Consider the following 65,272-nt stretch of genomic DNA (forward strand, 5'->3'; position numbering starts at 1 on the left):
CTCAAAAATAAATAAACGTTAAAAAAATTAAAAAAAAAATTCTTTGATCTTATTATTTTTAAACTTTAATAATATTCCATCATATGATGTACCACAATTTGTTTATTCTTTCTCTGAGATATTAATTTGGAAGGCAAGTAACTAACTCATTCTGGTTACAGATATGGAAGATACAGAAAAATGAATATTTTAGTTAATATAGTTTTCAAACAGAAGTAATTGGACCTCTGCTTTTATTGACCCTTGATTACTGTTATCTTTTGAGAAGCATTATTAAAAATGCTTTTTTGAGTCATGTTAATATTTTTTATAGTAAAGAATACATCTGGAAGTAGGCTTTTTTATATGTTAGCTAATCCTTTAATGTTTGGAAAAAATTTTCTTAATATGTATGTACTTTACAGATATTTTGTCAATTCAAATTAAAAATTTATAAAATTAAGTTTTCCATTTGGCAGATGTGAATTTAGGAATTTAAAGATTATATATTTTACTTAAAAAATATGTGAGATAAATCATACTCAAAATTTAAATCTTTAGAAATTCTGTTTTTAGGGTGAGTAGCAGATTCAGGGGCAATAAACATGGCTTTTAAGGTTAGGAATTATAACTATATTTTTGGTTACTAAGAGCTGAAAATGATCTTTTTAAGTAAATTCTTGGAATTAGTGATTACCTTACATTAAAATGCCATTGTGTAGAATTGTTTAACTATTTGACTGGAAAACGCATTTGAATAGTTGAAAGTTTTCCCTTTTTTTGATTTGAGTATAGTTCTCCAGCTTATAAAGGATTCCTTCCTAACAAAGCAGGTGCTTTTAAATTTATGTATAAGTGATTGTATAAGTTATACCTTCTCTACTGCTATAAAGTCATCATGATCTAGGTATGTGGTGGTGTCTCAAACTTCAGAAATGAATACCTGAAGGGCTTATATATTGCATTCATCTGGAAGGAATCTATTGGTAGGCCCACTCAAAGGATTGTTAACATCTTTTATAATTTCATGTTTTGGCAGGTAAACCTAGCCTTTAAGCAACCTGGAAAGAGGCTAGAGCACCAAGGAATTAGAATTGAATTTGTAGGTCAAATTGGTGAGTTTTAAAATAGTATTACTTTTTTTTTTTTTTTTTTAATGATAACTGAGTTTGAAGAGGGTTGGATTTGGCACTTACATGCGTGAATTAGAGCTTAGCTTTGTGGAAGGAAGGAATTGATTTTGCATAATAAAAGAGGATTTATTTTGTAAACATTAAAACAGGTTTCTTTGTATTGTATTAAATGATACTTGACTCAACCTGCCTTTATTTGTTATTAAACTTAGTTACTAAAAATGAAAGGAGTTATGTGAGCTACCAGCCTTGAGAAATAATTCAAGTAAAATTAGTTGACTCACTGGAATTTCCATCTGCCTGCATCTTTCACCAGCTTTACAATTTCCAGTGTCACTTTCATCCTTCACTTTCTAATTACCCATGCCATTTGTCTTCCTAACCTAATGTGTGCCTGTAGCCAGACTCACCTGTCAGAAGATTCCATGTGAAAAGGAGGGATGTAATTTCTTCTTGACTTAGATCAGCTTCCATAAATATTTCCATATATGTATTTCAGAGGCATTCTTGATTTAGTAGGAGTTAAACTCTATAAATCTTTTGCTACTACAGATTCAGAAAAGAGAAAAGAAAATGGGTCTTTCTAATACAGTATACATAGCTGGGTTTTAAATCTAGCTTTCTAAGTTTTACTATACATTTTTAAAGTGTCAAAATTGGAATGGGTAGATACTTGTTTCTGTATCTATTCCAGACGAGATTATATTTGAGGGGGCAAATTTTAGTAATTCACTGATAGTTGAAAAGTTTTTTGTATTTGTATATTATAGTTTTATCAGGTAATATATTTGCCTAACTAAAGCAAAACAATAAATGCTTTCTGCCTTGAGGGGAGGAGGTTCAAATAATTGCCGGAAATGTGTCTATTAAAACAGCTTCATATTGGGCAAACTCTAACTACATTAAAGGGATGAATACGTTATTAATAATAGAAATTTTCATTGTGCCGTGTTGCTTGAATTTTTTTATGCCTAGGTGGAGCATAATGAAGGGAATAATGGAATTTATATCATAGCTCTAGTGTATTAGAGACAAATCCAACTAATTATTTTGGTAAAAATGATTTGCTTTGGAGGTAGAAGTTTGAGTTTTAATGAAACATATTAAATGTAATTGGTCGTTTTTGCTTTTTCAAATTTCTTAGAACTTTTCAATGACAAGAGTAATACTCACGAATTTGTAAACCTAGTGAAAGAACTAGCCTTGCCTGGAGAATTGACTCAGAGCAGAAGTTATGATTTTGAATTTATGCAAGTTGAAAAGCCATATGAATCTTACATCGGTGCCAATGTCCGCTTGAGGTATGAATGCGTATTAGCAACGGTATAGATAGTGTCAAAAACAGAAAGTAATGGCTACTGTTGAATGACTCCTTAGAACTTCTAATTACAATTCTGGACTGAAAGGCTTTAGATTTTTAGGAATTCTGCCAAATATTTTGTTTTGTCTAGCTAATGCTCATCTGAGGTAACGATAGTCTTCTATCATAGATTTAGAGAACCCCGTCATGAGAAGTTTGGTTTAGTCATATACTTTTTTTGTACGAATCATCCCCTAGGTACTTTCTTTGTCTGGTAAACAGAATTACCTCAAAATCCATTAGTTTCCCAACAAATCCCATTTAGTATATGGTTAAGAAGTGCTGAAGAGAGATTTCCCCAAGTAGGTGTGACCATAGCACTTCAAATGCGTGTTAAAAAGTATGTACACTATTCTTAAAATTGTTGTTTGTATTTTTTTGATGGGGGCATTTAAAAATTTGAATTCGTAAATGAAGTTGATCCCAAAGGATCAGCAAGGAGGAAAGCTGAGTTGCAGTTAATGTTTGCTTATTGAAGACACTGAAATTTATGGTAGGAGATTTAACTTACCCTCTCCTTTAACTTCATAGGTATTTTCTTAAAGTGACAATAGTAAGAAGACTCACAGACTTGGTAAAAGAATATGATCTTATTGTTCACCAGCTTGCCACATATCCTGATGTTAACAACTCTATTAAGATGGAAGTGGGCATTGAAGATTGTCTACACATAGAATTTGAATATAATAAATCAAAGTAAGTACCTTTGACAACAGATAACTTAAATGTTCAGGGAAAATTAACAAGCCTTTCAGGTCTTTGTAAATTGGTCAGGGTAAGGATAGAATTGACATTAATCAGATGTTAACAGCCCAGTAGAATCTCTGAACAGAAAGAAACTTTTGGCGTCTTCTAACTCAGTGCAGGTGTCTTTTGTATTCTATTCCTAATAGGTCTCTGCTTGTTTTTTGTTTTTTGAGAGAGAGAGCGAGAGAGCACAAGTTGGGGAGGCGGGCAGAGGGAGAGAGAGAGAATCTCAAGCAGATCCCACACTCAGTGCGGAGCCTGATGCAGGGCTCAGTCCCATGACCCTGGGATCTTGATGTGAGCTGAAATCAACAGTCGGATCCTCAACTGACTGAGCCACCCAGGTGCCCCCGTCAATTTTTGTAGAGGATCTTACCATCTCAGAGGGCAACTAATACCTTATGTCTGTAAAAATTTACCTTACTGGGCTGATATAACTTTAGCCTAGTTATCTTTTTTTTTTTTTTTTTTTATTAAATGTTTTTATTTATTTTTGAGACACAGAGAGACAGAGCATGAATGGGGGAGGGGCAGAGAGAGAGGGAGACACAGAATCGGAAGCAGGCTCCAGGCTCTGAGCCGTCAGCCCAGAGCCTGACGCGGGGCTCGAACCCATGGACCGTGAGATCATGACCTGAGCCGAAGTTGGACGCTTAACCGACTGAGCCACACAGGCGCCCCCCTACTTATCTTTTTAAAACTAAACAAAAATGCTTTTTCTGTCCACCTAAGCAATACATTTTCATTACTGAAAATTTTGGCAATGTTAGAAAAGTAAAAAAACAATCATATTTTTCTCATTATTTTATTATTTAAAAATATTTTTTTAAGCTTATTTTTGAGAGAGAGAGAGAGAGAGAGAGAGAGAACACATGCGAGAGCGAGCACAAGTTGGGGAGGGGCAGAAGAGAAGGAGAGACAGAATCCCAAGCAAGCTCTGCACCATCAGCACAGAGCTTGATGTGGGGCTTGAACTCACGAACTGTGAGATCATGACCTGAGCTGACATCAAGAGTTGGACGCTTAATCGCTGTGCCACCCAGGAGCTCCTATTATTTTTCCCACTTAATCACATTTAATATTCTCTTGTGTACCTTTCCATGGGGGAGGGGAAGGTATATAGCACATTTATATAATGTTGCATTTTTACAGAAATGGGCTTCTGTTTTGTTTATTGTTTAATGCCTTTTTAAACTAATATGGAATAATTTAAGCATAGACCAGAGTATATGGACACTGTAGTGAATCCTCAGGTACCCATTGCCCAGCTCCAGTAGTTATGAACACATGGTCAGGTCTGTTTTATCTGTATCCAGCCCTCACACTCCTCATAGATTATATTAAAGCCAGTTCCAGACATGGAATTTCATCCATAAAAATTGTGTATCATTTTTAATAGAACGGTAATACTGTTATATCTAAAAATATTAATAGTTTCCTAATACCCATACCATATCCAGTCAGTGTTCACATTTCCCTGATTGTCTCATAAAATATCTTTTCCCCCCACATGGTTTGTTCAAATCAGTATCCACACAAGATTTGTTCAAATCCAGTGTATCCAAACACATTTCATTTGGTAGTTTGACTCTTAAATTTCTTTTGTTTTTTTTTCCACTAAAATTTATTTGTTGAAGAAATGGATGTATACTTTTATCCCCTTCCTGTGTACTCTTCTGTTAAATGACTTTTATTACTTGTCCCTCGCCAGCGTATATCACTAAAAATGTGATATAGACATGCCTTCAGCGTCTCAAATCATATTATTAATAAAATTATCAAATTGTTTAGGACCTAAAAGCTTGTCACTGGAAGCCTCCCTTCCTCCTGACATAATAACGTTGATCAATTCCTGGGAAATTATTTTGAGATCCAAACCTGGGAGAAGGTTAAAAAGCCCTCTGGGTATTGTAGTAATTTCTAGGTTTATTACCACATTATTTCAGAATACTTGGGAAAGGTCTTTGATGACTAGATATCACAGCAGCAGACTCAACCTGTGGAGTCTCTTTATGGCCAAGTGCTTTGTTAACTGTGCTATTCTAGCACTTAGAGTAAGGACACTAAACTCTTGTGCAGAGTTTTGATGTTCAGAAACATCATTATACACCAAATAAATATTGCAAGCATGAAAATTTTAATTTTTTGCGCTTAAGTTCTTTGGAAACTAAGCTCTAAGTAAAGGACCTGCAGTTAATCAGGCTAATTCTTCCTTTGAGGTATATTGATAGTCAAGTAAAAGCTTGATTCCTGTTCTTTTGTTTTGTTTTGTTTTTTGTTTTTTGTTTTTAACATTTATTTTTTGAGAGACAGAGCATCAGTCAGGGAAGGGCAGAGAGAGAAGGAATCACAGAATCTGAAGCAGGCTCCAGGCTCTGAGCTGTCAGCACAGAGCCTTAGGCGGGGCTTGAACTCATGAACTGTGAGATCGTGACCTGAGCCGAAATCAGACACTTAACCGACTGAGCCACCCAGGCACCCCGATTCCTAATTTTATAGTAAAATAATGAATACTTTTTTGTAAAAAAGGAACATTAAATAATATGAAGAGTCAAAATGGTATTCTTTTTTTTTTTTTTTTAAATTTTTTTTTTTTTTTTTTTTTTTTTTTTTTTTTTTTTTGCTTTTGAGAGAGAGACAGAGCATGAGCAGGGGAGGGGCAGAGAAAGGGGGAGACACAGAATCTGAAGCAGGCTCCAGGCTCTGAGATGTCAGCACAGAGCCCGATGCGGGGCTTGAACTCATGGAGCTGAAATCGGACACTCAACCGACTGAGCCCCCCAGGCGCCCCCAAAATGGTATTCTTAAATAGTTACTATCCTAAAGATGTCTGCTAAAGCCTTTCAGGACATATTTCATTCTTTTTGTTTGTTTTTTAAACTGATATTTAGTAAATGAGGTATATTCTTTCCCCAAAGGTATCATTTAAAGGATGTGATTGTTGGGAAAATTTACTTTTTATTAGTAAGAATAAAAATCCAACATATGGAGTTGCAACTGATCAAAAAAGAGATCACAGGAATTGGTAAGTCAAAAAAAATATTTGAATTAAAATTCCTGTTTTAGTTGAAATTTAAAAATCTTAAAATATTGTTTAAACACAGTAAATATACACATTGGATACAAATTTTGATACTTAGTATTGTTTAATAATCATGCCTTTTAGAAATTAATTTTTATAAATATTTTAAAAAGCATCAAAATTAGGTTATAAATTCACACATTTCAAAAATAAAGTGTAAAAAGTTTTACTATACAGTAAAAAGTGTCTGTGTACTTCAGCTCATAGGTCATATAAGTTTTAAAATGCTTCTAGATATTTATACATATACAATAAGTGCCTCTATATTATACCCTTCCCCTGCTTTTAGTTAAATGTTTATATACAATACATGCTTTGCTTTTTCGCCTAACAGTATATTTTAGAGATCTCTCCATATCACTGGATAGAATATTTCCTCATCTTTTTTATAGTATTCTTTCTATGGATATATAGAACTTAATTGGTCTGCTACAGGTTGTTTCCAGTCATTTCCTTCACTTAATAATGTCATTTTACATGTGTGCAAGTGTGTGTGCAAGATAAAAATCTTAAAAGTTGAATTGTTATTTCAGAGGGTGTATTCATTTGTGATTTTGATACATATTACCAGTTTGTCTTCTTTAGGGGTTCTACATTCCAGCAAGGAATGTAGAAAAGTGCCTCTTTCCTCCTGTTCTTACCAACACAACATTGTAAAATTTTTAGCTGATATAATGGGTAGGGGAAGAAGGTTCCCCATTGTAGTTTTAGTTTTGTCATTCTGAATGAAGGTGAGCATCTTTTCCTGTGTGTAAAAGCTATTTCTTTTCTATATACACTGCCTATCCATATCCTTTGCTCCATCTCTGTTATTATTAGTCTCTTACTGATTTGTAGAAACTCTGTATATATTAGGGAAATCAGCTTTTTTTTTTTTTCTGTATTAAAAGCAGCAAAACTTTTCCCAGTTTGTCTTGCTTATGATGGTTTTTGCCATGTAGAAATTTTTTGATGTTTGTGTAGTCAGATTTACCAGTTTTTCCTTTTATAGACTCTAGGTTTTATGCCACAGAAAGGCCTTTTTCACACTGAGGTTCTGAAAATAATTGTCTGTGTTTGATTCTCCTAAAATAATATAGTTTGGGCATTTTGTTTAAATTTTTAATTTCTTTGGAATTTGTCTTGATTAAGATATGAGGTATGGATCCAACTTTAGTTTTTTCCAGATGGCTGACCAGTTGCCCCAGAATTATTTATAACTGCTCTTTAATTTTAATTAGTGTATAGATTTGTCTCCTTTGTTGGATTTTTGCTGAAAATAATTTTAGGCAGCACTTTGTTTTGTGAGTTTATTTATTTATTTTGAGAGAGAGAGCATGTGGGAAGAGGAGGGGCAGAGAGAGGGAGAGAGAGAAAACCCCAAGCAGGCTCTGTGCTGTCAGCGCAGAGCCTGACATGTGGCTCGATTCCCAGAACTGTGAGATCATGACCTGAGCTGAAATCCAGAGTCGGATGCTTAATCACCTGAGCCACCCAGGTGCCCCTAGGCGACACTTTTTAAGAATTTATAATTGTAGTCATAATTAGAAACATCTGTGATATCTTAATCTCCATTTTCACCTACTAATAAAAGTTTAAGTGATTTAAAGATATTAAAATAAAGTGTTGGGTTCCTTTTTGTTTAAAAAGAAATTATTTAAATACCTTTTCTGGTTATAAAAATTGTCTGATTCTATAAAAGTTTAAATAAAAAATAATCTGTACTCATTATTCAGAAGATGTAGCCTGCATATTGTGGGTATTTTAGAACAATGGGATCATTAATATATGCTTTCGTATACTTTTTTCACTTACCGTATCGTTGACTTTTTAAAAATCTCTGGGATCAAATAATCTCTTAGAAGATAAATACCCAAATTTAAAAGAACTATGTCAATCAGGTACTCAGTTTGATGTTTTCTCTGTGTTATGAAAGAAAACAATTTGGATGTTGCAGAGAAAACTGCATGTCAGTGGTTATTTCTGATGTGCATTGTTAGTTTCTATTTTGGTAGATACTAGAAATGATTGAAGGAACTCTATGAAGAATATTCTTTCTGAACTATGTGTTTGGGAAGAAGGGAGTGAATCATTCAGTTGAGTGATAAGTAGATTAAATAAATGTACATGGAGAAATAGAAGAGAATGAATTACATTTTCACAAAATGGGAAGATAAATTAATACTCAATGTAGCTGGAAAATAAGAAGTTATAAGGCTGGAAATTATATTCTGGAAATAGTTAACGTAATGTCATTTACATTATTGTGCTAGGACCCAGTACCACCACAGAAACAGAAACAATTGCTAAATACGAAATAATGGATGGTGCACCAGTAAAAGGTAAGATAACATACTTTCCATGTACTACTTTTTGTGATAGGTAGTGCAGATAGTGTTCATGGAAGTTTAGTTTGAAAGTATTTAGTTTGAAAATTTTTAGTATAGAAGTATTTATGAATTTTTTTTTTTCAACGTTTTTTATTTATTTTTGGGACAGAGAGAGACAGAGCATGAACGGGGGAGGGGCAGAGAGAGAGGGAGACACAGAATCGGAAACAGGCTCCAGGCTCCGAGCCATCAGCCCAGAGCCTGACTCGGGGCTCGAACTCAACAGACCGCGAGATCGTGACCTGGCTGAAGTCGGACGGACGCTTAACCGACTGCGCCACCCAGGCACCCCAGTATTTATGAATTTTTAAAACGATTCTTAAAATACTGTTTTTAAGGTCATCTTTGTATAGATACTGAATGACTGTAATGATATTTCCTGGTCCGAAATAAGGTTTGATTTTTTTTACTAAGTTTAAATTTAGTATTTAGAAGAGACATTTATATATTCTCTAGTTCTGAATTTGTAATATTTTGATTGTCTTCTATTAGAGTAGTTTGTCTTTTTTACTCATTAAATACAAGTTACAGTATAGCTGAGCATTAATTTCTGTGGGGTTTTCTGTGGGATTTTGTAGTCCTTATAGTATCCAAGAAAACTAGCAGTTCCATTATTATCTTCAGTATCCAAGATAATGAAGCCAGTATTTATCATTTTATTTTTTTAAGATTTTTATTTTTTAAAGTAATCTCTACACCCAACATGGGGCTTGAACTTACTTACCAGCCCCAGGATCAAGAGTAGCATGCTCCACCAACCGAGCCAGCCAGGCGCCCTAGGATTTATCACTTTAAATTTATGTCTTTGTTTTTTTCTCACTCTGTTAGTAATTACTTAAAAAAAAGTAGCTTTCATTTACTGAGTGCCAACTGTAAATGAGGCATTATACTCTGAGGTGCTCTAATGTTTCCTTTAAGTTAGGTGATGGTATAATGTTTCCTTTAAGTTAGGTGATGGTATTCCTTATTCCACAGATGAAGCTGAGATGCAAAGAGCTTTAAAAAACTTGTTAAAGGTGATATAGTGTAGGGGAAGCAGAACTTTACCTCTACCCATCTTAGATTTTCAGCTGGGACCCTTTAGCAGAGAGACAGATAAATAACGGAAAAAAAAAAGTTTACTAATGGATGCAGTGGACATCATAAAGGAGAAACCTCAACACAAATAGCTCAAAACAGTGGCAGGGCGCCTGGGTGGCTCAGTTGGTTAAGCGTCCAACTTTGGCTCAGGTCATGATCTCATGGTTTGTGAGTTCGTGATCCCTGCATGGGGCTCTGTGCTGACAGCTCAGAGCCTGGAGCCTGCTTCGGATTCTGTGTGTGTCTCTCTCTCTGCCCCTCCCCTGCTTGCATTCTTTCTCTCTCTCTTTCAAAAATAAAATAAACACTAAAAAAAAATTAAAAAAAAAAAAACAGTGGCTTAAAATTTCAGCTTATATAACATCTTCAAAAGAACAATAAATTTGGAGAGATGACCAGACAAAGGAAAGCAGAGCAATTTTAGGCTTCCAAAGGTAGGGCAGACTGTGGGAAGGTAAATATATGGGAGGAAACTAATGGAGTAAGGTTTGTTTGTGGATTCTTTATCAGCCATCCCTGGGCTGGTAAGACTCTGTCTTCATTAAAAGGAGAATTTATATCCTGCCTTTAGGCAGAAAATGGGGAGCCTTTTCTGCTTTTTGCTGCTTCCTAATTGCCTGCAGTTCAAAATAATTTTATGTCCAAGAGGTAGATTTTGTGGTGCAATAATTTGGTTTCCTTCAATAGCTAATTATTGCAGAGTTGGAGTTAGAGCCCAGGCCTTTCTAGCTTCAAGACCTGTGTGTGTGCACTTCTGTGATGCAACATTATTTTGTAAAATTTCAGCAGCCACAAATTTTTATGTAAAGTAATAGGTCATATATCTTCCAGGAAATAGATGTGCACAAGAAAAGTATTACATAAAAAGGACTTAACAGAATATGCAAATAGTTACCCTTAGGAAAGGAGAAACTTTGAGAATCCGAATAGTAGTCTTTTTGGTAATGAATGACCAATCCTCATTCTGAACGCATTTGTTGTTTTGGATGAATTAGTTAATACGTATTAAAGAAATTATACACGTGGTTAGAAATTATGGTAAACTTCATGAAAGAATAACAAAACTACTAAAATAGGACATATCTGTTGGTACCATTCTAAGCTTTTTACATATATTAACTCATATGGTCCTTACAAAGTCTCTACAAGATGGGTATTACTGGTATTCTACATTTCACAGATGAGGAACTTGAAACAGAATGGTTAAGTGACTTGGCCAACGTCCCACAGCCAGTAGGTTGTAGAACTGGGATCTGAATCCAGTATTCCAACTGCAGAGCAGTGGTTCTCATCTTGCATAGTTTTGCTTCCCCCCCCCCCCCCCCCCCCCCCCGGACATTTGCTGTTGTCCGGAGTTATTTTTGGTTGCCACACTTGGGGAGTGCTGCTGACATCTAGTGAGTGGAGGCCAGGGATGATGCTTAAACTCCTATGGTGCACAGGACCTCACCCACAACAGGGAATAATTGGGCCCAAAATGTCAGTAGTGCTAAGTCTGAGAAACCCTGGTTTAAAGTTTTCTGTTATGCTGCCGTCTCATGAAGAGCTAAAGTGTTAGTGTCTTCTTTATAATGCTTCTTTAGAATTAAATGGAAATTGCTTTTCTTTCAGGTGAATCAATTCCAATAAGATTATTTTTAGCGGGATATGACCCAACTCCAACAATGAGAGATGTGAACAAAAAATTTTCAGTAAGGTACTTCTTGAATCTAGTCCTTGTTGATGAGGAAGACAGAAGGTATTTCAAGCAGCAGGTATGGCACAACCCAGGCTGATGTTTTGTTCTATGGCAGTTCTAGAAACACCTGGAAAGTACTCACTTTTCTACGCTTTATAGTACTGAGCAAGTGGGGGTTTCTATGAATATGCTAGGAAAGCAAGTGTGAGTGGAATAGTGTTGGGATAGATTTGTTCCCTGTCATTCTGCAGAACACCAGAATGGGCTATCATTTGGCAGCATTTTTATTTTTCTCTTGGAAGTTTTGTATTTTTTTTGTTTTAACTTGTTTTATTTTTTATTTTTTTAAACTTATATCCAAATTAGTTAGCATATAGTGCAACACTGATTTCAGGAGTAGATTCCTTAGTGCCTCTTGCCCATTTAGCCCTTCCCCCCTCCCACAATCCCTCCTGTAACCCTCAGTTTGTTCGAGTCTCTTCTGTTTTGTCCCCCTCCCTGTTTTTATATTTTTGTTTCCCTTCCCTTATGTTCATCTGTTTTGTCTCTTAAAGTCCTCATATGAGTGAAGTCATAGGATTTTTGTCTTTCTCTGACTAATTTCACTTAGCATAATACCCTCCAGTTCCATCCATATAGTTGCAAATGGCAAGATTTCATTCTTTTTGATTGCCGAGTACTACTCCATTGTATATATATATATATATACCACATCTTCTTTATCCATTCATCCATCGATGGACATTTGGGCTCTTTCCATACTTTGGCTATTGTTGATAGCGCGTCTATAAACATGAGAGTGCATGTGTCCCTTCGAAACAGCACACCTGTGTTCCATGGATAAATGCCTAGTAGTGCAATTGCTGGGTCGTAGGGTAGTTCTATTTTTAGTTTTTTGAGGAACCTCCATACTGTTTTCCAGAGTGGCTACACAAGCTCGCATTCCCAAGGTTTTGTATTTTTTTATAAAAATAATACCTATTGTTTGTTAAACAAAAAAAGTCAGGCAGTAAAGAACAGAATGAAGTAAAGGTCAACAAAGTTTTCCAGACAAATTTGTATATGTGTATTTAGACCATATTATGTGTGTTGTTCTTTAATTTGCTTTTTCACTGAATAGTGTCTTGAATATCTTTCCTTTATCAAAAAATGTAGATTTCCATTATCACTTTTTTTTTTTTTTTTTTTTTTTTTTTTTTTTAGAGTTCTTAAGTTTTATAGATGTTAAAAATGGGGATGGAAATGAAAGTGCTGACACAACTTTTACTCCAAAAGTGCTTCCCTAATAAAATTTACAAGGTTCAATAAAATTTCTATGATGTCTTAGCTCATGTCAATCTTCTCACGTAACTCTGAGGTTTTTTTTTTTTTTTTTTTTTTTTTTACTTTATTTATTTTTTTTATTTTTTTATTTATTTATTTTTTAATATATGAAATTTACTGTCAAATTGGTTTCCATACAACACCCAGTGCTCATCCCAAAAGGTGCCCTCCTCAATACCCATCACCCACCCTGCCCTCCCTCCCACCCCCCATCAACCCTCAGTTTGTTCTCAGTTTTTAACAGTCTCTTATGCTTTGGCTCTCTCCCACTCTAACCTCTTTTTTTTTTTTTTTTTTTCCATTATCACTTTGAATGATTGCATTAACTTGATGGATTCTGGATTTCCATTTTGTTGTAAATGTACTTGAGATGACCCAAATCTAATAATTTTTTTTATATATAATGTTTACCATAAAACTTGTTCTCATTTGAAGATCAATTGCAAGCCTTTGGTGAATTTTCAGTGAAGATTGTGATTGGAATGGTCTTTTGTATTCTGAATGAGATTAATAAATACTTGAGTGTCAGTTGAGCATTCAAAACTAAATTAGAAATTATTCTGTGCTGGGGCGCCTGGGTGGCTCAGTCGGTTAAGCCTCTGACTCTTGATTTCAGCTGAGGTCGTAGTTTCACAGTTTTTGGGATCAAGCTCTGAGTTGGGCTCTGCACTGACAGCATGGAGCCTGCTTGGGATTCTGTCTCCCTCTCTCTCTGCCCTTCCCTACCTTGAACATGTGTGTGCATGCACGTTCTCTCTCAAAATAAATGAAGTTAAAAAGGAAATCATTCTGGCTGAGTATGGTGAAGAATACAAAAACTACTTTTTATACTTTGTCTTCAAGGTCCTCACATTGCATATGTGCAGAAAAAGAAAAATTATATAATTAAAAAATTTTTTTACAGTTTATTTATTTATTTTGAGAGGCAGAGACAGCATGAGCAGGGGAGGGACAGAGAGAGAATCCCAAGCAGGCTCCACACTGTCAGTGCAGAGCCCGATGTGGGGCTTGAACTCAAGAAACTGTGAGATTATGACCTGAAACGAAACCAAGAGTCAGCTTTTAACCGACTGAGCCACCTAGATATAACCCTAAATTAACTAACAAAAAACTTAAATAATAGTTTGACAATAATTTAGAAGAGAGAAAACCTTTTGCATTGATACTGCCGTAATGCTGTATAATTAAACATAGGTAATTTGTAAGTCAAGATGGATTATATAAACTTTATAGTTTCCAAAATGTTGCATGTGTAGCCCTATGGAATAAGTACCTTGCTTCCCTTGGGCATTCACTTGGATGTTTGGTAACCAACATAAACAGCCTGTCATGACTTTATGAAGCAAATAATTATAGGATTTTTTTGAATTTTAGGAATTTAAAAGAGACTCAGGATGTATTGGTTAGGGTAAGATTAAATAGGCAGAGGAATGAGTATTTGAAAAACATATAGAAGTTGTAGGGCAGGTTTATTTGGAGTGCATTGGGAGCAGAGAGCTAACTCATTTTGGCTGGTGGGGGGAGTGATGTTGGCAAAGGTTGGATAAAGGTTAAGAAGGACCTTGAATGCTGGTTGGAGATTTATCCTAGAGGTGCTGAGAACTCCTGAAGTGCAATCCAAGCAGTGTTTTAGACGAATCTAGTCGTGATTGGAAGGATGGGCTAGAAAGGGGCCTCAGGCACTGGAGGCAGAGCCATCTACCCAGAAGCTCTTTTAAGTGTCTAAGGTTGAAGTGACAGGGTTTGAACTTGGATAAAGGCAAGTGATAGCAAACCAAAGGGTAGATTTTAGGAATTATTTAAAGCAGTAATAGCTAGAACTTTGTGCTGTGGTGCTCTGGATTGGGGGTGGTGGTGTGCATAGGTGCTGATGGTGGGGGCGGGGGGGGAGGATTGGCAGAAGGAGTGGTCCGAGATTAGAATTGGAAGAAAGTAGGTCACTCAGCAAAGAGAACAGCTTTTGTTGGGAGAAAAATTAATTTTGTTATAGTAAATATTGAAATGGCATTATTTCCATCGTGAAAACTTAAGGCATAATATGAGAATATTAATTTGTCGATGTCTTGCATTTGTTTTACTAGGAGATCATTTTATGGAGAAAAGCTCCTGAAAAATTGAGGAAACAGAGAACAAACTTTCACCAGCGATTTGAATCACCAGACTCCCAGGCATCTGCTGAACAGCCTGAAATGTGAACTGAATAGGAGAAAAAAAGAAAAACAAAAAACTCCTATATCCATTGAGGTTACGTTCAGCAGGTTAAAGATGGTTGCAGCTTGTAGGGGGGGAAAGGCCAAAACTCCATTTATAATAGTCTTCCTTTATCTTACAGTGCTGCATTTATTTTATGATACAACTAAATTTTCTTCATGTATATACATTAAAAAAAAGCGCTTTCTTTGAAACACTGGAACTTTCTTAAGCTGCCATTTTTTTTCTTTTTCTTTTTTTTTTACTGCACACTTTGATTTGATTATAAGCACTCAGATATGCATCAACATAAACATTAAAGATTTTCACGTGAGTAGGCTGGTATTTGTAATTTGCTTTCTTCGTAATGTTGATTATAAATACTTTCTCCTTTTTCATGCTAATAATTACCTCTTATTCTCTACATGCAAAAAATTAAATATTTTGTGTTCAAATAAAAGTAGAAAAATTGAGTGGACCTTACATCCTGCAAAGATTTAAAACATGGCGTCTCAGTATTTTTGAGAACTACATTTATGTTTCTACATGTGTGTTTGGGAAAGGCATATAGAGTGTTTCACCATAGGTGCTTCTTAGTCTACTATTCCATGGCTTCCTGAATTGTATCCTCTTTGAAGCCTTCTGTGGTGTGAATGTTAAACTTATTTCCCAAGAGATTATGTGGCATCTCCCCGAAGCCTGCTTGCCTGCTTCCTTCCTTCCTTCCCCCCCTTCCTTCCTTCCTTCCTTCCCCCCCTTCCTTCCTTCCTTCCCCCCCTTCCTTCCTTCCTTCCTTCCCTTCCTTCCTTCCTTCCTTCCTTCCTTCCTTCCTTCCTTCCTTCCTTCCTTCCTTCCTTCCCTTTCTTTACCGTCCGCCCTTCCTCCCTTTCTTCCTATTTCTCTCCCCACCTTATCCCCCTCCCCCGCCTTCCTCCCTTCCTTCTTCCTTTCGCTTTCTTTTTTTTCCTTTTTCTTTTCTTTTCTTTTCTTTTCTTTTCTTTTCTTTTCTTTTCTTTTCTTTTCTTTTCTTTTCTTTTCTTTTCTTTTCTTTTCTTTCTCTTTCTCTTTTTCTCTTTCCCTTTCTCATCCTCTTTCTCATCCTCTTTCTCTTTCTCTTTCACCATATTAAGTAACTATTTTTGCCTCTGCCATCCAGCAGCTACCACTGTATGTTTTCTGCAATGTTGAGTTGACTCTGTGTTGGCATTTTAAAGTTTGTTAGAACTATATAATTTTTCCGTAAATACTTTGAATTTTTTTTTAATTTAAGGCATCTTTTTACCACATATATACAAATAGAATATTCTTGCCTTCACAAATATTCTCTTCCCTTGCTAGGGGAAAATTTGAGGATAGGGAACTCAGGAGGACCTGTGAAGCATGTAGTTATCTAGATCTGGACAATTTCATATTCGGTAAACTGGGACTTTGGCTAGTTCAAGCTCAGATTTAAACTTCACCCACTCTGTTTAAATTTTGTTAACACTAAATTCAAGTCATTAGTTCGAAGTCTCCAAAAAGAAGGTTTCAGTCATCTGTTCATATGCATGGCGTCTGAGCTCAGATACACTAAATGTGGGGTGTAGGAACTAAAATGAAGCCTGCTGTGTGAAACTACTTTCACATAGGGTTCACTGGTTTTTGTACCAATATTTTTTTATACACTTCAGCGCAAGTCTTGTCAGTTAACCTTACCTTATGAGTAAGCTAAGTAACCTAAATTACATTTCTTTAAACCTGTTTACTACTGTGGCACTTTGTTGATAAAATGGTCAGTAACCAACTTCTTTACTGGCAAAAGGTTCCATGTACCATGTGCTGGAGCATCTATTTTAAATGTGGCTCTCTGTGAATGGTAATGTTTTCCTTCATGTAAGTGCCTGTTCAGAGTTTCAAAATTCAAAAATGCCAAATATTTTCATGGTCACTTGCATGTAGTAATTAGGGAATATTTGAAGAAATTTTGAAAACCAATTGTATTTAACCAGCCTCAAATTGTGCAACCATGATGTATAATAAAGAATTTGAAATGATACAGAACTTGCTAATTGAATCATTGAAAGAGTTCTATTCTCAAATCTCATTGTCAGGTTTATCGTTGAAGCCACAATTGCTCATGGTTTAGGAAGCTATAATTGTGATAAGTTTTTATAAATACTGTCGGTTTCAATTTCAAATAGTTATATAATACTTTTAATTAGGTGGCTGAAAACACTGTCATAAATAAGATGCTTATTCACTTTGCTTGAGACTTTGTTGCACAACCAATTTGGAGAATAAACATTTGAAATCAATATTTAGTGAACTGAGTAAAAACTTGGCCAATTAGAAATAAACTGAAAAGGAAATTTGTGTCTTTAGTAAAAAGTACAGGGGCACCTGGCAGGCTCAGTGAGTAGAGCATGTGCCTCTTATCAGAGCTGTGAGTTGGAGCGCTGTGTTGGGTGTAGAGATTACTTAAGTAATTTTTAAAAAGTACAGGGGTGACTGGGTGGCTCAGTCAGTTAAGTGACCGACTCCTGATTTCAGCTCCATGATCTCAGGGTGGTGAGATCGAGTCCTGTGTCAGGCTCCATGCTGAAAGTACAATATCTACTATAGTGGTTCTCGACCTTGGCTGCATGTTCAAATCACTTTATATTTTTAAAATAACCATGCCAGGTCCTACCCAAACTAATAAAATCAGAATTTCAGGGGCCAGGATATCAGCATTGAAAAACCTATCCAGTGTTGAGAACCACTGTCTAAACCATGTTAATAGTTGTTTCCATCACTAGTGAAGAATTTTTTTTGTAGTTTTGAACTTTTTTTTTTTCCAGCAGAACTAAAAAAAAAAAAAAAATACAAGAGGGTCAAAGCTTAATCATTTTGAATTTCTGATAGCAAGAACATCATGAATTAAAAGTCACATCAGTTTTTAGAAAAACTAGAATTTTGGGGTGCCTGGGTGGCTCAGTCAGTTGAGAGTCCAACTTCGGCTCAGGTCATGATCTCACGGTCTGTGAGTTCGAGCCCCGCGTCAGGCTCTGTGCTGACAGCTCAGATCCTGGAACCTGCTTCGGATTCTGTGTCTCCCTCTCTCTCTGACCCTCCCCCGTTCATGCTCTGTCTCTCTCTGTCTAAAAAATAAACATTAAAAAAAAATTTTTTTTAAAAGAAAAACTAGAATTTTAACAATTCTTAAACAGCCCTCTGATTAGGCAGTCATGTTCAGTTTACACACACTAACAAAGTTTTCTTTAAAGAATTATTGGTAAATTACTTCCCCTACTCACACATTTCCTATCTACCATGCAATTCTCAATTATAAAGATCGAAAAGCATTAATTTGTCACATTCACGGTTTTTCAGTTACACATAAACATGGATGTTAACATCTAAAAGATGTTAATTCTAAACAAAAAGCACCCAAACTAAGGTTTTCAGAATTTGTAAAACCAGCACCCTGGGCTTTTAAAGAGACCACAGTGAGAAATTCTGGAAATCAAGCATTACAGTTCCTTTTAAATGCAATCATTAGATTAAAAACTAGAACACTTGGGGTGCCTGGGTGGCCAGTCGGTTGGGTATCCGACTTTGGTTCAAGTCATGATCTGTGTGGTCCGAGGGTTTAAGCCCGTGTCGGGCTCTGTGCTGACAGCTTGGAGCCTGGAGCCTGCTTCGGATTCTGTCTCCCTCTCTCTCTCTCCTCCTCCCCCGCTCACACTGTCTCTCAAAAATAAGCATTAAAAAGAGTTATTTTTTTAATTAGAACACTTAACCAATTCTAACTTAGGCTCTATTGAATTTGAGAAGTAGCTCCCAAAGGAGTTTTACTATTATTTTGAAATCATAAAAGGGGGAAAGTACATAATTAGAAAAAGAACAAGTGGCTGGCAGTGTTTTGAATTGTTGGGGAGGAAAAACTTCATCTACCCTCTTGGATTCTGTGTTTGGGAGCCTGCTGATTGACAAAAGACAGGCAAAGAAAAGATGGACTTAGTATGAGGGAGTTCACAAAAATGCGACTTAAAGTGATAGTTAGAATTTGGGGCCTTATAGATCATCTTGAGAGGGGAAAGGGGTAAAAGACACTTACAAATGACTTCTTAATAGCAGAAGTTGGGGGTAGAAAGGGCAGTTATGCAGAAGCACGTGACTTAAAGAAAAAGGATGGTAACTATAATCATTTTGTGAGAAAAGTCTCTAGGTGTCATGCCAACCATGTCTTCACTAGTGATGAGATAATCTTCCCTGGTTGCTCCCTGAGAGGGGATTTATGACAATTGAGTTCTTTTGGGAGGCTTTGCTTTTTAGGCAGAGGATTTCAGGAACTCAAATGTCTTCTACTCAAAATGTTTATGCCACAGTGGCATATTCCAGACCCCTTCATCAATATGGATCAAGTAGTTGGAATACTCAAGTCTTAAGTACCAGGTGAGTCAGTCAAGTCTTTAATTTCATTCCTTTTATATTTAACTGAATCTGTCAAACTTGCATAAAGGCATTCTCCAGGGGCTTATACTAGCCTGGATTGGAATGTAACATTTTAAGTTTCAAATAAAGGCATAATGAGGAAAATGTGCCCCCTTATGTACATCCTTTTTTAGGCTTGGGGCCTTCGATGAGCGTAATTCTTATGTCACTCCCCTGTCAAAAATCTTTTAGTGACTCAGTTGCAGGAGAAAGCTTAAATACTGTAAAACAGTTCCAGTTATTCGAGACTCTGGAGAATGCCTGCTCCCCTGCCAGCACTCCCCTAGCTTTATAGTAAGGCTCTCCTGTCCAGTCTTGCCAAACACTATTTCCATCTCCAAGTCAAAGCGCTAGATGTTTCCTTGCTATGTTGCCAAGACATGCTGTGCACACCTCCAGGACTGTGCTTGCCACACTTTTATAAAAGACTTTTTAATTTTATGGATTTTAAGCCTCTTGGCTCAGTCCTGTTTTGGTGTACTTTGTGCGTATTATATAATACACTCAATATCTGAATAAATGAGTGAACCTTATTTTCCTAGTGATTATAAAATTAGGCGTCCTCCTTTAGGAAAAAGTGAGTCTGATGAGGGACGGGAATGGAAAAATGTTCACCGTTACCCCAGATGACTGACCTCTCGCCTGCGTAGTTTTGATAAGGATCAAATACATGCTAGTTGCTACATTCTGGTCTCATGACTGCCTGTACATCTCACCCAGTTAATATCGAGCTGAATGATAAGCACCAGAGACATCTTGTGAAAGTATTTTAGGAGTAGAAACTTGAAGAAAACATTTATAACCTATGTACATTCCCTCCTCGTTGAACACTAAGCATATAACCACCAGCTTCATACAACAAAAGTGCAGCTCCTGCCCAGGGGCCTGTCCCTGTGCTGCTTAAACTTACTAAATTGCTTTGTAAAACATCTCAAGAATTCCTTCCTGACTGAGCTCAGTGATCCCACAGTTTTGGGACCCCATATGGGGATTATGGAATGAATCCAAGTGCCTTGATAAGTCATCTTTATCCCCAATCTTTGTTTCTTACTTGTTCCTTTTTGGAGATGTACTGAATAGTATAACCTTTCGGAACGTGTCTTTCCCGAATGCTCAGGACAGAACCTTTTGCCCATGGCGACACTACGGGGAGGGACAAACTCCTGCCACCTGGCTGGATCCCAGTACCTTGGCCGTAATGGTGTTGGGCTCAGAAACATCAGGCTCTCCCCGTTTTACCTGTTAAAACTTGTATTCTCCTCAGGCACAGGAAGGCCATACATGTCATTAGGAAGGCTGCTTACCTTAAGACTCCTGTATCAGGTTTCTTCCTAAATAACGCAGTGTGATCCCTCCATGAGCATAAAATCCAAGATATGTCTGTCTGACTATGTGCTTCCTGAAAGGGACTGGTCAGAACTATTACTTGGGGCACTCACCCAACAGGGGACCACTCCCTTGGGACTGGATCATGGCTAAAACTCACAAGAAAATTGCCTGGATTAGATAGGAATTCTATACTTTCATTTTCTCAGGTCTCTCATTTGCCCTTACCCATGGGTTGTTTGGCATTCCCAGTCCTGCTCTCAGATTGAAAAGTAGTTCTAGCTTAGTTTTGTTATGCTTGATAGAGAATAGCTGCCCCTTCTTAAAGGCCAGGACCTCTACTCCACCCATTAATACTAGATCTAGAGACTTACAAAGGGTATTATTGGTCACTGAATACATCAGTTCCTTCAAAATGGAAAGAGGCAGCCCCAATATTTGTGGCATTTCAGTCCATTCACCGGCACCAGCACCCGCTGTAGTCCAGAATGCAACGGGGAAGCAGAGGGAAGTTGACATCCCTTCTCAGGGAGTACAAAGGAATCAGAGCAGTTGAGAAAGAGGGATGCCTACCTCCACCCTGAATCCCAGGAATCTTAGAGCCAGTATTCCTGATGGGATGCCATTCAGAAGCAAAAGGGAATTTTGGTAATGGACTCCTAGGTAATTAATGTACTCTCCTCGTTCTGTGGGAATTGACTATGGGATCAGCTTCCTCAATCCCAAAGGATTCCCTCTTAGGCTATCTCCCACTAAATTGGAGTCAAATAAAAAGCACCCCAAGCTGTTGGACTATAAGAGATAGAAACCCAGTCCCCAAGGTGCACATCTCTCTTGTAAACAGGTGGCTGTCCAGGGGCGCCTGGGTGGCTCAGTCGGTTGGACGTCTGACTTCGGCTCAGGTCACGACCTCACGGTTGGTGGGTTCGAGCCCCATGTGGGGCTCTAATGCTGACAGCTCAGAGCCTGGATCCTGCTTCAGATTCTGTCTCCCTCGCTCTCTGCCCCTCCCCCGCTCATGCTTTGTTTAGGTCTCAAAAATAAATCAAACAAAACAGGTGGCTGTCCAGATGCTATACATACCTCCCTCTTTTTCTGAAGTCACTATCTCTTTGCTTTTTGTGTGTCAGGTCTGGAATGTATCTTTTTTGTTTGTTTATTCATATTTGAGAGTGAGTGAGAGAGACAGAGAATATGAGCAGGGGAGGGTCAGAGAGAGAGAGAGAGACAGAGAGAGAGAAATAGAGAATCCAAAGCAGGTTCCAGGCTCTGAGCTGCCAGCACAGACCCCCATGTGGGGCTCGAACTCATGCCAAGATCATGACTTGAGCTGAAGTTAGACGCTTAACTGACTGAGCCACCCAGGTGCCCCAGATCTGGGATGTATCTTAAAAAGACTGGATGAACGTTGCCTGACTCTTACTTTATGTGGGGTGTTCTCCATCCTTCATTTCCTGGGTTAATTTGAGCCAATTGTCTGGTTAGTTTACCTCAGGACAGGGACTTTAAGGAATATTCCCAAAGCAGCTGCCAAAACTCCTTTTGTTTGGGGGAAGTTCCCTGTCTTCTCCGGCCCAACATGGAGTGCCTATTTTCCCTTTCTGTTGGTGGAAAAAAGAAAGCGTGCATCTGCTCATTTGTCAGAGCGGAGGAGTTTTGGGACCAGGAGTCCTCTCTACTGCCCTCTGGGCTTTCACCAGCCTCCAGTCTTGCTGGCCGAATGCCACCTACTCTGCCTCCACCCTTCTCCTCCTCCCCTCCTTCTGTTTTCACACCATCACTGGTGGGCTGGGCCAGGCCGACTTACGTAACCGGCTCCTATACCATCCTCCATGCCTCCAGCACCATAGGCTCCTGCTCCTCCTACCCTCACTATCAAAGGAGCAAACATCACCCCTCCCTGGACTTAAAACACCCACTTCAGATTTCCCCACAGGTGCCCCAGGTAAAAATCGGCACTGGAGAACAAACTGATTGACTTCTAGTGGACCCAGCTGCAACTTATTCAGTATTTAAGCGAATTTAAATGTTTTTTTAAATAAGCATTAAAAAAAGTTTGAGAGAGAGAGAGAGAGAGAGGTGCGTGCAGGGGAGAGGCAGGGAGAGAGAGAGAGAGAGAGAGAGAGAGAGAGAGAGAGAGAGAGAGAGAGAGAGAGAGAGAAGAGAATCCCAAGCAGGCTTCATGCTCAGTGGGTAGCCCGATGTGGGGCTTGATCCCACGACCATGAGATCATGACCTGAACTGATATCGAGTCAGATGCACAGTGACACCTGAGTGGCTAAGTTGGTTTGGCGTCCAACTTTGGCTCAGGTCATGATCTCACAGTTCATGAGTTCAAGCCCTGCATTGGGCTGTGTGTTCTCATTGCAGAGCCTGCTTCAGATCTTCTGTCTCCCTCTCTCTCTCAAAAATAAACAAACATTAAAAAGACAAAAACAAGTAGACTAAATAAAAAAGGTTTATAGGTAAAACTTTTAAGTAGCTTTCAAAATCTTTGGTAACCTGCAACTTTGAAGTTTTGCTAAGTTAATGATAAATTGAATTCATTGGATATCTGAGTCTTTTCCAAATAAAATCATACAACATTGATTATTGAATGTAGGTTTCTCTGCTTTTGGCTTCTTATTGCAGAGAAACTGTGGGTACCTTCTGTTGGCAAATGTGCTTTGTGCTTTACTGAAAGATTGTACTATGGAAAAATCTATGTTTTTAGAAATTATGAAATGTATTCATGAATTTCAGCTCTAAAAGAATTCTGGTGTAACAGTTCACAATTGGCTACTACTTAATTTTCATTGGAGAGGAAGGTTTCTAAAAGTTAAAATTCTGCTAAATGTAAATAAGACTGATGGAAATAAGGAAATAATTCTGTAGGTAGGGAAGTAGGATATGCATGAGAAAAATATAAGGAATGGGAATACCTTTTGTTGAGAGAAAAAAAGGTAATTTTGAGATGGGTTGTTTAGAGAAAAAAGGCTTAGGACACAATCAGAATGAAAAAAAAAATTGTACGCTTGTGAAGGTAAATCTTTGGAAAAGAATTAAAAAAAATTTTTTTTAAATGTTTATTTTTGAGAGAGACAGAGCGCAAGTGAGGAGTGGCAGAGAGAGAGGGAGACACAGAGTCCGAAGCAGGCTGCAGGCTCTGAGCTGTCAGCACAGAGCCCCACATGGGGCTTGAACTCATGAGATCATGAGACATCATGACCTGAGCCAAACGCTCAACTGACTGAGCCACCCAGGCGCCCTGAGGAAAAGAATTTTATGTGTGATCAGGACTAAGGTTGAAATGGATGGATTTTAAAAGTACATTGGTACAAGACTGATGGGACACCTGGGTGGCTCAGTCAGTTGAGCATCTGACTTGATTTTGGCTCAGGTCATGATTTCAAGGTACAGGAGTTTGCGCCCTGCATTGGGCTTTGCACTGACAGTGAGGAGCCTGCTTGGGGTTCTCTCTCTCCCTCTTTCTCTCTGCCCCTCCCTGCTTGTGCTCTCTCAAAATAAACTCAAAAAAAAAAAAAAAGTACGCTGGTATAAGACTGAAATTCTGCTTTTCTGTACGCTAAGAAGACAAAGTTTTCTTGGATTGCAGGTCTGCTTTTGATAAAACGTGAAAGTTTTTTTCTTTATCTGCTCAGAAAACCAAAGCTTCTATGTTTTGTCTGTATCAGGTCTTTGATTACTTCAAGTTAAAACTTTTTTTTATATTAGAAAAATTTTTTTTAGTGTTTTATTTACTTTTGAGACAGAGTGTGAGTGGGGTAGGGGCAGAAAGAGAGAGGGAGACACAAAATCCGAAGCAGGCTCCAGGCTCCGAGCAGTCAGCACAGAGCCCGATGCGGGGCTTGAACTCATGAACAGCAATGTTATGACCTGAGCCGAAGTTGGACGCCCAACCGAGTCACCCAGGCACCCCTGTGCATCACTTCTGACTTCCTCAAAACTTAACTGCTGACTAAAAGCCTAATAACATAAACACATATTATGAATGTTATATGTATTACCCTATTCATAAAGTAAGCTACAGAAAATATTTGTATAATACTGTACTTCTCGGAAGTGCCTGGGTGGCTCAGTTGGTTAAGTGTCTGACTTTGGCTCAGGTCATGATCTCACAGTTCACGGGTTTGAGCTCCACGTTGGCCTCTGTGCTGACAGCTCAGAGCCTGGAGCCTGCTTCGGATTCGGATTCTCCCTCTCTCTCTGCTCCTCCCCCGCTCACGTTCTCGCTCTCTTAAAAATAAAATATGAAAAAAAAACTAAAAAAAAAAAATACTGTACTTATCAAAAGAGGATCCACATATTTGTAGACCCACCAAGTTCAAACCTGTCTTGTTCAACTGTACTACTCTAGAGACACAATTATGACACAATTTTAGCGCTGGACGGTAGTTGTACTGGGTCCTACGGCATACAAGAGAGGCACCCAATGTGAAATGATGACATCATAGCTGGTATGTAGTTCTGGCATGAATGGAATGATAGATACAGGAAGTAGAGAGACAGTATAAGGAGAGTTAATTTAGGATGGGCCTTGGATGCCATACAAATTAATGAAGTATGGGCTTTATCTGAACACTTATTCAGAATACACTGAAGGATTTAAAAAAAAATTTTTTTTAATGTTTATTTATTTTTGAGACAGAGAGAGACAGAGCATAAACAGGGGAGGGTCAGAGAGAGGGAGACACAGAATCTGAAACCGGCTCCAGGCTCCAAGCTGTCAGCACAGAGCCTGACGCGGGGCTCGAACTCACAGACCGCGAGATCATGACCTGAGCCGAAGTCGGCCGCTTAACCGACTGAGCCACCCAGGCGCCCCAAGAATACACTGAAGGATTTTAAGCAGGAATAACTTAATCAGATTTGTGTTTTCAAAGCATCATTGCGGGGCGCCTGGGTGGCGCAGTCGGTTAAGCGTCCGACTTCAGCTCAGGTCACGATCTCGCGGTCCGTGAGTTCCAGCCCCGCGTCAGGCTCTGGGCTGATGGCTCAGAGCCTGGAGCCTGCTTCCGATTCTGTGTCTCCTTCTCTCTCTGCCCCTCCCCCCTTCATGCTCTGTCTCTCTCTGTCTCAAAAATAAATAAAAACGTCAAAGCATCATTGCAGTGACTGCGCAAAGTCACAAAGATGGAGGCTTGAGAGCAGGCAAGGATACTAGTTATGATTATTGCATTCTATGGAGTCTCTAATAAGTACCAGGTGCCGATAACAGTACTGTAAACATCTCCCAAAGGGAATGACAGCTCTCTATCCTGTAAAAGCAAAAATCTTACATTGACTATTCCCGTTTCAATGTTTATTCAACTCTGCTAATGGCTGAAGAGGAAAACCTATATACACTATCATAAAATTCAGACCACGATTTATACCTGCAAGGAGGTACAAACAAAGTTACCACTAAAATTGTTTTAAGATCCCCCCCCCCACCCGCAAAGCTGTCTTGGACTATGTTACTACATCCATAAGATTAGTAACAACTGCTGATTCTGGCCCCCAAATTATAAACGGTTGTCAGGCATACTAACAAAAGGAATAATAATAACAAAAGGCATATTAAATTTTTGGCTTGTTCATTCTCCCAGTTTCCAAATCTGATGAGACATCCTTGTTTAATGGCCTTTTATATCATATTTAAATTGTCCTAAGGATTCCTTTGTTAAGTCTCTCTATTCCGTATACATGGTCTCCACCATAATTCAGACACCCTAATCTACCCTCTTTAGCTAGAAATTTTGGAGAGTTGTAATTGGTTTTCCTCCCTGTTTTTTGGAGGAAAGGGTGGGGGAGACAGCTGTTCCAGTCTATCCTAGACGCTTTCTAAACTGCTCAAAAATTTAACAACAATTTGCCAAACACAGAAGGAAGCCTGTCTTAATCCTGGCATTTAAATTTTTTCAGTATGCCTTTTCCATAGTTAAGCGTCTGCTTACACCTTTTCTCTGAAGAGAATCTCCTTACAACTTCCCTATTTGTCTTGTTTCATTTGCTTTTAAGTCTGGCAGAAACTTCCTTAAGGATCTGAAATCGCTCCTTTCTTTGACCTCTCACTGGCCTGAGTAACAAGCATTTGCATTACTTAACATGTACAGTTCCTATCACTAAAACCAGATCTGAAATTATTTGAGAACAAAGGGTTATCTACTTGTATTCTGAGGTTTGAAATATATTCTGTGGGGGCGTCTGGCTAAGTCTTGAGCATTTGACTCTTGATCTGGGGTCCTGAGTTCCCGCCTCATCTTGGGGCTAGAATTTACTTAAAAACAAGTATATGCTTAGTCCATTGGGCTCAGGTCATGATCTTCTGACTAGGAGTTCGAGCTCCCATCTAGAGTCTGACAGCTCAGAGCCTGGGGAGCCTGCTTCAGATTCTGTGTCTCCCTCCCTCTCTCTGCCCTCCCCTGCTCACATTCTGTCTCTCTCAAAAATAAGCAAACATTAAAAAAAATTAAAAACCAAACCAATATATATATATATATATATATATATATATATATATATATATATATACACACACACACACGTATACGTGTATGTGATCAGGATATACATCAATATGTATATATCCTGGGAATGAAAGGCACATTAACAAATTGTTACTGGTATCCTATTTGACGCAGGAGTATTACATATCACATGACACGTCCCTTCAAGTTGCAAGATCTTAATGTTTCAGGTATGAGAGAGATGTGGAAAATACAGCAGCGTATTTTGAATTAACATGTTGCAAACTCCTATGACACAGTATTCAACCTATGCAAATGAAACGAAACTCTGGGGGTACTGAGGACATATTTTAGTGCTATGCGGTTGTGACATCTCAGCTGCCTGGACGACGTACACAAACTGCTCATACTAAAAAAAGAGTACTTACACAAGTGTCACACAAGGGGTTTACCTAAGAACTTGCAGAAAAAAATTCCTTAGCAACACTCCTGAAGGCCAGATCAGGTTATGCCCTCTCACGCTATTCTAACAGAAAACCAAAGTTAATAATCCAAGAAACTTGAGAAATGCTCTTTAGTGCTCCAGTCAGCAAGTCACGCTGGTGCCCACAACAGAAGTACTCCCCCAACCAGCCTGGTCAACACTGCGCCCTGCGGTGTCCACGCGCTTCTGAACTCGCGCGCTCTTACAAGGCCAGCCCGAGTCACGTGACACAGCTCTCAGGCCCCCTCCCCTCATCTGTGACATCATCAATGGTGCCTGATTACTTTCTTTTCTTTAGAGAAAGCCGGCACAATCAATAATGAAAGAGAGAAAGAATATAAGAATTTCATCTTTTCTGGTTTTTATTTCTAAGCGTTTCCTCTTCTTTATGAGCAATCGCACGACACTACCTTCTCCTTATTGATCGGGCGTTATCCTGGGCAGTTCCCCTGCGCGGTCTGGGTCTTTCTGGACTGTAGGCACTGGCGGGGCGCGTCATTGTCCACCGCCAAGACCCGGGCTGCTCCCGCCGGCCTCCTTTAGGGCGTGCGGCCTCGATGTCCTTCTCCCGGTGTGCCCTGTTGTGGGCTCGGCTCCCGGCGGGGCGCCGGGCTGGCCACCGGGCAGCCGTCTGCTCTGCCCTTCGCGCCCACGTCGAACACCTTCCTGGGGCTTTGGGGCGCGTGTCTGCCGTTGCCTCCTCCTCCTCTGCCTCAGGAGGCTCCAAAGCCCCGAACACGTCTTTGTTCGTGCCGCTGACTGTGAAACCCCAGGGCCCCAGCGCGGATGGCGACGTCGGGGCCGAGCTAACCCGCCCTCTGGACAAGAGTGAGTGCGGGAGCCAGCGAGGGCGGCGGGGGTGTCTGCAGGCCCACGCGTGGCCGCGAGGAAGCCGCATCCCCTTTCCCTGGAGAACCCGGGTCCCCTCAAGCGTTGTCATCGTGCTTGTCAGTGTCTGCCTACCGCGCTGGTTTGTGAGCTCCTCCAAGCTTGGGGCTGCGTGTTAGTGATCCTTTTATATGTCGCCCCAGAAGTGGTCTTTTTCCTTTTACTGCTCTCTCTGAATCGTTTCAACCCTCTTCCGATGGGACGTTTCGCCTTTCTTAGGTCGTTCGGTGGACGACCGCTTTTTCTGGCATCCTTTTTTGTTCCTTCGCCCCTGCCCAGAACTGATACCCCTGAGAAGGGGCAAGGGAGGTGTCAGTGAAAAGCCAGAGGAGGATCGCTTTAAGGAGTCTTTATAATTTACTGGCACTTAACACTCCAGAAACTTGCAGTCTCGCGGGGAGAAAGGATGTATGGATAACCAAACGTAGTGCAAGTTAGAACATGATAAGGGTGTCCTCGCCTAAGGTGGTCTGTATCCTGATCACCCAGGACTCCAGAGAGAAAGGAGTCCGCTTAGCATCAGTAAGTGGCAGTGTGTTTTGTTCCCCAAAGTAACTTTGGATGGGAGGCATGCGGATGGTTTCAAAAGGATTTTCAGATTATAAGGTTGTACGTCTTTAGTTTCTGAACGATTAAGGAGGCAGGGAATTTCCTCAGACCAAATGAAGCTCTGGGAGGCCGAGGGAATTGTATAGCTGCACAGGGCACTAGCTCTCCAGAAGCTATTTTCAGGCAGTTCACTTCAACAAGCAACATTGGTCACTCCTATTGTAATTTTTGTTGTTGTTAATTTTCTTTTTAATTTTTTTTAAAAATTTACATCCAAGTTAGTTAGCATATAGTGCAACAATGATTTCAGGGGTAGATTCCTTACCCATTTAGCCCATCCGCCCTCCCACAACCCTTCCAGTAACCTTCAGTTTGTTGTCCATATTTATGAGTCTCTTCTGTTTTGTCCCCCTCCCTGTTTTTATATTGTTTTTGTTTCCCTTCCCTTATATTCATCTGTTTTGTCTTTTAAAGTCCTCCTATGAGTGAAGTCATATGATTTTTGTCTTTCTCTGACTAATTTCACTTAGCATGATACCCTCCAGTTCCATCCACGTAGTTGCAAATGGCAAGATTTCATTCTTTTTGATTGCCGAGTACTACTCCGTTGTGTGTGTGTATATATATGTGTGTGTGTCTATATATATATATATATATATATATATATATATATATGTGCGTATATATATATATATAGACACACACACACCACATCTTCTTTATCCATTCATCCATCGATGGACATTTGGGCTCTTTCCATACTTTGGCTATTGCTGATAGTGCTGCTATAAACATGGGGGTACATGTGTCCCTTCGAAACAGCACACCTGTATCCCTTGGATAAATGCCTAGTAGTGCAATTGCTGGGTCGTAGGGTAGTTCTATTTTTAGTTTTTTGAGGAACCTCCATACTGTTTTCCAGAGTGGCTGCACCAGCTTGCATTACCACCAACAATGCAAAAGAGATCCTCTACTCCTATTGTAACTTAAAAATGCAGACTACAACATACTATGGGCCAAAGCTTGTTTTGGGGGGCAGAAGTACAATACTTAAAAAAATTTTTTCAATGTTTATTTATTTTTGAGAGAGACCGAGTGTGAGTGGGGGAGGGGCAGAGAGAGAGGGGGAGACAGAATCCCAAGCAGGCTCCAGGCTCTGAACTGTCAGCACAGAGCCTGACTTGGCGCTCGAACTCATGAGCCATGAGATCGTGACCTGAGCCGAAGTCCGGCGCTCAACCAACTGAGCCACCCAGGCACCCCAAGAAGTATAATACTTTTACTGAAAAATGTGATGGAACTCATGGCTATTCCTTTTTTTTTTTTTTTCAAGTTTATTTATTTATTTTGAGAAAGGAAGAGAGAGCACGAGCAGGGGAGGGACAGAGGGAGAGAGAATCCCAAGCAGGTTCTGCGCTGTCAGTGTAGAGCCCGTAGCAGTCAGTCCCACCACTGTGAGATCATGATCTGAGCCGAAATCAAGAGTCTGGACGCTTAACCTCCTGAGCTACCCAGGTGCCCCAGTATATGCTATTCTTTAACCAGTTCTTCGAAGACAGTGTTAGGCTAGCTATTTCACTTAACATGGGAGTTGGGAGGCCTTTATTTTGGGGTACTTTTAATAATGTAATAATACTATTAAAATAATAATTTTAATAATGTAATTATTGGTATTAATACTATTTATTTATCTTAAGGTTGTGGTAAAAAAATACATAACAAAACTTAACCATCTTAATTTTTGGTGTACAGGCCAGTAGTGGTTAAGTATATTCGCGTTGCTGTGAAACACATCTCTAGAACTTTTTATCTTGCAAAACTGAAAACCTAAACCCATTGAACAAGTTTCCTCATTTATTTTATGTATTTTTTTCAAAATTTTATTTAAATTCTAGTTAGTTAACATATTGTGCAGTGTTGATTTCAGGAGTAGAATTCAGTGATTCATCATTTATAACACCCAATGCTCATCATAACAAGTGCCTTCCTTAATACCTATCTCCCATCTAGCCTGTCCCCCACCCACATCTCTTCATCAACCCTCAGTTCTCTAAGAGTCTCTCATAGTTTGTTTCCTTCTCTCCTTTTACCCCCATCCCACATGTTCATCTGTTTTGTTTCTTAAATACCACATATTAGCAAAATCATATGGTATTTGTCTTTCTCTGACTTACTCTGTTTAACATAACACACTGCACCTCCAGCCACATCATTGCAAATGGCAAGATTTCATTCCTTTTGATGGCTGAGTATTATTCCATTGTGTGTGTGTGTGTGTGTGTGTGTGTGTGTGTGTGTGTACGTATGCATGTGTGCGCATATATATACACACACACCATATCTTTATCCACTCATCAGTCAGTGGACATTTGGGCTCTTTCCATAGCTTGGCTATTGTTGATAATGCTGCTGTAAACTTCAAGGTGCATGATTCCCTTCGAATCTGTATTTTTGTATCTTTTGGGTAAATACCTAGCAGTACAGTTGCTGGATGGTAGTGTAGTTCTACCTTTAACTTTTTGAGGAACCTCCACACTGTTTTCCAGAGTGGCTGCACCAGTTTGCATTCCCACCAACAGTGTAAGAGGATTCCCCTTTCTCCTCATTATCTCCAGCACCTGTTGTTTCTTGTATATAATTTTAGCTCTTCTGACAGGTGTGAGGTGGTATCTCATCGTGGTTTTGACTTGTATTTCCCTGATGATGAATCATGTTGAGCATCTTTTCGTATTTCTGTTAGCCATCCATCTGGCTGTCTTTGCAAAAGTGTCTGTTCATGTTTTCTGCCCATTTTTTAACTAGATTATTTGTTTTTTGGGTGTTGAGTTTGCTAAGTTTTTTGTAGATTTTGGATTCTAACCCTTTATCTGATATGTCATTTGCAAACATCTTCTTCCGCTTAGGCCGCCTTTGAGTTTTGTTGATCATTTCTGTCACTGTGCAGAACCTTTTTATGTTGATGAAGTCCCAGTAGTTCATTTTTGCTTTTGCCTTTGGTGACATAGAAGAAGTTGCTGCGGTCAGGGTCAAAGAGGTTGCTGCCTGTGTTCTTTAGGATTTGGACGGTTTCCTGTCTTACATTTAGGTCTTTCATTCATTTTGAATTTATATTTGTGTATGGTGTAAGAGAGTGGTGGAACTTGTTCCATTCCTCTGCATGTTGCTGTCCGGTTTGCTCAGCATCATTTGTTGAAGAGACTTGCCTTTTTTCCATCGGATGTTCTTTCCTGCTTTGTCAAAGATTAATTGACCATGTAGTTGTGGGTCCATTTCTGGGTTTTCTGTTCTGTTCCCATTGATCTGAGTGTCTGTTTTTGTGTCAGTACTATACTATCTTGATGATTACAGCTTTGTAATATAGCTTGAAGTCCGGGATTGTGATGCTTCCAGCTTTGCTTTGCTTTGCTTTTTCAAGATTGCTTTGGCTATTTCAGATCTTTTGTAGTTCCATACAAGTTTTAGAATTGTTCATTCTGGCACTGTGAAAAATGCTGTTGGTATTTGGATAGGGATTGCATTAAAAGTGTAGGTTGCTGGGGCGCCCGGGTAGCTCAGTCGGTTAAGCGTCTGACTTCGGCTCAGGTCATGATCTCGCGATCCGTGAGTTCAAGCCCTGTGTCAGGCTCTGTGCTGACAGCTCAGAGCCTGGAGCCTGTTTCAGATTCTGTGTCTCCCTCTTTCTCTGACCCTCCCCTGTTCATGCTCTCTCTGTCTCAAAAATAAATAAACGTTAAAAAAAAAAATTAAAAAAAAAAAGTGTAGGTTGCTTTGGGTAGTATGGACATCTGAACAATATTTGTTCTTCCAATCCATGAATGTGGAATGTTTTTCCACTTCTTCGTGTCTTCCTCAATTTCTTTCATAAGCTTTCTATAGTTTTCAGTGTACAGATCTTTTACCTCTTCGGTTAGATTTATTCCTCGGTATCTTAATGGTTTTTGGTGCAATTATAAATGGAATGAATTCCCTGATTTCTCTTTCTCCTGCTTCATTATTGTGGTAAAGAAACGCAACAGATTTCTGTATGTTGATTTTATATCCTGTGACTTTACTGAATTTATGTATCAGTTCTAGTAACTTTTGGCGGGGTCTTTTGGGTTTTCTACATAGTTGTCTGTGAATAGTGAAAGTTTGACTTCTTCCTTACCAGTTGAGATGGCTTTTATTTTTTGTTGTTGTTGTTTGTTGTCTGACTGCTGAGGCTAATACTTCCAGTCCTGTGTTAAATAACAATGGTGAGAGTGGACATTCCTGTCTTGTTCCTGACTTTAGAGGAAAAGCTTAGTTTTTGCCCATTGAGGATGTTATTAGCTGTGGGTCTTTTGTATATGGCTTTTATGATGTTGAAATATGTTCCTTCTATCCCTAGTTTGTTGAGGGTTTTTATCAAAATGGATGTCAAATGCTTTTCCTGTATCTATTGAGAGGATCATGTATATATATATATTTTTTAATGTTTATTTATTTTTGAGATAGCGCCAGCAGGGGGAGGGACAGAGAGAGAGAGGGACAGAAGATCCAAAGTGGACTCCGCTGACAGGAGTGAGTCTGATGCGGGGCTTGAACTCACGAACTGTGAGATCATGACCTGACCTGAGCCAAAGTGGGACACTCAACTGACTGAGCCACCCAAGCACCCCAAGGATCATATGGTTCTTATCGTTTCTTTTATTAATGTGGTGTATCACATTGATTGATTTGTGAATATTGACCCATCCCTGGAGCTCAAGAATAAATCCCACTTGATTGTGGTGAATAATTCCTTTAATGGACTGTTGAATTCGATTTGCTGGCATCTTGTTGAGATTTTTTGCATTCATGTTCATCAGGGATAACGGCCTGCAATTCTCCTTTTTCGTGAGATCTTTGTCTGGTTTTAGAATCAAGGTAATGCTGGTCTCATAGAATGAGTTTGGAAGTTTTCCTTCCATTTCTATTTTTTTTGGATGGCCTTTCTGTGTTTTGTGGGCAAAGACTGTATTCTCCATTTTTGCCTGCCTTTCCAGCAATATAGCATGTGTGCCTGGATCAGTAGAATGTTTATCTCTGTGGAATAATGCAGTGATATTTAACATGTACAGTGTTAATACAATTTCAGCTTGATTGATTAAAATATTTTCACTTATGACATTATTGATTTATAGTGGCCTGTTTCCTCAGCAGACATCTAACTCAGCTTCCCCTGTTAGCCCAGTGATTCTCTGCTGTCACCCTTGAAATAGTTTTCTAAGCCTTGTTTGAATACTTCCAGTGACAAGGAGCTGGCACTTTTTTGAGGCAGCTTCCTTCACTCTTCTAATTGTTAGAAGTTCTTGTATAAGTTCCACTGAAATCTGCATCCCTTACTTCCCACTGGCTTTAATTATGCCATCTAGAACAAAATAAGTGTAGTCTGTTCTTTTTTTTTTTTTTTACCGTTTACTTATTTTTGAGACAGAGAGAGACAGAGCATGAACAGGGGAGGGTCAGAGAGAGAGGAAGACACAGAATCCGAAGCAGGCTCCAGGCTCCGAGCTGTCAGCAACAGAGCCCGACGTGGGGCTCGAACTCATGGACCGCGAGATCATGACCTGAGCCGAAGTCGGCTGCTCAACCGTCTGAGCCACCCAGGCGCCCCAGTCTGTTCTTCTTAAAACCATCATCTTCCAACTAAAGATCATCCCTCACCTCTTTAGTCATTTACATAAAAACATGATGATCTGGTCCTTGCGGTACTGGTTGTCTTTCTAGATACTTTTTGGCTGCTCACTATTAGATGTTTAGAATGCTTCTAAGTAAATGAAACAGAATACAGTTATCTAAAAGTGGCCTGATGGAGGCTAGGGACCATGTCTAATCCTGTGGTGCTTTGCTTATTCTTCTGCAGTATAACAGGAATATTCTGTTGTTTGACTACAATTTTTCTGGACAGCCCATTGCACTATTAAACCATAAAGAGCTCGTGGTCAACTAAAACCTTTAAGTGCTTACAGCACTCAGTAGACCGCTGGCTTGAGTATTAGGATTTCAAGTATCTTTTGCTCTTTGGGCCTTTCTCCATCTGGAAAACCAATGTTAAGCAAATCTTTCTTTCAGATGAAGTAAAGAAGATCTTAGACAAGTTTTACAAGAGGAAAGAAATTCAGAAACTGGGTGCTGATTATGGACTCGATGGTAAGGCTACTAGCGTTTCTATTAGAGATATTATTTTATTACTTCTTAGATTACATCTTTGTCAGTATTGTGTGAGACCTAGTGTGCCCTGGAAATAAGTGCATGGGTGTAGTCTGGAGGATTTCCCTGACCTTTGCTTCTGTCTTGGCAGGAGTTGGGCAAGATGCATCTGCTGTGCTGGACACACAGCAAGGGAGCTGTGTGTTTAGCTTTCCTCCCTGTTGTGCTAGGGTTTCACTTTTGGTCAGATGATAGTAAACCAGCTGTAGACCCCCTGGCCCCACCTCAAAAAAAAAATCACTTTGAATTTTTTTTTTTTAATGTTTATTTATTTTTGAGAGAGAGAGAAAGATTCAGAGCACAAGCAGGGGAGGAACAGAGAGAGAGGGAGACGCCGAATCTGAAGCAGGCTCTAAAACACTGAGCTGTCAGCACAGAGCCCGACACGGGGCTTGAACCCAAGAACTGTGAGATCATGACCTGAGCCGAAGTCGGACACCTAACCGACTGAGCCACCCAGGTGCCCCCCACCAAAATCACTTTGATGAGTTAGGTGTGTTGCGTGTACATACACTTTATAAGTTTATTTACTTATCTTGAGAGCGTGCACATGAGCAGGAGAGGGACAGAGAGAGAGAGGAAGAGAAAGAGAGAATCCAGCAGGCTCTGTGCTGCCAGCACGGAGCCCGATGTGGGGCTCGGATGGTGAGATCATGACCTGAGCTGAAATTCAGAGTCCAGCAGTTAACAGGTGCCCCTGTATATGTACACTTATAAATAAGAAATGAAATGAAGACCAAGTCTTACCTATTTTGGTTTTGTATTTCCTGCAGCTCGTCTCTTCCATCAAGCATTCATAAGCTTTAGAAATTATATCATGCAATCTCATTCCCTGGATGTGGACATTCACATTATTTTGAATGATATTTGCTTCAGTGCAGGCAAGTGTTTAGAGACTTTTAAAAATCTCTTTAAAAATGTGTTGAACATACTTTGTATTTCTTCCCATACTTCATGTTTATTTCTCTGGTCAGAGCTTATTAACATCCTGTAAATAATTCCGTGCTTTCATAGGAGGCCTTTGAGGTCGTTTTGCTTTAAAAAAAATATTTTTTTTTAGGTTTATTTATTTTTGGGAGAGAGAGAGAGAGACAGAGCGTGAGTGGGGGAAGGGCAGTGAGAGAGGGAGACACAGAATCTGAAGCGGGCTCCAGGCTCTGAGCTGTCAGCACAGAGCCTGACACAGAGCTCGAACCCACGAACGGCAAGATCATGACCTGAGCTGAAGTCGGACACTTAACAGACTGAGCCACCCAGGCGTTCAGAGGTCATTTTGCTTTTATAGTGGGTCCGTGGATTAAATCAACAATATATCTTAAGCTTGAGAAAGGCGGGGGCCTTGACCTTCTGCTCTCCACTCTGTATTGTGTACAGGCCGCAGTGAAATGAACTCTCACAGAAGACAGAATTAATACATGGTGGATTTCATTTGTTTCTGCCACTGACTTTTTTCTCCCACATATCAGGACAGAGTTCTTGATGTGAAAGAAAAAAATATAAGAACGTTATTGTTGTGTTCCCGTCGGCAGTTTGGCTTTGGTTATGGTTTTTAAATGTAAAGTGTTTGCACATCCATTTCTGTTCAGTAACCATAGGTCTTCTTTCTAATGTATATATCCAGGTTGTTTATTTTTAACTTAACTTTCACCCAAGTTGATCTTTACCTATTTATATTGGAGGAGTAGAGCATGGTGGTTGACAGCCAATTTGTTGTTTCTGTAGAAAGTGTAAGCGAAATTAGGAAGAAAACATAAGACAAAGCAGGATCTCAGAAAAGGAATTCCTCGCTCCAGAGTTTTTTTTTTATCCTGGGGGCAGTGTCCCCTGAACTGGCTCACTAAGAGGAAAAGTTTCACTGAGTTTGGTTATGGATAACTTGTAGACTGTATGTGTTAATGCAGTGTTTTATTTTTCAGCTCATGTGGATGATTTATTTCCATTTTTCTTGAGACATGCGAAACAGATATTTCCTGTGTTGGAATGTAAGGACGATCTACGTAAGATCAGTGACTTAAGAATACCACCTAACTGGTTAGTTTCTTTATTTGTGGATTTGAGATTTTCAGTTTCTAATCTTGGGAGATTAGTGATCATTATATATTGTATATATATATCATTATAATATTTTTTGTTGTATGCTGGACAAGAAATCATAAGGAGGCTAGGAGTTGTTTTCCCTAGAAAAGCAGGCAATTAATTCTGGTATCTCCCCTTGATTCTGATCAAGTTAGGTTGTAGGTTTTATTAGGACAAATCTAGAGTAGCCCTTAGTTTAGGGTGTTGGCCTTACAACTCAAGTGTGGCCTTTCCAGTGTGAGCTCTCACCATTTCCACACTGTAGCTGGAACTCCGACATCTAGCACTTTGCCACCCCTTTGAGACTTTCTGCCCAAATCCTTTGTGGTTGGGTGGGCCCTGCCCATGTTCAGCCCAGCCCTTGGTCAAGGATCCACAGGGTAGCCTCACATAGACTTCAAGGCATCCTCTGCACTGAACCCTTTCTTCTTTTCCACAGTTTGCTTTCAAATTCCACCTGCTTTAGCATCTCTGAATTTTCTCGCTACTGCTCAGCTCGTTGGGACTGTCATACTTTGCTTGGGTTCCACCTCCTTGTGCCCTCCTGGGGTGCAGTACGGCGCAGCTCAAGTGTTCCTTTGTTTCAGGGCTTGTAGTCCTACACTGTCTGCTGTTTATGTCGCTAAGCAGCTGCTGCATATACTGTCCAGTTTTGTACTTGTTTATGGTGGGAGGGCAAGTCCTGTACCATTCATCACGGCCAGAAGCAGAAGACTCAATTATTATGTTATATATGTTGAAATTCAGAAGGCTAGGCATATTTACTTACAGGTTCATGTGTTTAGAGCTGTGGAAATGATGTGAACATGTCAATTGAGCAGGATGGGGTTTAAACTTATTTGAAGTAACTTCTGAAGAAAAGGGACTAGTACAATAGCAAAAATATCCAAGAAATTAATTTGCATTTAGATTTTTCTGTCCTCTAGTTAGTAAATGCCAATCTTAGAAAATAGTCATTATTTTATTGTGGATCTGAAAGTTGTCGTTTAATTTTAGTTTCCAAAGATGCTCTCTTGTGAATATTAACAAGATGTTTCATTGGAATAGTTTGCAGTTGATACTTTTGCCAAGGTAGATTTTGAGGTTAATGGGATTAAGCTGTTTACCTTCTTATGTTTTAGGTACCCAGAAGCCAGAGCCATACAGCGGAAGATAATATTCCATTCAGGCCCCACAAACAGTGGAAAGACTTATCATGCAATCCAGAAGTACTTGTCAGCAAAATCTGGAGTGTATTGTGGCCCTTTAAAATTATTGGCACATGAGATCTTCGAAAAGAGTAATGCTGCTGTCAGTATATTACCAAGTATTTGCTTTTTTTCTTGTTAATTTTCTTGTTAATTTCTTGAAAATTGCTAATTTTCTTGTTAAGGAGGACTGGGCAGGGTGAAGGTGGGAGTTGGGAAAGGGCATATGTAGTAATTTGCCATTAATAAAAGTTGTCATAGTTCATTGTACTTTGTAAGATGTACCACTATTTTATGTACAATTGAGAAAGAAAAAGATGCTGTCAACTGACTCTGACTTGCCGTCAGTTGTTAAAATATATTCTGATTTCAGAGATAGTAAAATGTGAAAAAATGTGTATTAGAATGAATGAAACACAATTATCACAGAATATTTCACAAATACAGAGAAGTGCAGAGAATTACACACAAATAACCTGAACCCACTCCCCAACTCCCATCAGATTCTAACATTTTGCCATACTTGCTCTATTTAGTTTTTTAAGAAATAAAATACTGATATAGTTGAAACTCCCTCTGAAGTCCTCCTTTGCTTCCTCAGAGTTAACCTAACTCTGATACGATATTTAATTTACCTTTTTTTTAGATCAGACTATGATGCTATCAAAAAGAAGTAATGATAAACCTGAAAAGGACCGAATGCCCTGTAGTCTGAGGCATCGTTTCACTAAATGGGCCACATTTTGGTTCACTGTTTTATTATAACTTTATAATGTAAGATGAACCAGTTTGGGAAGATAACTTGTATTCTGTTTTTTTGTTCAGAATAATTTGTGTAATTTGCATACATAATGCCTCCTTATCCATAAATATTTAAGAAAATATTTCCTCAGAACAATGACTTTGTTTTGCATAACCACGTGGCATTTATCTACAGCAGGGTATTTAATATTGATAGAATACTATTACTTAATCTACAGTCCATATTTACATTTTGCCAGTTGTCAGTAATACCACCCCCATTCTCTTCCAACCCCCCAGTATTCTGTCCACAGTGCCAGCACTGCATTTTGTTCTCCTGTCTCTAGTTTCCATTAATCTAGGACAGTTCCTAGGATCCTTCTTTCATCTTTCATAACCTTTACATTTTGGGCGACTAATGGTCATTTGTGGTAAACTGTCACTCAGTTTGGACATGTCAGATGTTTCCTTGTGATTAGTTTTAGGTCACTAGGGAGATGGGCTGTCCCAGATTGCCTAGACTTTCCCAGATTTAGCACCAAAAGCACTTCGTCCTGAGGAACGCCTTAATTTCTGGGCAAACTATTATACGATAGTATTAATGTTGCTCCTTGTCAAGGAATTATATTAGGAGATCTTTCTGGTTTTTTTTTTTTTTTTTTTTTTTTTTATAATCTTTTAATGTTTATTTAGAGAGCGCAGAGGAGGGGCAGAGAAAGAGAGGGATAGAATCCCAAGTAGGCTCTGTGCTCGCAGTGCAGAGCGGGACACTGGGTTCCATCTCATGAACTGAGATTATGACTTGAGCTGAAATTAAGAGTTGGATGCTAAAAAAAAAAAAAGAGTTGGGTGTTTACCCAACTGAGCCCCAGGCACCCCAGGAGGTCTTTCCATTCTTAAATATTACTTATGATATTCTTCCTGAATCCAGAAACAATTCACATTTGTTTTATTTTAATACTGCTACGGTGCAGAAATATACAAAGTTAAGTGAAACTGCTACACTGTCTCATGTTTTTGATACCTGAGAATTTAGCTAATTAGAGGTGTTTGCAAGTTGACATACTTTGTGTAAGAGCGGCTTTCATGAAATTTTTTTAAAGGTTTGGGAATAAATTTGATGGTAATGGTGAGAATATTAAACAACCCAAACTTCTTTTTGCTATTATTTTAAAGATGGCAATAACTCCAGATATCTTTTTGTCACCTTAGGGCGTGCCGTGTGACTTGGTAACAGGTGAAGAGCGTGTGACCGTGGAGCCAGATGGGAAACAGGCTGCCCATGTTGCTTGTACAGTTGAGATGTGCAGTGTTACGACTCCTTGTATGTACATGCCATTTAAGAACCTTTAGGGTTTAGTAAGTTTTTATTTTAAAATACAGTTAAACATATGAAATGTGTTTTTATTGTGAAAAAAATTTTAAATTGACACGAATAGGACAACAGATTCCAGTGCTCACCAGTGCTCACTAATAAATGTCAGACTCTTGGTGGTGTTTGCTTGTGAATGTTCCTCTCCCCTTTTCTCTTAAAGGAACTAAAATGTTAACAAGTGTAATTGGTTCCTTTTTACCACTCCCCAGTTTAGTTCCTTTTTTGATCCACCTGCTGTCAAGTGTTTGGTGTATATCTTTCCTGTCTTTTTTTTACATCACTGATACATGTTTCCTACCGATACTATGGATTGTATGATTCAAAACAGGTGATTATCATACTGTATTATTGTTCCACAACTTGCTTGGTACTCTATGCAGCATGTTTTTAGAACTAGTCTTGTTATATGTATATTATATGTTTATCTTATGTGTATAATATGTATCATAAATATATATATCGCATTTATTCATTTAAACTTATAACGAAAATTCCATCTTACAACTAAAATTGTTAATTCCCCTACTAAAGAATATTTAGGTTGTTTAAGGTTTTTCATTATTATATATTGCACTGCAATGAACTTCTATTTAAGTAGTTTTGAAAATATTTTGTTTAATTTTATTTTTTAAATGTTTATTTTGAAGGGGGGAGGTGTGTGTTAGCAGGGGAGGGGCAGAGAGAGGAGAATCCCAAGCAGGCTCTGTGCTGTCAGTGCAGAGCCTGACATGGGGCTCTAACTCACAAACTGTGAGCTCAAGACCTGAGCTGAAACCAAGAGTGGCCGCTTAACCAACTGAGCCACCCATGCGCCCCTGAAGATATTTTAAATAAAAATTAACTTTTTCTTACCAGTAAGCAGTCATATCTTTGTTATAGAAAATATAAACATAAATGCAAAGAGAAGGAAAAAACCCATAACCTCCCAGTCCTACTCATCCAGAATCAACAAGTGTTAACGCTGTGGTGTGTATTTTCCAGATTTCTTCTATGTTTATGTTTGTATTGTGTATGCATATACTTAATGTGTGCATTGTGAGTGTGTATATTAAATAGGAATTACACATTATATACTCTAGTTAGTTTTTTCATTTTAATAATCGTAACTTTCTGAGTAGTTTTTTTACAAATGAATTTATTATAAAAGTAACACATTGTAGACATTCTGATAGCACAGGAGTTCATAAATCAAAATTCCCTCTTCTGTCTCTTCTTTTCTAATCTTGTTTGTATGTACCCAATTGGAATAAGTGATTTTTAATCTGATGGTTTTTCAGTATAAAACGTCCTCTCTTTTGTTTCCTAAATGTTATTATGGGTATATTAATTTTTTTTAATGTGCTCTTCTCAACTCCTTGGTATTTGAGGAAGAAGATTAAAATATAATTGATATGACACAAGGAGAATAAAATAATATTGTTGAAAACATTTTGGCAACGGCATCTATGTGGCTCAGTCGGTTAAGCGTCTGACTTTAGCTCAGGTCATGATCTCATGGTTTGTGAGTTCAAGCCCCTCATTTGTCTCTCAGCACAGAGCCCACTTTGGATCCTCTGTGCCCCTCACTCTCTGCGCCTCCTCCTGCTCGCTCACTCGCTCTCTCATAAAAAATAAACATTAAAAAAATAAAATCTTTTTGGCGTTAGAAAATAAAATGAGGCACTAATTTTTGCCTTAGTGATGAGGTTTTAAAACCCCTAAGAATGGGCATAGCTAGAGCTCAGGAAATTACACTTTCTATCCCATTTTCTGCTCCTGACACCTGTCTGGGTTCATATGATAGAAAACCTTCATTTACAGTGGGACTGTCTGCTCCTTATTCCTGGAAGCCTAGATGCTTACTTCTTTTACTACCCTGTGGATATGTTAGTTCTTATTAAGTAGATTCTCCAGGCTCCCTCTGAGATTGCAAAAAATAGGACAAATGAACCTACTAGATGTTGTATCGCCTGGGTTAGAATTTTATGTTTTTAGATCTTAAATTTGATCTCTGTACATGCTGTATAAGCTTGGGCCAGTGACTTAACTTCTCTGGGCCTCAGTCTGTTCTTCTATAAAACGGCTAGAATGATGATACTTATGGCATAGATTTGTTGTAAGGATTAAATGAGTTAAAATTGTAAAGCACTTAGAACAAGCCTGCCAGAAAAGAAGTGCTTCGTGAGTGAGCGATGGTGGTGATTATGGTGGTGATGAAAGCTTGAGTTTGGGTGCTATGATTTGTTTATAATATTATTTAAGTAGATTGTATTGCTCATGACGAATTTTTATTTTAGATGAAGTGGCTGTGATTGATGAAATTCAAATGATTAAAGATCCAGCCAGAGGATGGGCCTGGACCAGAGCGCTTCTAGGTTGGTGGTCTTAATGCTAACACCCGTGCTTTGTGACCTCTGCACGGAGTTGCATTTCTCTGCTTGACATTGCCAGATAGAGTTCTTAGGATCCTCTCTTTTTGACACAAATCGAACAAAATGTCAGCCTAGTGTGAGTTCTTAGTTCCTAAATGTTATTTTAAAAATGGGAAGTCCAGTTTTCTTACTATAAAGTTAGCATAATCGGTTAATTAAAGTTAAAATGTTCAAATCTCGCCACCTTTACACAACCATCTTAACATTTTGGTGTTTCATGCGGTCTTTTTCCTCGTGCATATGGTGTTTTGTGAATATATTATTTTGTGTCTTGTGTTTTTTTTTCGGTTCTCTTGTTTCATAGATTTTTTTCCCACCACATATTAATATTGCACATTCTCCATTGAAGAGCTGTACTATTTTTTTCCACAGAGTTGAACATTTGTTCCTGTTATTGATAGTGCTACAGTAAAAATTTCTGTGGCCATAGCTTTTTATTTATTTTATTATTTCTTTAGGATAGGCTCCTGGAATTGGGAGTTCTTGAGGTCCATGGACATGAATGAATATTTCTACTGCTTGATATTGGAGTGAATTTTTGATCATTGTGTTATAGGGCAGGTGTTTGCAAACTTAAAAACAAATAGCTGAACTCTCTCTTCAAACAAATCATATACCTTAAAGCCTGTAATTTAAAATGAGAGTGGATCTGCTCAGTGGTAAGGAGCTTGGAGTTTCTTTTACCCTCCGGTCCCCAGCCTCCGAGGTACCTCAGTCATTCCATGGAGCCTAATTTGAAAAACACAAGTATAAGATTCAGTACTAACCATCAGAATGCCAGGTTCTGGTCCTTTGCTGGCTTTACTCTGTAGTGGACTCAAAACCATAGCCAAAGCAGTTTCAAAGCACTGAGATTGGCATGCCTGAGTGGCTCAGTTGGTTAGGCATCTGACTCTTGGTTTTGGCTCAAGTCATGATCTTACAGTTTCATGAATTCAAGTCCTGCATTGGGTTCTGTGCTGGCAGCATGGAGCCTACTTGAGATCCTCTCTCTCTCTCCTTCTCTGCTCTCTTCTACTTGCACCGTCTGTGTTTCTCTCAAAAAAAAAAAATAAAAATAAAAATAAAAATAAAAATAAAATAAAATAAAAAAACTGAGATTTATAGAGATAATCTTTGCCCGCTAGAAGGTTGTTGTCGTGAGGTTTGAATCAAAGAGATAATTATCAAAGAGATAATGTTGATGAAAACACTTGGTAAAGTTATAGAGCAATCGGTAAGGAAACTTCAAGTATTTTTGTTATATAAAGTGTGAAATATTTAATTTCGTATCTTTAAAAAACTGTCGATTTTGCATTTAACAGGACTCTGTGCTGAAGAAGTCCATTTGTGTGGAGAATCTGCTGCCATTGACCTGGTTACTGAGCTCATGTACACGACGGGAGAGGAAGTAGAGGTAGATCACATGCTTTGTTCTCAAGGTGGCATAGCAGACAGCCTGGAGTACCCCAGCAGTGGCTTCAGGGGTCCCAGATAGCGGCAAAGTCAGAACTTAACTAAAAAGAAAGTGTCATTTCCTCACAGTTGGCTAGATCATACGTGTTTGGTTGAACCTCATGATCCGGAATTCCGGCGGAATGACCATCACACCCCAAGCCTTCCAAGAGTACAAGAGACTCGTAATCTTCTCTTGACAACGCCTTATGGAGTGTGAGCAGTTCTCTTTAGAATTAAATAAGTCAGGAATGTTGGAAGTTTGAGGCTTAGCAAAAGCATATGGTTTTCAGAATTTCGGATGTCAGAGATTAGGGCCTTTTGCTGGAGATAGTTTGTATCCCTTTCTCCAACCTGGACAGTAGAAAATAACTGGTTTCCTTTCAATCCTAATTTTGTGTGTGTGTGTGTGTGTGTGTGTGTGTGTGTGTGTTTTTTTACTATAGTTCTTTAATAAGATGAAGAAATACTTAAAAATCGGTTCATTAGTTTTGTGTTCAGCTTTCAGAGAGAGGGTGGGATGTAGTGGAAAAAATTGTGGGTTCTAGTCTTGGCTTTGCTGTTAACTAGCTTTGCGTTGTTAGGCAGATTGCAGAAGGCTAGAACTGAAGGAATCCTTATCAGACCTGATCTTTTATGTGGACTCTATTTTGCTTTTTCATAAAATTGAAATAATAGTTAGTAAACCTCTGAACTTACCAAGTTGCCACGAAAATCGAATGTATATGAAAGTGCTTTGAAACTCTGTGACATGGGGGTGCCTGGGTGGCTCAGTTGGTTAAGCGTCCGACTCTTGACTTCAGCTCAGGTCATGATCTCACGGTTTGTGAGTTCGAGCTTTACGTCTCGGGCTGTGCACTGACAGCACAGAGCCTGCTTGGGATTCTCTCTCTCCCCTCCTCTCTCTGCCCCTCCCCGACTCGTGCGCTCTCTCTCTCTCTCTCTCTCGCTCTCTCTCTCTCTCTCTCTCTCTCTCAAAAATAAGTAAACTTTTAAATAAAGAACATTTAAAAAAAAATTTGTGGCATGCTGTATATAACATTTTGTTAATTTAGAAAACACCAATGAGAACTGATGGTAACATTTATAATATGAAAATAAATGTTTTTCTATATTGTAAAATACCATGTAAATGTAAAATCATTGGAACTTGTCAATTTTTAGCTGCTTTTGATTGCTCTGCCCATTTTTCACCTGATAGTGACAGGAAGTTGAGTTAGTTGTGTTATTTTACAATATCATGTCTTTATTGTAGGTTCGAAACTATAAGAGGCTTACCCCCATTTCTGTGCTGGATCATGCACTAGAATCATTAGACAACCTTCGGCCTGGGGATTGCATTGTCTGTTTTAGCAAGAATGATATTTATTCTGTGAGTCGACAGATTGAAATCCGGGGATTGGAATCAGCTGTTATATATGGAAGTCTCCCACCTGGTAATTATTGGCTTTCATCATGACAGGGACATGAAGTCTCTTCTTTTTGCCATTTATGTTGAGATGTGTCTAGAAAACACAGTAAAAGGTACTGAATAAGGTTGTTTGATACATTAGTAATTTGTTATGGGTCAAATAAAATAAATATATTTTCTAGTTCATCTTGGTGGGGATAGACGTTTTTTAATTATAGCTCTTGCTGCTCTTGTTAGACTGTATTTTAAATGTTGAGTTGATGATTTTGTTACAGAAATGTCATTAAAATATGAGCTTGGTACATAGTCTTAAAGGTGTAGTCCTGAAATCTCTTTATAAGTGTTCTCAGAAATGGGGCTAGTAGGGGATTGTGTTGCTCTGTCAGGATATTTAAAGGAGTAGGAACGAAAGATAAGTGGCTCTTTGAGGACATAAAGCAGTAAGTTTGAAACAGTAAGAGTTTTATTCATAAGAATGGAGAATGAGAGATGAGGGTTCTAAGATATACTTAGTGTGATGTGGTAAAAGATTGAGAGCACTGAGCGAACGTAAACTGTTCTTATTTTAGGGACCAAACTTGCTCAAGCAAAAAAGTTTAATGATCCTGATGATCCATGCAAAATCTTGGTTGCTACAGATGCAATTGGCATGGGACTTAATTTGTAAGTAATTTGTTTTTAATAATCATGGGTATTCTGTGGGTTTTCTAATTGGAATTAGAATGACCAAACACTTAACGTTTAGGAGAATGGGTATTATAATACAGTCGTGAGGTTTATCTTGCTGCCATCTCTTGAGGGAATAAAAAGAAAATATCGCACTAGGGATTTTGAATGACACTGTCTCCCACTAACCTGGTATAGTATCTCACTTTATTTTCAGGTTCTCAGCAGGTGTTTGAGTGCCCATTATGAATGTGGGGCTGGCCATTATCTCTAGGAGTAACAGTGTTGTGTCTAAGTATTTTCTCTGAGGAGTCAAGGCAGTTACACCTTTTGGAATCCAAGAAGTATTCAAAGCTATTAATGGCAGCCAGCTTCTTTATTTTAGAGAAAGAGAGGGAGCAAGAGCAGGGAAGAAGGGCAGAGGGAGAGACAGAGAATCTTAAGCAGGCTCCATGCACAGTATGGAACCTAACATGACCCTGGGATCATGACCTGAGCCGAAACCAACAGTCAGACGCTCAACAGACTGAGCCATCCGGGCTCCCCAATAGGAGCCAACTTTTAAAAACAGTCTGATAGCACTTTATATGGTTTACTGGTAAAAAAAAAAAAAAAAAGTCATTTTCTATACCTTATTGAAGTATAATTTACATACTCCACAGTTCATTGTAATTGCACAGTTTAATGGTTTTTAGTAAATGTATACATTTGTTAAAAAGTACTATTTAATGGGAAGGAAAAGAATTACTGACAAACCTCTCTTACACTGTAAAGAGTGGACAAGATTGTAAGCAGGTCTAAACTAGAACTGGAGTGAGCATTTCTGCAGTGACCCGAATGATGGGGACTTTTTTATACAGCAGTCTGTATTGAGATTACTTTTATTTCTATTTCAGGAGCATAAGAAGAATTATTTTTTACTCCCTTATAAAACCCACTATCAATGAAAAGGGAGAGAAGGAAATAGAACCAATTACCACCTCTCAGGCCTTACAGATTGCTGGCAGAGCTGGTAGATTCAGTTCAAAATATAAAGAAGGAGAAGTGACAACAATGAATCGAGAAGATCTCAATTTACTAAAAGAAATTTTGAATAGGCCTGTGGATCCCATAAAGGTAAGGTGTAACGTGTTGATTACTTGTCTGCGAAGGACGGTCATTCCTTCCTTCACTCACCTTCCAGACCCTTGCCTGAGACACCTGGAAACAGAAATAAGCAAAAGAAAGTTTTGTGCCATGAAAATCCTGTCAAGAAAGCCCTACTTTACTGCTTTGGAGAGCCCTAGGGACCCCTTCATTAGAGAATGGTGAGCAAATGGAAGATCCAGATTGAACGAGTTTAGTAAACCTGATTTTCCTTGAGTTCTTTCTGTACTCTAGCATTGGGTGGGGAGAGGGGCGTAGTTGCCTCAGGTGGGCACCCCGCTGTGACAGCCAGCTGCAAAATTGTGAGAAGCTTGAATGTAGAAGAAACTCTTGAGTGTGGGGCAAAAACAGTACTAAGCGATATAACTTTGAGCCAGTTCGGACGAGGTTAACTTTTGGTTAGTGTGGTTAACGAGGCAGCAGCGTATGTATTTTAGTTATAAGTTTGTTAACTCATAATTTAAGTTGCCTAGAAAATTTACTTATAAATTACCGTGGCTCATCTCGTTTTTCAGTGACCCTAGTAAAAGGGGAATATAAATGAGTTGATGCAAGGGAAAATTCCTGGAGGAAAGCTGCGGTTGAAATCCTTTCTGTAGCTTTTGTTAAGAGTGCAGTTGCTAAGGACACACCCCCATTTCCCCTGTGTGCCTCATTTCTTGTGCCCATACTCTTCGTCCCTCCCGTGACTCAGGTCTGTCTTCTTTCCTCCTTTCCTCTTTGTGTTTCCCATTCCTTTTCTCTTTCTCTTTTTGCTTATACCCGCCTTATTAATACTGGGATACAGTTGAAGAGAGACTGGCCTCCAGTGTAGACATTCTCTCATGTATTTATCTATGTTTGTCTGTCAGTTTTATTGCCTTGGTTAAAGCGATTGGGTTTTCCTTGTTCATTTTTGTTCAGTGAAGATAACGGAGACCCTGGAAAGCGTTTTTGGTACTCTGTCAGATCATCAGAGGTTTGAGAAATACTAACTAAAATGTCAGCGAAAGGTTGATGAGCCAACTCAGTGGGTATAATTGGTCAGGGTCACTAAACCATCTCATCAGCTTTCTCAGTTGGTGATAAATGGGAAAGTGACATTGCTTTTTTCTTTTTTACTCAAATTCTTGTCATTTAACTCATTTGGTGAGAGCTTAGCCTGAATATAGGACTTTATAAACAACTTAAGAAAAGTTGTCCTCTAAGAAGGAAAAACTTAGAGTTGTTCTTTCTTTTACTAAAGGCAGCTGGTCTTCATCCAACTGCGGAACAGATTGAAATGTTTGCCTACCATCTCCCTGATACGACACTTTCTAATCTCATTGTAAGTAAAAACGTACTTTTAAATCTCTCCTAAAATATCTAAAATATCTTTTCTAAAAAGGTTGATATTGCAGACAGTTACTAATTAACTTCGTGGGCATCAGTGGATAGTCTATTTTTGTGATATTGTTACTTATGAGGTTTATCTTGAAAGTGAAAACCTCCTCTCAAAATCTCCTGGGACTTTTGTCTTGAGGAATTTTCTGAGTATTTCAGGTTGGGAAAGCTATAGGGGAGGTCTTTTAGCCTGTGAGAACAGTCAATTAAACAGGCCTTTCTAGAAGACTGTTAAGGATTCAGAGATTGTCTTTTGTAGGCTTGAGTACTTTATTCATGCCCACTTAGGCAGTCCAATAATGTATCTTTTTTTCCCTCCAGGATATTTTTGTAGACTTTTCACAAGTTGATGGGCAATATTTTGTCTGCAATATGGATGATTTTAAATTTTCTGCAGAGTTGATCCAGCATATTCCATTAAGTCTACGAGTGAGGTATGTTTTCTGCACAGCTCCTATCAACAAGAAGCAGCCTTTTGTCTGCTCTTCGTTGTTACAGGTAAGCCTTTATCTTTATATTTTGAGTTGTTTCAAGTCCATGCATTTCCCTAAACGGTACTTTGTTATTCAAGGTAAAACAGTTGGAGAGCACTTTTCCATAGGAGATACTATATAAGAACTTACATATAAAGTGGCTCTTTTTTTTCTTAAACGACAAATTCTTTTGAGGGAAGGGGGTCTTGCCTGATGATACGCGTTTTTTTTTTTTTTTTTTAATTTTTTTTTTTGCCTGCTTTTTATTTTTATTTTTGTTTTTATTTTTATTTTAAGTAGGCGTCATGCCCAGTGTGGGGTGTGAACTCACAACCCTGAGATTAAGAGTCACATGCTCTACTGACTGAGCCATCCAGGTGCTCGCTAATACACTTCTTTCTTAGTAGCATTGGTTAATATTTTTTGGAAGGGGAAGGGGAGTAGGGGTTAGTGGTGGTCATAGTATTCGGTTTTCCTGATTATAAGGCACTGAGCCAGGGATTGCTGTCTTGTATGAGTTTGGTGCCAGGCTTTTAGCCCCTTCTTATTCATTTGCATAGGGATACAAACCTCTGCCTTCTGAGGAGCATTTACGCACCCAAAAAAGGGGAGCAGGGAAGGGCAGTGGAAGCTGAACTTCCAGCCTCCTGCCATGTCCTCTCACTTTGCGGAGCCCTTGCCTCTCCCCTGTTGCCTCTTCCTGGAGTGCCCTCCCTGTCCCACTAAACCCAAGGGCCTCCTCTTGGAATCCTCCTCTGACTCTAGTCTTGCCCCTGTTTTCTGTATAGAACTCAGCATTCTGCGTACTGGCTGTGTTCTCACCAAATCTGTTTCTAAACTTATGTTCGAAATTACTTTCAAATCGCATAAATAATACATAAATGCTTTCTCACTGCATGAAGTGAAAACATTACGGATAGGTTAAATTGGGCTACCACCCCCAATCTCCGTCTTTTGACAGAGCTACAGTTAACAGTCTGTGTCATTGCAGACCTTTTCCGTTGCATTTGCTTACATATGTGTACATATGGAAATTCTAGTTTTGTGGGTGTGTTTTCCCATAAATGTTATAATGAATTATTCTGCAACTTGCCTTTTTCTTTTCCCTTTAATATGTCTTAGAGGTATTGCACACCCAGGTATTTACTTAGGAAATATGTTTCTTAGAGCTGGCATTTATGAGAGAGTTAGTTAGCATAAGGTTGAAATTTCTGGAATAAAGTCTGAAATGCTATAAAGTGACCTGGGTGGGGGCACCTGGGTGGCTCAGTCGGTTAAGTGTCCGACTTTGGCTCAGGCCATGATCTCGCAGTTTGTGAATTGGAGCCCCGCGTCAGGCTCTATGCTGACAGCTAGAGTCTGGAGCCTGCTTTGGATTGTGTGTGTCCCCCTCTCTTTGCCTTTCCCATGCTCATGTTCTGTCTCTCCCTGTCTCTTGATAATAAATAAATGTTAAAAAAAAATTAAAAAAAAAAAGTGACCTGGATGGAGCTCGGGTCCATGGACCTGACTCTGTTTTACCACCCTTCAAACAGCTGTTCTAATGAAGCAGAAGCATTTTACTAAGGGGTAAGAAGTCTGGAATGGTAGAGGCCAGCAGTTGCTTATGTGTTCTGATACTGTTAGCACATGAAATGTAGAGATTTTTCCTTTTTTTCTTGATCACCATTATGACTGACCTTTAAAAGACCTCCATCCCATTGATGGCCTCTGGTGCCCCGCAGGATAGTTGTTTGGAAATGGTGTTCCAGGGAGCTCCTTTAGGGCCAGCTGTTGGATGAAGGTATCTGAATGGATAAGTATCTCTCCCTTCCCCTTTTTGGACAGCTCCATACTTGGCTCTTTTACGTATTGGGTTTTTGCTAGTTCGTGGCCAGAAATATTAAAGTTTGGCTTGTCCTGCTCAGCAGTTTAGCTTGGTCACATTTCCATCCTTCATGGCTATTCTGTTTGGCATGTGTTAGCAGAATGCATGACTGAATTTAATAAAATCATAACATTATTTAACCACAATTGTTCTAAAACTGCCTCGCCTCTCTGAAGTATGGACCTTACTTAGGTTAAACATTTAGAGATAATTTTCCCTAATCAGGAAATGAACGATTTGAAATCAACTTATTCTTGAAGGTAAACTTTTGCTCTACAGGTCTCATATGGTTGTATTTCTGTCTCCTATAGTATATTGTGATGCATAATAATGCCTGGCATTTGTGGGGGTTGGGGGCAGCCTGGTTTTCCGAGCACATTCTCCCAACAGTGTTCTGTGGTTCGAGAAGGAGGTATGGTGGTCTTATGGTATTGATGAGGTCGCTGAAGCACAGAGTGATGGCTTGGCCAGAGCCACACAGCTAGTGAAGAGGTGCAGAGTCTGTTTACTAGCTTGATCGACTCATGCCCAACCTTTCACCAAGCCCCCTCAGAGTTTCTTTATGAGAAGGAAGGATATTGACAAGATACAGCTTATATTTGCAGTTACAGGACCATTCCATAAAGGGGTAGAAATGAGAGACTTCAAAAATATCTGTCCAAAGCTTGTAACATTAAATGTTCATTAAAGTTAACAGATTTAGGCTCTGTTAGTTTTTGTACGACTTCTGATGTACATATTATTGCCCTGGCTTTGGAAAATGAAGGAAAGCACCCCCCCCCCCCACTTTTTTTCTTGAAGGTATCTTTATGAAGTATTAAATATTCTTAAAAGTATGGAAAAGTATAAAGAAGGAAAGAAACCAGCCTGTTGAACACACAACCGCAGTTAATGTTTTGTTGTGCTTTCTGTTTCTGATTGCAGATTTAAGTGCGTTTTGATTCTTTCACCAAACTCTTTTCTTCTCTTTCAGTTTGCCAGGCAGTATAGCAGGAATGAGCCACTGACCTTCTCGTGGTTACGCCGATATATTAAATGGCCATTACTTCCACCTAAGAATATTAAAGACCTCATGGATTTAGAAGCTGTCCATGATGTCTTGGATCTTTACCTTTGGCTGAGGTATCACATTTTTCCTTTACCTACTCTCATTTTTCTGAGTAATAGGGAAAATCAAAGGTTTTATGAATGGTCTTTTGCTCTCTCAAGTAACAGGCACATTTTTACAGGGTGCTGTCTGTTATGTTTGTTGTCCATTATGGCAGTCGAGCCTTGTTTATACCCATTCTAAAAATGACTAAGGACTTCTTATGATTCTAATTAAGATAGGTAGGTGAGGAAGTGTACTAGATTCTTGCTACACAGATGGTGGTCCCCGGACCAAAAGCATTGGTATTACCTAGGAGCTTGTTAGAACTAGAGAATCTCAGGCCCACCCCAAACTTAAACTACATTTTAACAAGATCCCCAGGTGATTCATTTGTATATTAACATTTGAAAGGTGCTGCTTTACATCAGTGATTCTCAAAGGAGGGGCCTGTCCCCCTTAAAATATGATTCACTTAAGATATGAGTGATGACCTACCCTCATAATGACAGTATTCCTCAGGTGTGTTGGGGCTGAGCAAAGGCACTGGACAGAGTCTGCAAAAACAGAACATTTGGGGGCCAGTGTCCAGATGTAGTTACATCATTGAGATAAGCCCAGTGATTCTGATAAGGGCTGTTGCTATATAACATAATATGTCTTTTCCTAGCTACCGGTTTATAGATATGTTTCCAGATGCCAGCCTCATTCGAGATCTCCAGAAAGAACTAGATGGCATTATCCAAGATGGTGTACACAACATCACCAAACTGATTAAAATTTCAGAGTCATATAAGCTGTTGAACTTGGAGAGCTTGTCGGCAGAGAACCGGTCCCGATTGTCAGGAACTTTAAAGAGCCAAGCTAGAAGGGTGCGAGGCACCAAAACTGTAGGGAGTAAAGCTGCTGAGCCACCTGTCCCCAATGGAGGAGAGAAATCCCTAGCTTCCAGACTGGTGCAGCAAGGACTCCTCACTGCAGACATGCTGAAACAGCTAGAAAAGGAGTGGCTGACACAACGAACTGATGGCAAAGAAATAACAGAGCCTGGGACTTACTCAAAAGGGACAAGAAGAAAGAAGAAGGAACCTGATTCAGATTAGTTTTATTTTATTTTTATTTTTGCCAATAAAAATCTATTTTAAAATCCTTTTTTTCCTCATATGTATTTACTGCCTGCTACGGTATGTGGCTATTACGGGTTTTTTGTTTGTTTGTTTTGTTTTTGTTTTGTTTTTTGCTTGGGAAAATTAGCTCTTAAAGATAACTGCTGTTTGTTTCAACATTGAAAAACTACGGAATGTCTTAGGGATTTTATTTAAAGCTTTATAAAGTGGTCATTTGTAGTATAGCACTAAGACAATGCACTATAAGGAACTGTGAATGAGAATAAAATCAGTTTGGTGAAATGTTTTGACCAGTTTCCTACACCATTGCTGAAGATGTCATGATTGAAGTTTTTTGACACACGTTGCTGGTACCCATGTACTAGAGGCTGTTCTTGGTGCTGGATATAGGCAGAAAGCAAGGCAGATAATGTTTCTGCCATCATAGAGGTTGTATTTGGATATGGAACAAACAGGAGTAAGTTGACAAATGATGTCAGCTCTGTAAGGGCAAATACTGTTGTCTGTCTGGTTCACTGCTATACTATGGTTCCTGAAATATGGTAAAGGCAAATCAGTCTTTCTGAAATAAGTGGATATAATTTCAGAGATATGCTAGGAAGAAGTACAATAAGGGGAGAGAATGACAAAAGTTGGACAGATCAGGGTACAGTTTCTCATCACTGCCAAGCTCATTGACCTTGCCCTCCCTGGGGCTTGGTCTCTGCATGGACAATAATGCCTACTTAGATTTGTCCAGTAGGTTAAGTGTGATGAGATCCCACTTAGCACAGGGCCTGGTATACAGGAACTCTTTTGTAAATGAACCTGAATGTTTGGGTTCATTCTGGGCTGTGAATTGAGCTCTTAGGTTGTTTTAAGAGCTGAACTAATTTCTTCAACTGCTAAATTGAGGCTGACTTCAGACTAGGGATTAGACCTGATTTGGTTGAAATTGGGTCAGGGAACAGCCAAGTTTACCAAACTAGCCATCTCTCTGGCTTTTCCTTCAGTAGTTCAGAGTTCAGATGATACTTCATTTAATTGAGATGGCAGTCTTTATTCTTTTGACTTTTGCTGTTATGGAAATACAGGTTGAACAGGTGGCACTGGCTAGAGTTCTCCCCTGCTTCTGGGTAAAGAGTAGTGAAGTGCCTGGAAGGGCATATTTCTTTTGATATTCTGCATGTGAGCAACTTCAGCTTCTAGAATTTGCTTTCTCCTGTGACTTATACTATAGCAGACCTGGTGCATCTATTCTTGCCCAGATGGTCTCAAGAAATATTCATGAACTGACCTGTATAATGGATGTGATGTCACTGTATTTAAGTGGTAAGGCACATCACTTTGAATGTTGTAATTCTGCTACTGTCTCCAGCTTAGGGGCCAGGTTGGTGAGTCAGAGAAGACACTTAGGCAAGACACTTGCAAACATAGGACAGTTAAATGTTAGTGAAGACCCAGACGAGAGGAGAGGGGGTGGGAGTGCTGTTAGGGAAGCGCTGCTTAAACACTGAGTTAAGGAGAGTTTATAAATAGTGATAAATCATTTACTCTTTAACCCTTCTCTTTGTGGGGGAGGGAAAACTTTGTGGTTAGAAGAAGATACCAAAGAAAGATGAAATCAGGAAAAATGTAACTTTGAAAGGAAAAATGTAATTGGAGGGGCCCTGAATAATTCTCTGCAGTGTGCTTACAATTGTCACCATGAAAACAGCTTGGTTTTCCTTCCACTAAGGTCATGTTCTCAACATTTCAAAAACAACTTTTTTTGTTTTTCCTTGCAGTTTTCTAGCAGGTTTTGAAGTTCTTGCTTGAGAGCCCTCCTTGGATTATTGTGGATTCAGCTTAACATCAACATGAGGCTTAGATGCCCACCTCAGTTCCATCAGAACAGATCTAGGTAATTCAATAAAATGTGCATAGTACGTAACTGGTTAGGAATAATAACCAATGGCTCGTAATGCTTTTGTGCACTGTATTTGTGGACTAGTGTGAATCTGCAAAATAGGTTTGGGTCCTTTGAAAAAATGACTTCTTGTGAATCACAGGCATAGAAGACAATCATCGTAAAACACCTAGCCTCTTCTAGCTTATGACTGGGAGTCTATAATTACGATGCACTTATTCTAGGTGTGTCCACCTCAAACCTATTAGGGTACAATGACAGGTTATGCTTTGTTAAGAGACAAGCGAAAGTATAAATGAATCCGGCTATTTTCTCTCCTCCATTTCTAAAGCTATAAAATACATAAACTTGAGCAGAGATAGCAAGGTTTATAAAGAGACCTCTGAGTTATCACTGTTACGTAAAAGCCTGTCACTGAACATAGGGGGACAATTTCAGACAGAAGATAGATAACAGTTGTCTTTATGGGCAAAAATGCTAGAGAACAACAAAAAACTTTTGAAATAGGATTGGGCAAAGAAGACAATGCAAGAAGCTACTTTTGGTAATGTTGGGTAGAGGAGGTGCTCTTGAACTTGGTTCTTCAAGGGTATACTTTTATAATCTACCCTAAAATTGACTATCATGTGCTTCCTATCCACTCTAAGCCCTTGAAAAGCCTCTGGTGCTTACAGAAGCTTCAGGAAAGGCTTGTAATCTTAGTGACTGCTTTGAACTGCCAATGGACACACCTGTAAGGGGCAGTGAAATTGAAATCCCTGCTGGAAAGTCTTTTTTTTTTTTTTTTTTTTTTTTAAGTACTTTTAATCAGGCCAAGACATACATACATACATATATATGTATACATATACATATGTACATATGCATATACATATGTATGCATATACATATGTCTTGCATGTGTATATATATATATGTAGTATGTATATATGTGTATGTGTGTGTGTGTATTTTTAGTCCCTGAAGTAATCTGCAATGTTTACAAGTTGCCTTACTCTTTTCTCTTAATAGCTACGTTTTCATTTTCTTAACATGTGTATCACTCATTGTTATCCTTTTAAAACTGATAAATAGATGGATGTTGACCACATTCTATAAAATTCCCTTTTCATATAAGTATTTGAAGTATAATAAATTCAAATTCAAAACAAATTCATGATACAAATTCAAAACAAAACTTACTTGGAGATAACTTTCCTCTAAGACACACTTCTGCACATTAACCTATCTCTAATCTATATACATAAGCCAAATAAGCTATTTAAAAAAATTTTTTTTTCAAAGGAATATATACACAGCTGAAAACCCAGAGACAAGTACTCCCAACTCTATTATCTGTTTCTTCTAGAATTTACCTCGTTGACGCGACATAATATGCATCTACTATCTTCTGAGTTAGCATTTTAAGACATTAGCTGCTGATTTCCTGTTAGTATCAGGTGAGGATTTAGCTTTCTTAAATTGCTCCTTTGCTTAAGTCACTCATTTTTTTCCATTTCCCTTTTGATATAGCTGTTACTCCTTTTTTTTCCTTTGTACTTTTTTGGGTTGTTGTTAAATCAGTAGTTAGAAATTATGCTCATAACTTTAAAAAAAAATTTTAATGTTTATTTATTTATTTATTTATTTTTTTAAATTTTTTTTTCAACATTTTTTATTTATTTTTGGGACAGAGAGAGACAGAGCATGAACGGGGGAGGGGCAGAGAGAGAGGGAGACACAGAATCGGAAACAGGCTCCAGGCTCCGAGCCATCGGCCCAGAGCCCGACGCGGGGCTCGAACTCACGGACCGCGAGATCGTGACCTGGCTGAAGTCGGACGCTTAACCGACTGCGCCACCCAGGCGCCCCAATGTTTATTTATTTTTGAGAGAGAGAGAGAGACAGAGCATGAGCAGAGGAGGGGCAGAGAGAGAGGGAGACACAGAATCTGAAACAGGTTCTAGGCTCTGAGCTGTCAGCACAGAGCCCAACATGGGGCTCGAACTCAGAACAGAGAGATGACTTAGGCTGAAGTCAGACTCCCAACCAACTGAGCCACCCAGGCACCCCTATGCTCATGACTTTGGTACAACTTTATAGGTCATTTCTCTATCTTTACTTTAGCATATCGAAACCTTAGTTTATCATAGTGTTTGTTTCTTAGAGCTCTTTATTATAATTTCATAGTTCCTTTTTTCATTTTGAAAATAAAAGGAGTGACGATAACGTAATGTCTACGTCTGAGAAGAGATTTAGATACACATTTGAAAAGAAAGGGTCACAATTCAGAAGAATAAAGGGGAATATGGCAGTGAGGGAAACAGAAGGTAAGAATTTTGTTGCTTCGTGTGAGAATGTTGGCATTCTAACAGCTGACTGTCCCGAGGTCTAAGAAAGTAAAACCTTGGTTTGCAGGCATAATTCATTCCGGAAACATGCTTGTAATCCAAAGCACTCCGTATATCAAGGGGAGTGTCAAGAACCATTTGCTCAGTTGTGATCATGTGACATTCGGCGACATGTACTACTGGTTTTGCAAGACATCACTTGCTTATCAAGTTAAAATTTATTAGAAATGCTAGCTTGTCTTGCAGAACACTCGCTCATAGAACAAGATACTCGCAATCCAAGGTTTTACTGTAGATGCTTCCAGTGCTGGGCTTTTTAGTGGAGACTTGGAACCATCAGAAGAAAAGACTACCTTGAGAGATGATGGAAGAAAAACCTCCTGTGACTTGGTCTTCTATATTCTGCACAGTGGTTTAATTTCATCACTACCTACTCCATAAACTGTGACTTAGATATATATACAAATTCATATAAATGGATTATCAATTCTGCCTGCTGTTATTTAATTTTTAGTAATATTAGAACGAATGTATTTTTACATATTTCAACTAAGTCTTGCCCTGATCTTAAAGCTCATCTTGCCTGTTTTCCTAGGCAAATGCTTTTCTCCCCTTACTAATGTAATGTATCATGTATGCCTATATATTATTTCATTTACTGACAATCTTATTACAGTATTTCTTAAACACTGTTAACTTATTAGCTGAATTTAAACTGCTCAAAGCTAATTAAGAATGCTATAAAATGTAACCAGAGAATATAAATGCTTAATATTGTCATAGTAAAAAAATACTGGAAAATGTGTCAGAAAGTACCCCTTTAAATCATTCCCAGAAAGTCTTACTAAGAAATTCCTTATAGATTCATATAAGCTTTTTATTAGTTATGACCTTTCCTAATTAGCCCAGAGTTAAATTTCTCTTTTTGAACTTAAAACACTTATTAGAAAAAAATACTGATTTCTTTTTTTAAAGTGTCATATAGTTCCTCCACTCTGCCTCTCCAGCTCAATTATTTTGAGTTATCTTAATTTTGTTTTGTGGATGCAATGTCTTATTTTCCTAAAGACACAACAAATTTTTTAAAACTTTTCTTCTATTTCATATCTATCATCTATCTATCTATCTATCTATCTATCTATAGATATATATATACTCTTTGGTTTGATTTCTGCCTTTTTGGTAACTTTTCTTGAGTGTCTAGTAATCTTTGGCTCTGTTCATATTTAAAAGTGAGGAATTAAGCTAATAGGAAGCTCTGTTGACATGGATGGGGCTTATTAACTTTTGGGTTTTGATGCAGGTTAATTGGATCATAAGATGGCTTTTTTAAAAGTAAGAAATAATTGATGTATAACATTGTATGAGTTTAAGCTGTACAAAGTGTTAGTTTGATACATTTATATATTGCACTATGATTACTACAGTAGCATTAGCTAATGCCTTTACTATGTCATTTTGTATTGAGACCAGTTAAGATTTAGTCTTCTAGTAACTTTGAGGTTTATAATATAGTACTGTTGACTGTGATCACTTTGTTATACCTTAGATCTCTAGAACTTATTTATCTACTTGTTGTAAGTTTGCCCCCTTAAACAACATCTCCCAAAATCTCTATTCCCTAGTCCCTGCTAATTACCATTCTACTCTCTGTTTACAAATTCAGTTTTATTCATTCATTTATTATTTATTTATTTTAATTGTTTAATGTTTGTTTATTTTTGAGGGGGAGAGAGAATCTGAGTGGGGGAGGGGCAGAGAGAGAGGGAGACACAGAATCTGAAGCAGGCTCCAGGCCCGGAGCTGTCAGCACAGAGCCCGATGCGGGGCTCCAACGCAGGAACCATGAGATCATGACTGAGCTGAAGTTGGATGTTTAACTGACTAGGTGCCCCTAGAATAGTTTCAGATTTACAGAAGAGTTGCAGAGATAGTACAGAGTTCTCGTATACCCCCATACCAAGTTCCCCTTATTGTTAGCATCTTAACATTAGTGTGGTACATTTGTCATAATTAATGAACCAATAAAGATAGATTATTATTAACTGAAGTCCACAGATTATTTAGATTTCCTTAGTTCTTAACCTAATGTCCTTTTTCTGTACCAGGATCCCATCCAGGATACGTTGTTACATTTAGCTGTCCTATCTCCTTGGGCTCCTCTTGGCCATGACAGTTTCTCAGACTTTCTTGCTTTTGATGACTTCAATAGCTTTGAGCTGGACTGGTCACATATAATTTTTTTAAGTTTATTTATTTATGTTGAGAGGGGGGCGGAGTAGGGGCAGAGATTGAAGGAGAGAGAAAGAATCCCAAGCAGGCTCCACAACATCAGCAGAGAGCCTGATGTGGGGCTTGATCTCACAAACTGAAATCATGACCTGAGCTGAAACCAAGAGTCGAACACTTAACTGACTGAGCCACCCAGGTGCCCCTGGACTAGTCACATACTCTCTAGAATGTCCTTCGGTTGGGACATTCAACAGAGCCTGGAGCCTGCTTTGGGTTCTGTGTCTCCTTCTTTCTCTGCCCCTCCCTTGCTTGCTCTCTGTCTCTATCTCAAAAATAAATATTTAAAATTTTTCATATTTTTAAATATGTTTTTATTTATTATTTCTGAGGTATCAGCACAGAGCCTGATGTGGGGCTCAAATTCACAAACTGCAAGATCATTACCTGAGCTGAAGTCACACACTTAACTGATTAAGCCACCCAGGTGCCCCTATTCAATTACTTTTTTTTTTTTTTTTTAATTTTAAAAATGTTTTTATTTTTGAGAGAGAAAAAGAGAGCAGGGGAGGGGCAGAGAGAGAAGGAGACACAGAATCTGAAGCAGGCTCCAGGCTCCGAGCTGTCAGCACAGAGCCCAACGCGGGGCTCAAACTCACAAACAGTGAGATGGTGACCTGAGCTGAAGTCAGATGCTTAACTGACTGAGCCACCCAGGTGCCCCTCCTGAATATTTTTTTAAATTCACATACATTAAATTCCTTCTTTGTGCTATAAAGTTCTATGGGTTTTGACAAACATTGCATTATATATTTACTGTTACAGCATCATACAGAACAGTTTTACTGCCCTAAAAACTTCCCTGTGCTTCACTTATTCAATCCTCTTCTTTAAATTTTAAGTTTTATTTATTTATTTTTTGAGAGAGACAGAGACAGCATGAGTGTGGAAGGGGCAGAGAGAGAGAGAGAGAGGTGGCGGGGGGAGAATCCCAAGCAGGCTCTGTGCTGCCTGCAAAGAGTCCCATGTGGGGCTCGAGCCCGTTAAACTATGAGACTACAACCTGAGCTGAAATCAAGAGTCGGACACTTTACCGACTGAGCCACACAGACACCCAATTAATCCTCTACTTTAAACCCGCTGATCTGTTTATTGTCTCTATCCTTTTGCCTTTTTCATATCTAAGGACATTTAGTTTTACCAGAGGAAAAACTGGATCCCCTGACTCCTCCCAGGGAGGGAGAAAGGGGATGTCTATAGATAGATGTCTGCTGGCAGAAACTGGGCAGAAAGTGGTTTGGGGGTCTCATTGCCTATTTTGAGGCTTTCACTTGGAGACCGCATTTTCAGTTTTGTGCCCCATTCCCACTTCCCACGGTGCCTGGTAGTCCTGAGTCCAGAGGCTTTGGGGTTCCATCTCTTCAGTGAATAAAAGCCCACTCGCTGGTACGGGTGGTGGTTGGTTGGTCACCCTGTGCTCTAGGTGGAGGGGCATACTTGATGCATGCCGCTTTTTTTCTTCGAAAGATCTCCCATTTTTGGCACTATGTCTTGCCTCCTGCTCTTCTGAGGTATCAGGGCCTGCAATTCCCGAGCATTTCTAGAGTTGAAAATGTCTTTTCTCATTTCTCAGCAAAATCACTCTCTGCAAGGTTTCCTCTGCTAAGCTAGTCTCTGTTGGCTTTCTACCTTTCAAAATTACATTAAGATCTCTTATTAATCACTATTTCATTTCCTTTTCCTGGTGGGCTTACCACATGTTTAACCAGAAGTCTCGTTTGCTTTTACAAGTTTGCTGGTTTGTGCAATTGAGGTTGTAACCACTCCGAAAAAATGTTAAAAGCCACACGGATTGAATTTTCTTGTGTGACTGGTTTCTCTTTAACATATACAGCTGTTTTTAAAGTTTATTTATTTATTTTTGAGAGAGAGAGAGAGTGTGTATGAGCAGCGGAGGGGCAGAGAGAGAGAGGGAGGAAAGCATGCCAAGCAGGCTCCGCACCACCGGGGCAGAACCCAGCCTGGGGCTCGAACTCACGAACTGCGAGATCATGATCCGAGCCGAAATCAAGAGTAAAACGCTCAACCAACTGAGCAAATACTGGAGCCCTGCAAATACAGCTCTTAATGTAGAGTTGTGATAAAAATAATTGTGTGCAATTTATTTTTTTACGAGCATTTCCAATCCCTTCTGGGTCAGGACTAAACCTATAAAAAATGATCAGTAGCATTCTTTTGAAACTTGCTGAAGTTAACGTTTCTGCTTCATTTGTGGTTGCTCCCATAGAGACACCATAGTAACTAACTCTTGGCAGGGCTTGGAAGTTTCTACATTGACTTTCCTGTATGGAAGTTTGCTCTCTCACACACACTCTTACTCTTTTGCAGTAAGTGGAATACCAGCAGGTTAGACTGATTTACATTTTGGACAACTTAATTTTGGATTTATCATTAAAAAGAATATGGAGCAGAATTCAAGATCTATTTCCTTTTACTGAACAGGAATAGAATATTTATAAAATTCCTAATTGTTCCAGTCATGCCAGTAAATGGAACTGGTACCTTCTAATGGTTTATGGTTATGCTTTACTGAAGGTGTTGAATGGGCTACATGCATTTTCTTATTCTTTTTTTTTTTTTTTTTTTTTTTTATGTTTTTATTTATTTTTGAGATAGAGACAGAGCATGAGCAGGGGAGGGGCAGAGGGAGAGGGAGACACAGAATCCGAAGCAGGCTCCAGGCTCCGAGCTGTCAGCACAGAGTCCGACGCGGGGCTGGAGCTCACGGACCGGATCGCGAGATCGTGACCTGAGCTGAAGTCAGATGCTTAACCGACTGAGCCACCCAGGCGCCCCGCATTTTCTTGTTCTGAGGGACCAAATGGGATGAAATGAAAGAGCAATTTTAAGAAGGGGTCCCTACCCATGTGAAGGCTTGGATTAAAGAAATGTTTTTCATGTACCTACTGTGGGCCACGTGGATTCCTTTGTGATCTCTTTTACTTTGGAGTAGCTACGAACCCTTTGCAGATATGAACCTAGGGCCTTCATCTTCAGTTGAGAGCAAAGCCAAAGTGGGATCCCAGGGCATGTGCCTTCTCCATTGTGCTGCCTGGGGCTTTAGGCTGCTTTTCCCAGGTTGGGTCCCGTGTTTCCTTATGCTTTGCTTCCAGGTTAGCGAGAGTCAGTATAGCACAGTGGCTAAGCATGGGCTCTGAAGCCACGCTGCCTGCATTCAAATATTTACTCCACCATGTACCAGTTGGGCCCTGTGCCTCAGTGTTTCCACCTGTAAAATGAAGAGCATGAAATGATAGTTGCTCGGGCAATTAATATTGTAAAGCACTTAGTATACACTATAAAAGTGTTTACTAAAGAAATAGGTACATTCGGGGCGCCTGGGTGGCTCAGGCAGTTAAGCGTCCGACTTCAACTCAGGTCATGATCTCACGGCTCGTGAATTTGAGCCCCGCGTCAGGCTCCGTGCTGACAGCTCAGAGTCTGGAGCCTGCTTCGGATTCTGTGTCTCCCTCTCTCTCTCTGACCCTCCCCTGCTTGCACGCTGTCTCTCTCTCTCAAAAATAAAAACATAAAAAAACTTTTTAAAATAAATTGGTACATTCTGTTAAACTTCTAGTCCTCCTACCATGCTCAGTACTTAAAAGAAAGCAGGTATTATCTTTAGGCCTTTCCATAAGGGAGAGTTCTATGGAAGTGGAGATGTGTATAGAGCTGAGAGCGTTTCCCTTCTTACATGAAAGATTTGGGTCAGATGGGTAATATCGTTTAATGAAAATGTCACTTAGCGGTGCCCACCCTCGAATGGGTGTTCTTAAACAAAATCTAAGTGCTTATAAGACTCACACCCAGATATCCTTGAATAGCTACATAGAAACTTAATAAGAGTGAAAAATTCTAAGTTGTTGGGCTGGAATAATCAGATGAGACTTGGCGCAATATTTTGTCTTTATTCTATAAAGTGAGGAGAGTGAGGTACAGGACTCCAAATGTATGTGATCTTTATAATGGTTAAACTCAGTTTAGTTGGCTAGCTCAAACCTGGAACGTAGGTGCAGATGTGCTGACATTAAAAATGGAAAGATGTAACAGGTGAACATCCTCCGATATTGTCTGCCTGAGGAAAATCCCCAAGGCTGCCTATCTGTGCACATAAGCAGCCATGAGATTGTAGGGACCTTCGGTCAGGGCTTTGTGGTTTTTTGTCCACTGGCCATTGTAACCTTTTACCCCGATGGTGAATAAATCAAGGACGGTCGGTGCCACACTGCACCGCAGAGGTGACTTTTTTTTTTAAGTTTGTTTATTTTGAGAGAGAGAGAGAGAGAGAGAGAGGGCAGAGCATCCAAAGCAGGCTCTTCTGTGCTGACATCATGGAGCCTGAGGTGGGGCTCGATCATGACCTGAGCCCAAATCAGATGCTTAACCGACTGAGCCACCCAGATGCCCCAAAATTGAGGACTTAAGTATTGTTATCACTTGTGGGCAGGTGATCTGCCCCAGGATGTCATCCCCAGCCTGTACGGACTCCGGCATAGCACGTCTGTTTCAGAATACCAACGATTCCACACGGTTTGGGGAACTGAATGGTTTCATCAACTGAAGGTTAACTTTTGTTTGCTTGGATAATAGACAAAGTAAAGGAGTGAAAAGAGAGTTCATAGTCTGAGGGGTGAACAGACTGAAAAGGATGGGGTTTCTCAATCTGGGAGACAGTTTTATATCAATCTGAGGGAAGTATCTGGAGTAATTTTAGTCAAACGCCGTGTGCTTACACTAGACTTCCAGAGGCTCAGTCACATGATGGATGGGTAAAGAGCGCTGACTGGAGAATCGGTGGCTTCTGAAGAGGCCGCAGTTGAAGGTTCTTTCACCAGGCAATTGTTTGGTAATCATTTCGATTAATGAGGTTGTGTGGCAGAAAAGCAAACAAAGCTGAGGCGGTTAAACTGAAGATCAGGTATATGTGGGAGCGAGAAACATTGGGGGGCTCCCGGCAGACCTGCCTTAACATTAGTTCGGTTGCTAATTTGGGGAAGCATTTGATTAATATTTGGGAAGTTATGGTCAGGAATTCCTCCATTTGTTACTTCCCCTCACCGGGAAGACCTTGTTGGAATGGTATCCCTGTATGTAGC

At 39.2% G+C, this 65,272-nt stretch overlaps 2 protein-coding genes across 5 annotated transcripts in view; both read left to right on the forward strand.

The window, feature by feature from the left end:
* The window catches only part of VPS26A (VPS26 retromer complex component A), a 33,333-nt gene extending 17,909 nt beyond the window's left edge, over nucleotides 1–15,424 (forward strand). For 3 of the 4 annotated variants that reach the window (XM_058696544.1, XM_058696543.1, XM_058696545.1), the window contains exons 3-9: nucleotides 1,019–1,094; nucleotides 2,257–2,413; nucleotides 3,004–3,168; nucleotides 6,138–6,244; nucleotides 8,554–8,622; nucleotides 11,362–11,504; nucleotides 14,833–15,424. In XM_058696544.1, the coding sequence (XP_058552527.1) occupies nucleotides 1,019–1,094; nucleotides 2,257–2,413; nucleotides 3,004–3,168; nucleotides 6,138–6,244; nucleotides 8,554–8,622; nucleotides 11,362–11,504; nucleotides 14,833–14,946 (831 nt within the window). In that variant the 3' untranslated portion in view covers nucleotides 14,947–15,424. The remainder of the gene's footprint in view (nucleotides 1–1,018; nucleotides 1,095–2,256; nucleotides 2,414–3,003; nucleotides 3,169–6,137; nucleotides 6,245–8,553; nucleotides 8,623–11,361; nucleotides 11,505–14,832) is intronic. The other variant, XM_058696546.1, reaches the window with a different exon arrangement.
* A 12,667-nt stretch (nucleotides 15,425–28,091) lies between these two features.
* On the forward strand, nucleotides 28,092–53,951 carry SUPV3L1 (Suv3 like RNA helicase). The gene is made up of 15 exons (XM_058696547.1): nucleotides 28,092–28,484; nucleotides 35,169–35,246; nucleotides 36,080–36,187; nucleotides 37,223–37,337; nucleotides 38,504–38,672; nucleotides 40,523–40,634; nucleotides 42,962–43,039; nucleotides 44,401–44,492; nucleotides 45,786–45,966; nucleotides 46,511–46,604; nucleotides 47,504–47,723; nucleotides 48,979–49,059; nucleotides 49,437–49,613; nucleotides 52,429–52,577; nucleotides 53,213–53,951. The coding sequence occupies exons 1-15, from the start codon at nucleotides 28,214–28,216 to the stop codon at nucleotides 53,643–53,645; spliced, it is 2,358 nt and encodes a 785-aa protein (XP_058552530.1). The 5' UTR covers nucleotides 28,092–28,213; the 3' UTR covers nucleotides 53,646–53,951.
* The last annotated feature ends 11,321 nt before the right edge of the window (nucleotides 53,952–65,272 follow it).

Source organism: Neofelis nebulosa, chromosome 13 (assembly GCF_028018385.1).
Source record: "Neofelis nebulosa isolate mNeoNeb1 chromosome 13, mNeoNeb1.pri, whole genome shotgun sequence".
NCBI classification, from domain to species: domain Eukaryota; kingdom Metazoa; phylum Chordata; class Mammalia; order Carnivora; family Felidae; genus Neofelis; species Neofelis nebulosa.

Excerpts from the sequence above, each read along its gene's own strand:
- SUPV3L1 (XM_058696547.1), top strand. The coding sequence starts at position 28,214 with ATGTCCTTCTCCCGGTGTGCCCTGTTGTGGGCTCGGCTCCCGGCGGGG. Across the intron at positions 28,485-35,168 it reads AACCCGCCCTCTGGACAAGA|ATGAAGTAAAGAAGATCTTA; the intron begins GTGAGTGCGGGA and ends TCTTTCTTTCAG. Across the intron at positions 46,605-47,503 it reads ATTGGCATGGGACTTAATTT|GAGCATAAGAAGAATTATTT; the intron begins GTAAGTAATTTG and ends TTTCTATTTCAG.